This window comes from Opisthocomus hoazin, chromosome 1 (assembly GCF_030867145.1).
Source record: "Opisthocomus hoazin isolate bOpiHoa1 chromosome 1, bOpiHoa1.hap1, whole genome shotgun sequence".
NCBI lineage: Eukaryota > Metazoa > Chordata > Aves > Opisthocomiformes > Opisthocomidae > Opisthocomus > Opisthocomus hoazin.
The window spans coordinates 135,921,110-135,991,991 of record NC_134414.1 but is presented as its reverse complement, the minus strand read 5'-3'; the positions used below and the strand labels follow the sequence as shown (position 1 = coordinate 135,991,991).

The 70,882-nt window shown below is 49.2% G+C and overlaps 1 protein-coding gene across 1 annotated transcript; it reads left to right on the top strand.

Annotated features, from left to right (window-relative positions):
* The first annotated feature begins 33,408 nt into the window (after positions 1-33,408).
* Positions 33,409-68,992, top strand: CASQ2 (calsequestrin 2). Its single transcript, XM_009941649.2, has 11 exons — positions 33,409-33,849; positions 47,233-47,317; positions 48,802-48,902; positions 50,380-50,491; positions 51,934-52,007; positions 52,476-52,606; positions 59,927-59,972; positions 62,017-62,071; positions 62,762-62,862; positions 63,225-63,299; positions 66,952-68,992. Exons 1-11 carry the CDS (start codon positions 33,616-33,618, stop codon positions 67,159-67,161), a joined length of 1,224 nt encoding a protein of 407 aa, XP_009939951.2. The 5' UTR covers positions 33,409-33,615; the 3' UTR covers positions 67,162-68,992.
* Positions 68,993-70,882: the final 1,890 nt, after the last annotated feature.

The following is a 70,882-nucleotide window of genomic DNA, read 5'->3' as shown; positions in this document are numbered from 1 at the left end:
TAGTCTTTTTCAGGGTTTTTTTGTGTGTCTCTGTTGCTTTATATAATGCAATATTTTGTAGTGAAAATAGATAAATCTGGTTTCTATCTGATGCGTTTTTCATATCTCTCATGAATGGTGAGCTGTTTTGCATATAAATAAAAGTATCAAATAAAAGCTGTTTTTTCCTAATTCTTTTTCTCTGTTGGTCTTTCTGTAAGAGGGAGATGCGATGCCCTGGTGAATAAGGCTTGCAAAGGCTTCGCGAGTCGTGCCTGGGAAAGCTTCAACAGGTTACCTGCCTCTTCCCGGGGAGGCTGGGGCTGCGGCCCCCCCCCCCACAGCTCCCCGGCCCCGGCCGCGCTGCCCAAACGCGCAGGGGCCACAGGACCGCCGCCGTCGCTCCCTCCCGCTCCCATCACGGCTGGCATCTGGTCGCACGCCTCAGAGTTCGGGCTGGAGAATCAAATCCCGTGCTTGCAAGCACCTCTTACGCCGCATCGCTCTGTGCTATGTCCGACTTTCCTGAGTGCACGGGGTTTTCCTCCTCTTGTTTCAGTTCAGTTTTTGACCCCTCTCTGGCCAGGTCCAATTCAACTGAATCCAAGTAAAAATCTTGGGCCCTTTCCCTGTTTTTGAAAGCCTCAGCCATACGTCTTTATATCAGGCTCCACTGCTAGAGCCTGTCAGTTGAAACACAGCACCGATACGGACTCAGTAGCAGGCAGGTTATTACCTGAGTAATGCAAGACCTCTGTGCCACCTGTGCCACCTCACTTATTAAATCCTTTTCTTGTTTACCGCGAGGGGTTAATTTTACCTATAATTTGAATATTGCGACTGACTCAGGCAGGCGGCAGTGTTGTCAATTGCTACTTGCTGGAGAGATAAAACCCTCCCCCCCCCTTCCCATTTTTATGGCTGACACTTTGCACGGTGGTTTAATTAAGTGCGGGCTTGACCATTTGAAAAGCTCCATGCAGAAAACCTGTCAGAGAGGCTGTTAATTCCGCTTTCTGCCAATGCGCGTTTCCCACATCCCAAGGGAGCACAGACAGGTTCGGCAGTTTGATGCACAGTTTTCAAATCCTGCACCTTTCGGGGCTGAATAACTCCACCAACTCTGGGGCTGGTTTTCTTCAGGACAGGCTTCTTTCTTAGGGTCTGTCAACATCTGGGCACTGGGCCAAGTTTGGTGCTAATTGCCTGGGCGATATTGTAAATCCTGCCATTCAGCAAGCCTTCGTGTTATCAACATTCAGGAGGGCTTAGTTAATAAAAATATTAACATATTATTTCCTTCTTGAGTGTGGGAATGCAAGTTTTAGGGACGAGAGTGCTCTGCACTACCTTACTGTAAAGTATGGTGGCTGTGGTCACTGGCGGTTGGTTCAAGCACACGGGGCTGTAGGATAAGCAGGTGTGAACCCAGCATCCCCCCCGGCCACGTTCCCGGCTCTGGGGGTCTTGAAATGCGTCAGGTCGCAGGCTGAGAGATGCTTAAGCTGGGTCTATGCAGTGAAGATGCTGTGCACCAAGCAGCAGTTATTAGCCCAGGGTCTTGAGTTCCCAGCCTCGGGACCCTGTGCCCAAACGATGAGCCAGTGAGCCCCCTGCGCTGTGAGCACAGGAGAGCGTGGCGTGGGGATGTGTGGGAACAGCTCAGGTTTGGAAGTAAAGATAGCCTCTGGGTCATCCCATTCCCACCACCCCCTGAGACATCGGAGACCCTGCTTGCGCTCAGGGAACGGGCAGGAAGGATTTGGGGTTTGATGGTATCCACAGGCTCAAGTCTCAAGTTTAACCTGCAGAAGGGTCAGGGCACTTCATCCGAAGATACGTCCTTTTCTTCAAAAGGTTTATTGGTGGAAGAAACTGCTTCTCCCTTCAAGCCCTGTCTCACTTCCACCTGCTCACCACCTTACTTGCATCCTCTCACCACCATGACATCAGCCCAACCACTTCTATTCTTCCTGCTGGCATCAAGAAGGAAACTCATTCTCATCCAGCATTTGATGACTGTTGGAAACAAAAGGTAGGTTTTGCTCCCTCATACCTCCCTATTTTTTATTCTTGAGAAAAATCTGAGTAGTATGTACAAGCTACAGAGTTAATGCAATAAAAAGGCTGCAAGGCTAAGTGCTCAAAAGTCTGGATTTATGGAAAATGGGTAAACAACTTTAACTCCATCTCATTGCAAGTCTGGTTAGATAGCAATAAAGTCTAATTACATAATCAAAGTTACTTTGCCTACGTCTGTGTTCCCTCAGCAATACAGGAATGAATGACCTTGAATGACAATATTGTAGGAGGAATGGGGTGGAACTGCTGAATGGCAGTTTGTATCACGGGCGCCAACCCAACAATTGGCAGGAAAGAAACATAGAGTTAATATTTACTGGGTTTTTAGGGATTAAAGCTAAGATTAAAGCTACATTTGGATACCTTTCTTTCACATTTAAAGTGGAGCTCATCCTACAAACCATGAAAGAAAGCATACTCAAAGACAGAGAAGGCAGAGCACTGCCTCCGGAGCTTCAGCTGAAGCTAGAAGAGGTACTTTAAGCCTGACTCAGCCCAGTATAGAAAACATTGCATGGAACCTCTAGGATTTACAGAGAGGAAGGGAATCTAGTGCATTCATCTGCACGCTGGAAGGAGATCCTGACCCTGATACAGTGAACAAGGACAGACAGCAAGCCAAAAGTAACTCCTAGAAATAAACATACTGATTTCCACGGGACTGTACAGCTAAGGGGGAACTGTTTCTATGGGTATCATATGCTTTCCCAAGAGATTAAAGGATCTAGAGCACAAAATACTCCAAAATATAGACTTGCATTTATGCTGCTATTAGATATGCGTATGCAGAAGGAAAGATTTCTAGTCACAGACCATCGCTCATCAGCAAAGTGCATGGTACGTGTGCATTCGGGATCACACTAACCACTAGCCACGAAGTAGCGCCTTATCGCTGGCGCTAAAAAGTGGGTGAGGCAGGTAGGATATTACCACTGACACTTACAGCAGAGAAATTCTGAGGGTCTTGGGTGTGATTTGGTATCTTTGGTGTATTTCCAGCATGGAGTGTGTGTGTGTGTGTGTGTGAGAGAGAGAGAGAGAGAGAGAGAGAGAGAGGGAGAGATGGGGGGGAGGGGGGGGACCTTAAGAGGATGCTGTATATGAAATTCAACAAAGAAATGGATCTTTTCCATTATATAGCCATGAAAAAATATCAGTGACATTGTATCTATCTATTCACATATCTATCCATCTAGCCACCCTGTAACCCAATTAACCCAGTCCTTTTAGGGCGAATAAATGTGTTCTAATGTCAGCCATTATTTTTCAGTACTCTCAGTTTATTCTCCAGGGTTGGACAGATCAATAACCACAATAGCAACCAACCCAAAAGGAAAAGGCAATCTCCTGGCACTTCTTCTTTATTTCTTCAGAGGCGATTTTGTTTTTCCTGCCTCTTCCCCTGGTGACGGATTTTGCCTTTCCTGCCCAGAATGGCCATGTTGTTTTATCCTGGGCTCTATTTGCATGTGGGCTTCAGATTCATCTTTGGCTCCTTGCACAGTTTGGGATGAGACCCTCCCGTCCCCAGAGAGGGGGGCAGGTGTTGCTCCAGTCGAGCGAATGGAACCAAATTACAGGACCGTCTGTCGCCTCCTCTGGGAGCCGGCGGAGGGAGGGGAAGAAAGGGAGGGGAGCGGGATGCCGTATGACAGAATAGAAAAGCAGAACATCATACTGATGCTGATAAGAGCTTGAAAACATGAGTCACCCCAGCCCACAGCCCCACCCAAAACAGGCAGCAGCCACCTGAAAGAGAAATGTCAAGAGCAGGGACAGAAATAAATCGAGTCACTGGGCTGGAATAACTCAGACTTAAAATGAAAGAGAGCTCAGACCCCAGCCACTTTCAGACGTACAAGCGCAGGCACAAAGTTGGGCTAACTAACGCTGCTTTTTTCTCAGCTCCCTGCGGCGCGCTTTGATGCCCCCTCCTCTGCCCCTTCAGAGCTGGCCCCTCTGCCCACCACCACTCTCCACCAGTTCCTCACAGCCCAGCTCTGCAAGAAGCTCCTTGCCTCCCCTCCCACCTCCCCTCCCTCCAGCCGCTCCTCTGGGCCTCCCCTTGGCCACCTTGCCATGCGAGGTCCCCGAGGGTCGCAGGAATTCTCAGAGGTCCTGCTCCTCCACCGCCAGAGCCAGCCCATGCCCTGCAGTGCAGCTGGTTCCTGCTGCCATGGGGAGCTGCTTGGTGCAGGGCTGGGCTCTCGCTTCCTCTCTGATCTGTGCAGACTTCTGCGTGTGCAGTGATAGCTCTCGGAGCGGAGGGGTGCTGAGTCACCTGCAAAGCAACAGGTGACAGTTGTTCTGCTGTTCCTTGCTGAAACGTGAAGAAGATCAGAGAAGGGAAAGCTGCTCTGGGGAGAATTCAAGAGGAGACCCAAGAGAAGGGATGAAAAAAGGTGTCATCATAAGTGCTTAAATCAAAGCGAAAGATGCATAGGATGAAAGAGCGAAAGGCAGAAGAAGCCAGGTCACATAGCTGGAGCGGCCACATCAATCAGAGACTGGGCATAACGTGAGGGACTTTGCATGAGGGTGGTGGGGTGCACAAGTGAACCTGGGATGTACACAGGTGGAGCAATGAGAAAAAACACACATGGAAAGGCAAGAAACAAACACAAGAAAAGATGACAGCAGAAAGTGTGAGGAAGCAGAAGGATATGAGCGGCTGGGCAGAGCTGCTAGTATGGGAGGACGGGGAGAAGATGCTCTGGTGAGACAGAGGTAGCAGCTCTCTTGGGGGGTTACAAGTGAGTTCACTGCAGGAACAGACACCAGGCATGGAGGCAACTGGAAGGAGTCATTAATGAGACTATTCAAGACTGCTGAGGAGAGATGACCACAGCTTTAATCACGGCCACAGGGATGGACTGGCACAGCAACATTTTTGCAAGGACCAAAGGACAAGGGTTTTTGTCATATAACATCTATCCTCCAGAGAAGTTCTCTGTCTTTCTCCTTGCTCAAAACTATTCTTTGTGTGGAAGTGACAGAAAGATTTGCAAACCCCGGGGCTAGAGCTCAGCACGGGCTCACAGACAAGATAAACACAAAGAAAGAAAGGAAAGAAAAGCAGAGCAGAGCAAGAGAGCAGAATTTGATTGTGTGCAGACACAACATTCAACAATAACTCTTTCCCGCATCTCAGACTCAATATTCCCAACATCAAGGATCTTCTGCCCGTTTAAGCAATTTCAGGATTTAAGACAGGCTTCAAGACTTTCCCAGAAATGACCCCTATAGGACAGAGCCACAAACCTGTACTGGACTTTTGTTATTTTTGTTATATATTATGATAAAGACAAGGACTGACTGTGAAAAATTGCAGAAGAACTATGCAAGACTGACAAAATAGCACAAGAAACTCAATCTAAATAAAGTGATAAGGTGATGCATGCAGGGAAAAACATTTCTAACTTCACATATAACTGACAGGTCCTGAGCCAACCATAGACGCAAGATCTTGTAGTTATGATACATTGTTTCATGATAACATCAGCTTGGTGCAGTGGGAAAAGAAAATGAAATGTTAGATATTATTATTTTTGTACAGAGAACAGAACAGGTAGAGAACAAGATAGAGAGCACAATTATGCCATTGCATAAAACTAAAGGAAGTCTGTATCCTGAATACCATGTGCAGCTCTGGTCCTCCAGTCTTTCAGTAAGAATACAGTAGAAGTCCAAAAGCATCTGAGAATGGCAGCAAGGATAACCCAAAGCAAGCAGTAGCTTCCGTACAAGAAACGACTAAGTGAAAAGGACTGAGTCAGTGCTGATTTTACCGAAAGCAGTCATACCCCAGTTAACAAGGGGATGGTGGAAAGGGATCAGTTCTTCCCTGTCTCTTCCAATATAATTTGATAGCAGGAGGCATCCAATGAAACTGTTGGGTGCCAGGTTCAAAACAAACAAAAGGAGGTGTCTCACCACACCATGTGCAGTAAAGCTGTGGAGCTGCTTACTCAGGATGTTGTGAAAGCAAAGATATTACAGAAGTTCAAGGACAGAAGCTCACAGAAGAGAAATCTGCTGAGGATTTTTAAACATGTAGAAGTTGCTTCCAACTCAGACTCTCCTCAAGCCACAAATGGCTGAAGGCCAGCAGACTTCTAGCAGGAAGTATCATATATACCTCCACTATGCAGATATGCCCCAGACATCTGGGTTTGGCCCCTGTTTGAACTGGGATGCTGGACTAGATGGATGTTCAGTCTGGCTCAGTGGAACTGCTCTTATGTACATCTTCGTGATGCACATGAAGAAAATGGATCTTTGACAGATGCCAGGTTCTTTCAAGCCTCAGTCTCTTTGGACCCGAACACAAAAGCCTCCTGTATGGTAAGTCTCCAGTGGGACAATGTAACAAGCTAAATATGATCTTTCAGACTTGTTTCCTGGGGCAATAAGTGAAAAAAAAAGTAGTTTTCCTGAAAGCCAATGGTTTAGAGTCTGATGTCAAACCTGTAAGGGTAAATCTAGAGTAGTTCCACTGATGTCAATGGAGTTACTGAGGATTGTTATCAGAGTAACAATCCTAAGAAGGATCCCAAAGATGATGATGATGATGATCACAGTAGGATGGCCACATGCAGGATGGGGTCCTGCCTTGAATTTGGTCCCAACCTTTTTGTCCTAGCGTTTTTTTCAGTTCTTACTTGGACAGGACTACCTCCTGAACAGTTAGGTCCTATTAGTCAAGGTCATGAGTTCTTACCTTGTTTGAATTGCCCCAAGCAAACCTAAGATCAGGAGACTTTAAAGACAATTAATCTAGCAATTGGCCCTAGATGACAACTGGAAGTGTTTAAAGGAAGAAAGGACTGATGAGAGATTTGAGAGTTTAGATTCAGCCATTCTGCTCATCTAAACCTACCAAAATTCGACGTACTTCAGATTCAAGCTGCAGAAAGAAGAAAGAAACAAGGCAGATGAAAAGGAAGGGGATGTTAAAATGGTGACATAAAGAGGAGTGAGAACAGTACATGAACTGTGGCAGGAATGGTTGATGATCTTCTAAGGTCATGCCACTGGGTCGTCCTATGTATTCAAAGGTGTCTCAGAGAGACAAGCAGTTGTGGGGTGACCCATATGTAGCTATTCAGACAATCCTGGTCTAAACAGACCAGCCTAAATTTTGTGGCCAGAGACTATCTCCAGTATGCGCCAGGTCTTGCTGCTCAGATCGGTGTGGACTCTCCTAAAGTGGGCTGGGGATGCTCATCCCTGATTTGTTGATGGGGAAACAGAACATAAAAAGGATCCAGAGATTCAGAAATGATCTTTAAAGGCAAAATTCACTTTCGTGTACACAGTCACATGACTATCTCTAAGCCTACACTCTCTAGTTCAGCCTATATCACAGAAAGCATGGCTTTCAATGAAAGATCTTGAAAGAACCCTGCAGAGCACCCCCCCTGGCTCTCCCAGTCCGGGGCTCCCCACACAAAGCTCATCAATGCCAAAGGATTTCTTGAGAAGGAACTACCAGGTTTCTTGACCCGTGAAGTACCTTCAGACAATGTACAAAATAAATCAGTGCAAGACTTTCCCACTCCATTCACCCTGTAACAGTATCCAAGATTTGAACCTTACCCTGTAAAGGTGAATTTACCTCACTTGACCTTTTCCTGAATCACTCTTACAGCAGTTCTTAATGGTGGGTTTACAGTGCGTGCTTGACCTACAGACACTCATAATACCTCCTCCGTATCGTTTCAAGACATCCAGGACTCTTGCTACCAAACAACTTGCTTCTCTGTAGCACCAAAAAGGTGAAGAACTGCATGAAACAGGGTTCAGAGTACAGATTTAGAAGCTCCCAGAGAGCATAGTGTTATGAGAGGCCAAGACCAGGGTCAAGTCCCATCAGTCACGCAGGGATTCTAGCACCAGACTGCATAGTAGCCAAAGGGTAGAACCCCCTTGTAACCTTTTTAACCATGCAGATGCTGTCAGTCATCTCTTTAACGTTTCTGTCAGAAACAGAGGTTCAGGTGAGAGCCAGCACAGTGTGAGCTATTGAGGCAGATTCTAGTGGGATATTTCAAAGTCTCAGAATCTGAAACCCAAAGGGCATTCATCAGCAACCTCAGAAGACAGCCCAAGGACTAAATGCACGGTGAAGCTTGCATATGGCCTAAAAACACAGTCTCCCTAGGGTAGGGTTAAGTCTCGCTGGCAGGACGGCGCAGAGAAACCTGCATTGTTTGCTAGCATAAACAAGCTGTAATAGCATTCATTGCCTTTCTACTCAGACAAACCACATTTAATTACCCTGCGTCCAAGTTGCAGTAATCTGGGTGCAGACAGATCTGAAGTAAATTGAAAGGAAATGGATTTTACGTGACAATGTAGAAAGGAAAAGCACATTAAGATAAAGATGATTAGGTGGAAGAACCTTGTAAAAGATAATTGCATTCAAAACAATAGCATCTTCAGCAGGGGAATTTCTGTCAAGTGAAAGTTATACCACTGTCACACTCACGGAATTGTCCACACCAGATTGACTCCTTCTTACTGTGCCTGGTGGCTCTCTCAGTTTTTCTAAGAGCTGCAGCTTCTAACTTGACTGACACCAGCAAAGCCATTTCTCTGAATCTCTGAATCTCTGAGCCAGTCTGGTATTTCTTCTTGTCTCACGTCCTCCTGGGAGACAACATATGCTTCCCTTTTCCACCCTTTACGTGTTTAGATTGCAAACACTGTCAGCAGTATGAGGACCTGACCTACCCAGCAGCAGGATTCATAGCCTGTCCAGTCCCACCCTGTCTCTGAAGATGACCAGTCCCATCCAGCTCCATCCCACCAGGAGAGGTATGTAAACCCTTGGCTAACACGGCTTCTTGCTCAGTCCCATGAGGTACTGAGCTACTCTGGTGTGTGCCTCTGGAGAAACAAGAACTGGCTCTTACTGTCTGAGGGTAGTTGCACAGGAGTCTAACCACTGTTTCTAGCAGTGACATCTGAAGCAGAGAAAGGGAGCTGAGCATGACGGTGTTTGCCCATCTGTAGTCAGCCAGCTTGTTAAGGTGTTATTAGATCCATCCACCAAACTAGCAGCCAGCTTTCAAGCGGTTCAGCATCCCAGGATGTCTTGATCCAGAGCTGCGGGTTAGCCTCTGCTTTATTGCTGACCACGGGGTTATGAGAGCAGAAACCCTCACTAATTACTGAGTGAGAGTATAAGGTTGCACCCTTCAGCAAGTACTCAGAAGCAAGGAGGCCATCATCATCCACTCCTGGAGTGGATGGTGAAGTATGATGTGAGTCTCCATATGTGCTGCACCACAGTTGTTCTTGCCTGCTTGTCCCAAAAACCAGTTACTGATACGCTTCACCATATAACAGGATCCCTGCTTGACATCCCTGCAGCAAAGAATTTAGAATAAATAGCTACATAAAGTAGAAATAGCCTATTAGTTTCTGGATTAGCTAGTCCAACAATGCTGAGCCTATGGTGTCTCAACGTCTCCTTCGAGAGTGCAACAGCCTGGCTTGGAAGCAGCAGTAAGTCTGCTCATTGTGGTCATGTTACCTCAATCGTCTCATCACGATTCTGCTGCCTTTGTCTGAGGTCCTTCCAAAAATGATGGCTGCCTCACTCCAGCTTCTCTTTTACTGGTGTTACGAGAAAGTGCTCCTTATCTCTTCACTATATGCATCTATCTGACAAGTCTATTTGACAACAGTCTTCCATGGTGATGGGGCTAATCCCACCATTTGCAACTTTGCCTCCTATCATAAGGATGCATAATAGTAACTCCTGGGTCGCTGAGTCACATATTACTTGATTCATCTTTTGTCATGCTTTAACCCAGCAGCCAGCAACTAGGACCACGCAGCCACTCACTCGCTCCTCCCCCCTACAGTGGGATCGGGAGGAGGATGGACAAAAATTAAAACTTGTGGGTTGACATAAAGACAGGTTAATAAGACAACAAAGGAACTACTATTACTACTACTACTACTACTAAATATGCAAAACAAGCTATGCAGAATAAGACTTTCCTCACTGCCCAATGACCAGTTGCGTAGCCAGCCCCTGAGCAGTGACCGCAGAACCCACAGGTTTCCTGGAGCTGGCAAATTTAGCAAATTTTGCTGAAATTGTGAATTTCGCAGAACTCGCCAAACCCACGGAAAAAGACTGAACTCCCAGAAAAGTTTGAACTCACGGAAAAGAGAGAGGATACCTGCCCCCAGCTAACCCTCATTTATAAACTGAGCATGACTTCTGTGGTGTGGAATATTTCCATTGGCCAGCTTGGCTGTCTGTCTGGCTGTGCTCGCTCCCAACTCCGGCACACCTACTCATTAGCTGAACATGGGAGACAGGAAAAAGTCCTCGATTTCTTAGCAACAACTGAAAACATCAGTGTTATCAACATTTTTCTCATAGTAAATCTAAAACACAGCAGCTATTGGAAGGAAAATTTAGCTCTATCCCAGTTGAAGCCAGGACATCTTAGCTTTTTGTATGTTAGAGTCCCCATGGACTCCGATTCTTGGCAATTTTGTCAGCATTTTTTGTGTTCTTTAGTTTGCTATTGACCATGTGGCAACCCACACTGTTGTGGTAGCACTCTTAACTGTAACAGTGCTGAGCATCCATCCAAATCTGTGTCTGTCTGTCTTTGGTAAGTACTATAGTAGCCAATCCAGTAGATTGGGGAGTACAGATATTTTGGTGTCAGGTATATTGCATCCAGGAAAAACTGCCTCCATGCAAATGAAATCCTCTTGATTTCTGACAATTAACTGGTTTTGGAATGGGTCAGTTGTACCTTTTCAGAGTCAGCAGTATTTACCGGATGAGTTTGAGGGTTGGACTAGATGACCCACAGAGGTCCCTTCCAACCCCTACTACTATTCTATTCTGAGTTTTTGCTTCAGAGTCTCGTTCACTTCAGCCTCCATAAACCTTAGGCACGGTTGGCACCCAGCACCTCTGATTCTCATTTTGGGCATCTCATGGTTGTTTGCCTGCATTCCTTTTGGGATAACAGAAAGATCGACAGCATATTCAATGTGCTGTAACCTTGCTGCCATCTTACTGTTTATCAGAGCCCTTATCTGCTAGGGAGATATCTCTGCTTGGGCCCTGCTGGAGTCCAGGCCTGACATAAACAGCATCTTCTTCGATGGCTACAAGTTTGATTGCTGTCAGTCATACACTTGATGATCAATACAGACCAGCCTTTCAACCCTTGCTCTATTTTTTTCTCCTTGTGGTTTCACACAGATCCATATTTCTGTTCGTATTTCACTCACTGTAATCTTACCGTTTCACTCATTGTAACCCGACTATTTCTGTTACTTATCTCTAGATATTTGACAAACTTCATCAGCTTCCTTGATGCCACTGGCCTTCTGATGCCAGCATGAAATACCTTTGGCTCTTCTCTTTGATTTTTTCAGTATCTGAACACCTTTGATGTATCCATTTGAATATATTTTTCTTGCCTACGTGGCTGTGTTAACTTCTCTTTCAGGTACATCGTTTCCATCATAAGAAACATACAGTTTTGCTTGTTCAGATGGAAACTCCAGCTTTTTCCAAAGTTCCTCCAAGCCATCAGTCATCTGTTCTTCCCCATATCAAAATATCACCTCTGCAGACTTAAGTATCTTTATACCATCAGCCTTGCTACTGTTTTCCCGGGAGGAGGTTAAGATGTGAGACACAGCCTGAATGACAGTCAAAGGAAGGGATGTATCCCAGAAAGGGTGTTGAACACATGCCAGGTGCACTCTGTTTTTCTGAAGCTTTGTGCTGGAAGCCTGCTGATACACCAAGTTCAGGTAACAAATTTGGGGATCACAAAAAATGTCTCTGATGGCCTGCAGTGAAAAATATTCCCTTTAGTTCATTTGTTTCACATCAGGAACAAAAGGAAGAATTTTACGCATTTCATCTATGACAACGAATATATCTACTTCACTGACTTTCTCCTTGCTCAGTGACTCCTGAATCATAGAATTATAGCACAGTTCGGGTTGGAAGGGATCTTATAGATCATCCAGTTCCACCCCCCCGCCATGGGCAAGGACACCTTCCACTAGACCAGCTTGCTCAGGGCCCCATCCAACCTGGCCTTGAACACTTGCCAGGGAGGAGGCATCTACATCTTCTCTGGGCAACCTGCTCCTGTGCCTCAGTGCCCTTATTGTAAATAATTTATTTCTTATATCTAATCTAAATCTATCCTCTTTCAGTTTAAAGCCACTACCCCTTGTCCTATCACTACATGCCCTTTTAAAAAGTCCCTCCCCAGCTTTCTTGTAGCCCTCCTTCAGGTACCAAAAGGCTGCTCTAAGGTCTCCCTGCAGCCTTCTCTTCTCCAGGCTGAACAGCCCCAGCTCTCTCAGCCTTTCCTCATAGGAGAGGTCTTCCAGCCCTCAGATCATTTTCGTGGCCCTTCTCTGAACCCACTCCAACAGCTCCATGTTTTTCCCGTGCTGAGGGCTCCAGAGCTGGACGCAGGACTCCAGGTGGGGTCTCACCAGAGTGGAGTAGAGAGGCAGGATCACCTCCCTCAACCTGCTGGCCACGCTGCTTTTGATGCAGCCCAGGATGAAGTTGGCCTTCTGGGCTGTGAGCGCACATTGTTAGGTCATGTTGAGCTTCTTGTCAACCAATACCCCCAAGTCCTTCTCCTCAGGTCTGGTCTCAATCCATTCTCTGCCCAGCCTGTATTTGTGCTTGGGATTGCCCCGACCCATGTGCAGGACCTTGCACTTGGCTTTGTTGAACTTCACGAGGTTCACACAGGCCCACCTCTCAAGCCCATTCAGGTTCCTCAGGATGGCACCCCTTCCCTCCAGCTTGTCGACTGCACCACAAAGCTTGGTGTCATTGGCAAACTTGCTGAGGGTGCACTCAGTCTGACTGTCCATGTTGCTGACAAAGATGTTAAACAGCAGCGGTCCAAGTACTGACCCCTGAAGAACACCACTCATCACTGGTCTCCATTTGGACATCAAGTCGTTGACCGCAACTCTTTGAGTGCAACCATCCAGCCAGTTTCTTATCCACCAAGTGGTCCACCCATCAAATCCATGTGTCTCCAATTTAGAGACAAGGATGTCGTGGGGAGCTTTGTTGAAGTCCAGGTAGATAACATCAGTTGCTCTTCCCTTCTCCACCAGTGCAGTAATCCTGTTGTAAAGGCCACCAGATTTGTCAGGCATGATTTGCCCTTAGTGAAGCCATGTTGGCTGTCACCAGTCACCTCCTTATTTTCCATGTGCTTTAGCATAGTTTCCAGGAGGATCTGCTCCATGATCTTACGGGGAACAGAGGTGAGACTGACCTCTGCAGCTGTAAGTCTATCTGACTACACTTTTGGCCACTGGTGAAATGCAGAAGAAACTTTCTTGTAAGTGCCTCTCAGCTGCATTTCCACAGTCCGCACTCCACAGTCTCTCTTGTGGTACCCAGCACCAAAGCAGCCGCACAGAGTTAAGCACATTGCAAAGAAAACACAGCTCAGGGCTGCACATTCCTTTGCTCCATAGGGACGGGTCACTCACAGTGGTCATGCTTGCCAAAGATGGGCAAACAATCTGGTTGTCAAACTCTGAAAAAACTCTACTGGGCAAATGAGTGCAAATGAGATTTATTCTGGTGTTCTTCGGAGGCTCACAATCTGGCCAAATTGGGACAGTTTTTCAGGATATGACAGAAGTCGTATCCCCCACAGCGGAGGCCCTTTCAAGCCAAATTTCTAGTCGCTGCTCCACAGAAGCTTTAGATCTTCTCAAAGCAAGGCACTGCGAGTCATTTTTAAACTACAGATACATCTGTTTCGTATTCTCTAGCCTCATTCTGAGAAACTGCGTTTGAACTGCTTCAGATTAAACTGAGCTCCGCCGGTCCAAACCAGCAGAGACAGCCACCACGGCGGATCTCAGCCTCAAGGGTTGGGTTGTAAGACATTGGGAACGGATTCTTATAATGCAACCAGCCTTGTAGAAAGCGTTGTCAAAAACTGCGTTTTCTTGTTTTCTACAAATATCTGTTGCAGAGAGCAAATAGAGGAGCTGAAAGCAACAACCTACTGATCTGTACCTATCTGCAATGGTAAGGGCCTTATTTCTGCCACATCCATTTTTCTGTCTTTTCAGTAAACTAGCTGCTACCATGATCCCTTCTCCATTCAACCCCTGCATACACCCACCAGAGCATTAATCCCTAGAAATCACCTCTTGCGGTCGCTTGATGGATGAATTCAGCAGAGGCACGTCCCACTAATTACCAATAGTGCACCGTTAGGCCAGGCTCAAGGGGTTTGCTTTCGAATGATAGACAAGAGAGCAGCCATAGCGTGCACTCTATGTGTGAGATGGATCCCCTGTGAGAAGAGGTGTAGAGAGGAGACGGGGTGCACTGCTCATGCAAATTTGCTGTATTAGATTACCGCCTGGCATCAACCCACAGAAGCATGTTGCTCCCGCTTGCTAGGATTCGAAAGGAAAGGGACACAAAGGAATGGTGCTGGCTGGTCCTATGATCCCCACACCTTGTTTAATCCCACCCTGGAGAAGAAAAACTGATGACCGCTGGAACTGAACTACTCCTGTTTGAAAGGAGCATGTACCTGCCTGGCTTGGAGTGGGAGATGCCCACCAAGAGAGGACTTCATCCATAAGGAAACAGCTCCACTTGTGTGATTGAAATGAGATGTGAGACACTTTTGAAAGATTTCTAAGGCTTACATGAGCATAATCACTGCTTGTACTCATTGCTTTTTTATTTATTCGCATTTCTATTGGGGCGAACACGTCAGCTTCAGCTTGTTCACTGTTTTTGATGTGTTTCGTTTTTTCTGGCTCCCTCTCTTTGAGCCAGTGGGAGTCAGGCACACCACAGTTAGGCGCCCACACGCATGTCAATAATCTTGCTGGATAGGTAGGGGATGACGGACACATTTGGTGGGATCTGTTGTGCGCCTCTTCTGGAAACGAGGCAGAGCCACTAACACAGCACTAGAAATCTCACTTGAAGTGACTGTATCTGAAAATCATGGCCAGGACTAGATCTTGTGTTTTGCAAAACTCTCTCTTCTCCTCCTCAAGACTGATTCTATTGCTTTGCTGTGTTTGTTGCAACCTGGGTGCAATTGGTTCTCATGGTGAATATCCCTTTAACAGTCCTACACTGATTACCCATGTGCTACCTGCTCAATAGAAAAGAATCAGTACATCTCATTTCTTCACTCGCCAAAGATTCCCCTGCCTCCCTTTCCATCATTACATTTCTGGAAGCTCTTTTCCACCTTTTTATTTTAGTCTTGGGTGTCCCCTGAGCTCCGTGATTGCATTTAAAACAGACACAACGACATTATGAAACATTAAACTAATGGCATTTGAGACCATTTCTCTCCCGTAAACCATTACGACGTCCCTGGAACGTCTGGCAGAGGGCTGAGCACCAGCGCCACCATCCAGGGCTGCATCCCTCTCTGCTGCTCGGTACCCGCTTTGGGATTCAAGGTGCCATCTCTGGTGCTGCTCTCGCTGTAACAGTCCCCAAGAAAGCTTTTTTGATCTCCAGATGAGTTGTTTGGCACGACCATAATGACAAATACGTGAATGGGGGGTTAACCATGAATTGCAAAGTACCTATCTAATCCCCAAGGTGGAGAGGAATATATCTTCCTTCACACCCTTTTGATGTATAGTTAATTACATGAATCTGGAACTGTTACCATGTGCAAACACAGTGAAAATTGACTTTCTAAGCCATCCCTGGCCCCTCTGCATATGTCGCTCGCTCCAGCCTAATACCATGCTCTGTCTGTACACATAAAAATATATAATCAGTGCTGGGTTAGACTCTTTTTTGATAATCCAGCTTTATAAAATGTTAGAGGGATAGAAAGGAATGTAGCATCCTTCAGACCTGATGCAGCTTTTTGAAAAAGAAGAAAAAAACCTTATTTTATATTGGTTGTTCTTTCTCTTGCCTGAATAAAAGCTTTAGCACAGCTTGAAAGGGTTGCATGTGCTGAAATGTAGCCCAAGGATATGTGTTATTATCCATCCCCTCTTGACCAGCAGGGTCTCGGCTCACTCTCCCTTTCAGCCTTTTGTTTGAACAGATGGGATTGGGGAACGAAGGGAAAGAAAGGCAGTCTGTTCTCATTAACTCTCCCAGTACACAAACACAAACCTGAGCACAGGGGACTTACAGAACAGGACTGCTTCCACTCCATACACATCCACTGAGACCATATGTACCCGCACACAAAGGCAGACAGAAGACACACATCGAGCCAGCTACTAGGCATTTACCAAGGACGACTCCTCACTAACTAATTAAAATTTTTTTTTCAAAAGCCCTCATAGGTCATTTCCTTTTGATTCAGCTACACAATTTCAAAAATAACCTTCAACCGATGTGGTGTTCAGCCTGTTTTAAAAGAAAGATTGTCATCAAATCATCCTAAAACCTGAGCTGGGAACTTTTGCTGTGTATTGGTCTGACGCGAGCTATGTGAAGAGGTTTCAGGCTGAACCTGCCAGACCATGGACAAGGTTCGTCCTGTGCAGCCTCTTGGCAGGGGCCAAGGCTTCTTCTTCTAGAAAAGGTGCTCAAAAACCTGCTGGTGGCCATCATGGACTACCTGTCCATTGAGAACATCTCCTCATAAACTCTCCACCCAGGGTAGGCTGTGACACTTCAAAGCTGAGTTCTTCTGTTTCCATCATGGGTCTAGCAAATTTTTCCATATTTACTGACAGAGCTCTTGGAAGCACCACTTAAACAAATATTTGGTGCTTTTTTTAAATCACACATGGTCATTGGCCTCAGTGATCTCCTTCCAGCAAAGCTTGACTCCTCACTTTGGAGAAGGATGAGCAGTTCCAAGCTTTGCAGCCTGGTGGCTCACCACACTGCAGCAGCTGAGCAGAGGTGACTGCCCGCAGCCCACAACAAACCCAAAGCCACTTGAACTAGCTTAGCTTGTGAAGACAGGGACGTGAGGCGGGTTTCTTCGCACCCTGCCGCACACCGCTCACCCATCATGTGTGCGGGGCACACACAGATGGCTACTGCAGCACCACTGGCACATGGCAGCTCATCAAGATGCCGCACCGCAGCCCTACGCCAGGATCAGACCATGGCTGGCACCGCGGCAGAGCAGGTCTCTACCAGAGCGCTGCAAGCTCCTCCAGATATAGAGTGTCTCCTGCTCCCCTTCCTGGATGGTGATCTGCACTGTAGTGCGGGAAGGGTTTTCAGCAAACTTGGGTCTCGCCGCCTCCTCCTGCCTCTCCAGTTCAGCTCTGGCTCCGTTTGTGCTCACCTGCCTCAGCTCTACTGGGGTCAGGCCTGAAGGGAAGATGTGCCAGACGTCTGCAGCTGCCTAACAAGGAGCCCCCAGATCAGAGGCACGACGGGCGATTGGCAGCGCTGAAACAAGCACCGGCAAAAATGAGTAGAGCCAGGAACCAATTCCCCAAACAGGCTCCTTGGTTAAAACCCCCGACTGATCTTTGTATTTGATCATATTTCCCCAGGAGCCTCACTATACCCTAACGAATATCATGTCTTTATTTAGCTGTCAGGTGAGTGAAGCTTGAGAGTGGCTATCCTCCAGCCACAGTAGACTGTTGTGAGCTGGAGACATGGCAGGCTCTTTCCTCAAGTGTATAAGGAAACACCCGTATATTATGTCCAGCATCAGGTAGATCTATATTTCATTACAGCCCCGGGCATGTGACATGTAGTCTCAAGAAAAGAGAGCTGTCATTTTTTCCCCAGGTACTGTGACCGTAGGGAACACAGACCAGAAAATGAAATGGTTCTCCCCGCAGGGCTGTTTGCAGAAAGATCACAGGGGGCACAAGGTGGAGAAGCGTTAGTGCCTCTCCTCTCAAGCTCTCTGGGCATGCAGAGGCAGGTTTCCATAGCCACACACCCCCTTTGAACATCATCGCACGGACACATGCGCTTCAGGTTATTGCCAGCAGATGAGCGGCTGGCAAGGCCCCCTCTGCCGACTTTTTTCCACCCGTGGTTGCCCAGTTTTCACAACTAAGAGCAGCACGGGCAGAGCCCAAACACAGCCCCCCTGATACCCATGCGTAGACTGGCAGGCAGAGAGCTAAAGGCTTACGGGCGGCTCTGTGGGTGGTGGGTCCAGGCTGCACATGAGCTGTGCCGTGAAGGTGGAGGCCCTCACGCTAGCTCCACGGCAAGCCACCTCAGGCCCAACTACCCTCATTAGCTGGAGCGTGGCTTGTGTCCTGAAGCAGCGTGGTCACTTTGGCGTGGTGCGGAGCACGGCTAATAAACCCTGATGGGCCCAAACCAGCAGCAACCAGGCGCAGCACAGCCCTCCTCAAATCGCTGTCAGTGAAGGCAGCGCAAGTAGCATGGCGAAAGGGGCCAGGGCCAGGACACACCACTTGGTACAAAGCGTTGTCCAAGAGAAACCCCTGTCCGTCTCTGCAGTGCACCTCCCAGTACTCCCAGTCCAGGACTGGGGCAGCAGCACACCAGTACTTAAAGTTAGCAACATTTCCTCTAAGGTCTGCCCGCTCCTCACAGGCAATGATCATCAGCTTTAATTGCACAGCACTTCAGACAGGCAACGTTTAGCAGAAGAGAGCAAATCACCAACCACCATTTTCAGCAGCCTGTAAGAACAACATCATTATCACCAGGCTGATGCTTTGCCCATTAGCGCATCTGCATGGCACCAACAAGAGAAAATAGATCCTGCTCCTAAAATCCCAGTTAGCCAACCAAGGAACACAGGCTCCCAAGGTTTTCAAAGCAAAACATTAAAAGTTTGGGCTCAGCAAACATGATACAGCTCAGCAGCTTTCACTCTTCCCAAGCAAGGAACGGCAACACTTTCAGCCAGACCATTACAACCTGTTAACAAGGGAAGAAAATAAAAAAACCCATCAATCCAGAAAAATCAAAACTTAACAGTCAGAAAGGTCAGCTGAAGTCTAGGAGTATCAAGGTTCCTTAGTTTTACTCTGTCTTTTTGGCAGAGGCAATTCTACAAATTCAACTCTTGCTTTCACCCCATACCAGAAAGGCAGCCTGGAATTTGAAGTTTCACATATGACAAAAACTCTTTGCAAAGAAACAGGTTTCACATCAATGAAAATATTTTGTTTCACCTTAAAGAAAAATGCCTAAGTGACAAGCTGCTTGAAAATGAAATATTGAAACAGAGCATTTCAATAACTTGGAGACGTTTCACCTTTAAACTACCTATGGGGTAAGAGTGCCTGTGTACAATCAAAAGTAGCTCACAGTGCAGCTGCAAAGACAGCAGACAGCTTGGGCTGTGGGTTGTCTTCCTTCAGTTATGCTGTGTCATAGCAAGATTGATCAAACTACCCTTTGTGGGTATTTCCAAAATGTCCCAAAGCTATAAAGGTAAGCCTGACAGGTACAAAGTCATCCTTCTCCTGGTATCTATGCCTCCTCCCTAAGCAGCTGCTCCCAGCCAAGCTTGGACACAGGATGCTGAAGGACAGCCCTTTGGTCCAATAAATTTGTCACAAAGCTGCATATGACATTTTGCTCCATCACATACAAGACACTCTCCTTCAGACCACCTGTGCCTCAGAGAATAGGATAGCGCTGTGCCACCTGAGCTTGCAGTGCCATGGGAGAGACCAGGCTCTGTCAGGCTGTGTCCTGGTGCCACCAGACAAACACTGCTTGAACTCCATCCTTTCATGCTTGTTTGGGCCCACAGCTGTCAGCAGCTGGATGCGCCCGGCCATACCCCAGCTCTCACATGGTTTCAGATGCCTGGAACAGAAAATAGACAAACGTTCAGGGTACGACCAGCAATGGGGCTCAGGGGCCCATATCCCAAATGCCAGCTGGCAGTGGGGGGTCCACCAATGCCATGGGGACTCAGGACCAAGGAGCACTCCTGGTAGTGCATGTATAATCTGTCAGTGTAGCTGTACCTGTTTATACGCAGCTGAAAAGGACTGAGGGATTACAAGTGGAGGCCAAGCAGCGTGCCCTCATTGAAATAATTCCGTCCCCATACTGGACCACATTAGGAGGAAGGTGGCCAGCAGAGGTGGAGAGAGGTTATTATCCCAATCCACTCAGTGCTGGTGAGGCTGCACCTAGATATTTTGTCCTGTTTGGAGACCCCCAGTTTCAAGGTCAAAAAACTTGGAAGCGTCAACCAAGATGGTGAGGGGCTTGAAGCACATAACCTATGAGAAAAGGTTGTAGGAGATGGGCTTTTACTCTGGCAAAGAGAGACTACTAGGCAGTATGGTAGCAGCCTACGCTTATTCCAGAGGGAGCTCCCAAGCTGACGGAGCAAAACTCTCATGCAGCCCTAGTCGCCCACAGGTTGGGAAGACGACATGGAGAGGCTAGAGGGAGAGTTCAGTGCGGCAGCTCCTATAAACAGGCAGAGCCATTCAGGAGCCAGAGCCACTGCAGGCAGAACATGACTGCCCACTCTCCTAAGTTTTCTTGGGATCAATAGCCAGAGGTCTCAGTTCAAGTCAAGGGTCAAGTATTTTCATTGAGCTTCAGAAGTTGAGATAACTCCTCTGTGCAACACAGGCTGCTCCAGAATTATCTCAGCTGTGCAGGGGTGCTTTTAAACCGGTCCTGGCTCTAGTTTTGCACTGTTTCCCTCCATCTCCCTGCAGAATTCCCCTCCAAAAGAATGTGCCACCATGACCATCCTAATCCGTCTACCGTATTTAAACTTGGATCACAGCTAATACAAAGGGGCTGGAGACAGCAAGTAAAAGACCATATGTTAATTAGCCTTGAAAATTGCACAAGTCCAAAGCCAAAACTTCCTTTCATCTGAATTCTGCAAAACTGCTGATATGGATGGAGATCTGAATCTTGTGTCTGTTTGATCCAAGTGCTCCTAAGTGGCCATTCGCTGTTGATGGGGGAGGATGGGCTGGCTGCTGGACTGCAACTGCTAGCGCTGCCAGTTTCCAGTACTTCAATTTTGCCCAGACTGCCACTCACTCTGTTGTCACTGAAACAGCTGAAGCTGGGACGTTCAGCTTGAACGGATCTTCAGCTTTGCTGCTTGAACTGTTTCCTACCCGACAGCTCACTCTTGCTCCCAGTTACATGGAAAACCAAGGCGTCCAGTGTAGCTATGGCACGGACTGGCACAGACTGGGGTTTAGCTGCCAAGCTGTGAAAGAAAGGGGAAACTGGGGTGGAAAAGGAGGTACATCTGAAGATGGGCTCCACCTCGCTCCTTCCTCCAGGGCCCAGCTCCATGTCATCAGTAGGCACAAGAGCTGAGCTCCCCAGCAGCTGCCTCTATGTATTTGCATTCAGGCCTTGCATGTCAATGTGATTTAGGGTCCTCAAGAAAAGCTTGATCCTTTGGTCTCAGATGGTGGGTGCGCAGGGAGGACAGTGGAGAGAACAAGCAGTCCATCTTGCAATCCAGAGTGAAATAAGAGGTCTCAGAAGGGCAGCACTGGCAGGAGGAGCAGTGGCCCCTCCGTGCTGTCTGGACTATTTCCCAGAAGGGATGGCAAGGCCTGTGTAATCAGGCTCAGCTGGTAATCAGGCAAAGTCCAAGCTAGCATAAAGACTAAATTAGCCCTTCCAGCTCAAGGGGAAGGATGTTGATAGGGAAGGCAAGGATGGCTGCTGGACTGCAGCTGCTAGCAGCAGCCCATGCAGACAGAGAAGCATCTCTCCACCTAACCTGCCCCTCACCCTGTTGTCATTCAAACAACCAGCGCAAACCCCGAGTACCACCAGCATGGCTGCAGGCAGCCGGCGGCCCTCGGGGGGAAATCCTGCCATCTGCCTCGGCGAGCGCTCACCGAGAGCTGCCCCGAGACCCCCACCTTCTCCTTTTCTCCGGTTCTCTGTCTGCGAAAAGGAGGGGTGATGCCAGGCTGGCTGAGTCGGCATGCAGCGTGGCCCAGCAGCCTCGGCTCAGCCGGAGTCCGGCCGGCCCAGCGGCCTTGCTTCCGTCAGTGCTGGCGGAGTGGGCAGTGTCCCGCCATGAGAGGGAAAGGGTCTGCCCTGCTGCTGGGTTCGACCTGGGGAGAAGGTTTCACCACACCTTTAAGCCCCATTAGACCCACACCTACCTGTTCAAGAACCACAGCCCTCAAAGTTCCATGGTCACCTTTAAATCACAAGGTTTAAATTGAAGAAAATTAGATTCGCGTGTGTCTGTTTTCGGTTGGGAGGGGGCGAGTTTTTTTACACTCCGGTTTCTGAACATTTAAAGCCCTGCCATGGATCATGACTTCAAGCTGCCCTCTGCAACTGCTGGGGGGAACACTAGGTTGTAAAAAATGAGAAGCCAGGACCTGAGTTTCACACCAGTGGTCCCCTCCAGGGTCCCCTGACCCTCAGCCTCTCCTTCTCGCACTGCAGCCGCTCTGTTGGCTGCGCAAACGCCACGCCAGAGCCCAGAGCTTTGGAAATCCCCTGCTCAGAACTCCACCCAGAGAAGCTAAGGGAAGGCCCGTCTCGAACCGGAGCCGTTCTCTGATCCGGGCTGTGGTTCGGCCCGGTGAAAGGCCGCCGGCCCCGCCGAGGGAGCAGCTCTCCAGACCAGGCGTTGGGCGTGAGCGGGGTTTACCTGTTGGCCCTCGACGCGCAGCAGCACACGGGCAGCGCGTGCAGCGCCGCGCGCGGAGCGGCGGCGCCACCTGGCGGCGGCGGCGGCGCCTCCCGTGCCCGGAAGGGAGGAGGGGGGGGGTTTCCCCACGGCGGGGGATGGCGGGGGCAGAGGGGGCACCGGAGCGGCGGGGGGAGGGGATGGGGTCCGCTCCGGGGTGTGAGCCCCGGCAGAGGTGTTCCCAAAGCGGGGTCCGGCTGCATCCCCCCGAGAGCAACCGGTCTCTCCGCGTGCGCCGGCCCGCAGCACCGCTGACGCGCGTCCCGCACCCACCGCCGCGCCAGCGTAGGCAGCAGCCTGTCCTGCTCCTGTGCTGGTGCAGCTCCCCGCCCCGCGGGTGGCTGCCCTCCGGCCCCGGCTCCTCGCTGCTCTGGGAAGGCAAGCGAGAGGTATTCGTTTGCTGGTTCTCCCGTTCGAGGAAGAAAATCCTACGGGTGACCTCAGGAATGGGCCGAGGGCGGTGAGGTCGCGGTGAAGTCCAGGACAGCAGGAGCAGGGAGCAACAGGGCAACCTCACCTGGAGGACGCGGTCATCCCATCGCCTACTTTGCCTGGGTCAGAGGAGATGGAGAGATCAGTCCCTGCCTCCTGCAGTGGCAGGCACGCCACCGTGGGGGTGACGTGGAGGACTATATCCCACCACCTAGGAGACCAGAGAGCCACCAGCTTCTGACAAACGAAACAGAGCCACGTTTGAGCTTCAGCGTTTGGGTCCTAACTTAGACCTCTGTGAGTGGGCACTGGGTCTGCAAGAAGGTACACCCTTGGTCAGCTACAAAAAGGCACTCTGGAAGAGATCTCATTAATTAGAAGTCACCGACGTGTATATAGCTGTTAGTCTGTGAAAACCTGTTGCTGACTTGATGTATGCTTCTGACCAGCCCAGCCCACCCATCACAAATCAGCCACTAACAGAAAAGAGAGCAGAATCCCCGTATATTACTTGCACTGTATCATTTGACAAGCCCTATCTAGCTAAATCTTGCAGGACCTTCAGGAGTTGGGCTCTGATCCAGGAAAACACACACGCTTAACATCTAGCACAAGAGCAGACCTAATGGGATGCAAAATTAAGCACAGGCCTAATTGTTTTTGCTGGGTTCAGGGCTGTACAGGCGAACACTTCAGAGAAGGTCACCGTCTCATGGAGTGTCAGCATCAGCGGGAAGACGGGTGGAGTGCTGCTTCCCAAATTTACTCGTGCTAACAAACTCCCCACCTGTATCCAGTAATTTATAGGCAAAAAAAAGGCAACCTACTGTGGCTGGGCAGCCATAGGTAGCAGCTGGTTATTGTGTTTGGTTCACAAGAGTTCAATAAGCGAAGTCTCTCAGGGCCTGAGGGCCATGGGTAGGTTCGGGTCCTCCTGCACCCTCTCCCTGGGTACCAGGCTCACCCAGTTTCCTTCACAATGTTCCCAGTGGATGGGGGGAGTTTAAGGCCTGATGCACAAGCAGTGGTCTCCCAGCTCTCATCTGAGACACAGATTAAGTACAGAAAGGAAATTTCGGACAAAAATAAAAATACGGCAATTAAAAATGTCAAAAGAAGTATTTACACTGTTTTATCTGAACAGTTCCATCAAATTAAAAAATAATTGGAAAGTCCTTCTTGTCCCAGGATCTGTGCTTTCTGCCTCTGGAGAGTTTTAGCTGGAAATTTTTCAATTAGCACTTCAATTAACGTCATTGAGGGTCTGCCTGAGATGATTCTCAGGTAGCCTTTCCCTTTTTGGCAGGTGCAGTTGTTTGGGTTCATGCTGTCAGTGTAGATGACACCATTCAGCCACATACTTCTGTGTATGTTGACAACACATGGAAGTCAAGAGGACTTACTTAAGTCTTAAGTACTTGGGGTCTTCAGCAGATTTGGAAAACATTAAACGCATCATTGGATCAGTCCCTGTCCTGACTCGTTTAGCTGCCTAAATCTGTGCTTTGTGGGTCTAATCTGGACAAACAGTCACCAGAACAAACTGTAGGAGCAACAAAAAAAAAGTTTCTTATCTTCACAAGACTAGCCTTAAATATCTAATTGTCTGTTTAAAACCCCAAAGTCTGCTACTTGCAAATGAGATAGTGGTCCAGAAATGGCTACAGCCTGAAATGGGTCTTTAAAAGGGTATTGTGTTCATAAATCTGCAGGCCTTAATTCAGGCAAAACAGTAATATAAGTAGTCCAGAAAATGTCACTTTATGGCAAGGCAAGCATTTGTATATTTGTCAGAATGTCCCAGATAGTATAAGGAAAGCTCCATAATCCTCCTGGAAAGCTTTCCCTCTGTACTAGATTGAAATAGAAAGAAACGAAAAAAGCCCCAACCACACAGGAAAAAAGGAACGAAAAAAAAAAAGACAAGAAGAAGATCTTCCCCAAAGAAGACTGGTTATGTTTACTGAATTAAATCTACCTTTGTTTCCTGCTACTGGGTGGTAAGAACGGAGCACAAACTGCTGTGCTAGATCATCTTAGATCCTCTTTTCACATATGACATTTGCCCAACTGCACTGGCAGTAACTCCAGCTCAAATTACTCCGTCCCTGGATATCCACACCTGCTAATCTGGGGAGCTTTGTAGGAGCTTAGTTGCAGCCTTCGGCGTGCGGATGCTACACAGAGCCGTGACATGCAGTTCCTGCGAGGCAGAAGAGCCGAGTTTGCAGTGCTGGTTCCTGACCGCGCACGTGCTGCGAGACAGAAGACCATGAAGAACGCCATTGACGTAAAACCTCACTGCTTAGCTAAAAGCTGTCATGTCCTCCGAGCTGACTCGTATCTCCTGTCCACTAAAATAGTCCCCTGCAGGCATCTCCAGCCTTCACTAGGGCCGCAGCACTCTGTAGGGAACCTGTTGAGGGCAATGTCACAGTTTGCTCTCCTTGTCAAACCGTGAGGAATATCTGGATATTGGACACAGGCTGGCATCTAGTGGTCTAATCTTCTCTTGGGTACAACTCCACTTGGAGTGTACCATGTTGTACAGGTGACAGCTGAGCAAGTAAGTCCCAGTCATCTTTGATGAACTTAGAGTAGAACGATCCAAGATATATCCAGTGCAGAAGCCATATCCAGTGCAGGAGCCATGCCCTGGTTTTTGAGATCCTTCTTACCAGCAGTGCCAACTGAAATGCACTTGAAGAAGAAAATTCTTCACCTGCCTGGAGACAGCCTGTCTCCCGTGGGGATGTAGTGGCTCACACTTTCCCTGCACCACTAGAGAAAGCCAGACACCTCCCAGAGTGTACACTAGGAACCAGGCACCGTGTCTCCTGCGCACAGTTTGCCCCATCCCCTTTACCCCCCCCAGATCGTTCTGCCGTGCCCCCCACCCAGCCACCTGCAGGTCCCGTTGGCCGGGAGCTGGGAGGCCCCTTGGCACGCAGGGATGGAAAGAGGAGCACACCCTGTCGAATGACTCCCTGCAGCCGGGGCAGAGCTGACCTCTGCAAGCTGGCACGCCGCAGCGGAGGCAAGCGTTATAAATACGAGTGAACCCAGCAGCCCTTTATGGAAGCCACGGTCCAGGCTGCAGCCCTGGGGTGCTGCCAGGTGGTGCTTGGATAGAAACCTCAGGTTAGAAAGGAAAGCAAAGCCATGCTCTGGCACAACACCCTGCTGGCTCTAGACTAGGAGAGACACAGCTACTGCCCTTTCTCCAGGAAAGTGCTGGCTTCATGTTTTTGGATGTGTTGGGCTTTTTTTGTGTGTTCCAGGACAAGGCTGGTGCAGGAGGCTGCTGCTGAGGACTCTTCCTTCTAACAGGGCTCCTCTGAGCATTCAGCCTCACCAGGTGGAGACTCAGCCTCCACTTCCCAGCCTCTCACCACAAGACTCCACAGTGCTCTGTCCAAGGGTGAGGAGACTTCAGCAGCACAGGCCAGTGTCTCTTCAAGCATGGGTGACAATTTCTTAGAAGAGGTGCAAAAAGATTTGAAAGGAGCTGTGAGATGTTGCCTTGGCCAGAAAGCTTCTTGCCACCCTTAACTGCTGGTAGCAGCCCATTTTCAGAGACGGGCTTCTTCCCACCATCAGCTGCAACAGCAATTTTCAGTCATCCCTAAGGAGCGAGGCGAGGTGTCCGCCTTTTTGCTAACTTGCACCATATCATCATATAGTTTATGATTTTCAGGTCCTTCTGTGGCTCTTGACAGCAGAATTCATGCCATTACTCAAGAATTTCAGCTTCCGTTTTCAAACAGAAGAGCTTTAACAGAGAAGTTTTTCTCTCTTTTGTAGCTGCAGGTAGAAGCTTGAGCACAGGCACCCAGAAGCTGCCATGCCAAGGGAAAATATCACAGGCAAGATGCTTCTCAGATCTCCTGGTTTCTAGGCTGACTTAATGATCTGAGGGAAGGGGATACCCGAGTCATTACTCCTGAATGCTTGGGAATGCTGTGTAACTGTACCCCAGCTACATAACAATATCTACGGTGGGTTTGCTGCCAGTAGGGCTTGTTCACATAGAATAATTTGAATTTTAAAATTGCCTGACATTTAAAAAAAAAAAAAAAGGCATGCCCAGAGCATGACTAAAGGACTGCCTGTAAGACTTTGGTGCTGCCTGGAAAGTTATTCACCCTGGAAATGCACATGCCTGATGGGTGCTGACAGACTTTTTAGAGAGACTCAAGGCTGTTCCAGACTGTACAAAGTCCCAGTAGAGAAGAGAGAGGTCAAAATGGAGCAGAAATTCAAGAGCAGTAAATCCTTTTTGTCCCCTTACAAAATTAAGGAGCACGCTAAGCTTGTCCGGCTCATCATCCGAAAGGAATGAGGTTCCTGGTGGGACAGTGCGCTCACCCCAGCAGCACCTCGGCAGGCGTCAGGGCCTGGCCAGGGGAGGGGGAAGGTTTTGAGGGGCAGCGCAGGAGGACAGGAGCGAAGGAGGGCTGAGCTGCCACTCCACTGCGACAGGTGTAAATCTGCTGGGCACAGCTCCGTCAGCAGCAGCCGGCGCCACGCCGCTAAATTAAACCCCCCCTCCAATCATCAAGTTGTTATTAAATACGCCGGTGCTCTCATGGCTAGGAGAAACCCAAGGTGCATGTGGCACCCCAGACATGGCCGCCCCAACCCTGCCTGGTGCAGGATCCTTGTTTCAGACCCTGGCCCCGGAGGGCTGGGTGGGTCGTTTATGCGTGCGTGGGCTCGTGCAGGCAGAGACACAGACATCTGCTTGGACACACCGATTATGGCCAAAGCTAGGCAGGAGTCCAGTGATCCCACCTCCTCCAAGAAAAGGGCAGCAGACTGATGGAAATGGCCAGGCTGAGCTGTAAGTGCCCTAAGGGTTTCCAGAAGGGAACACACCGTGTTGGACCATGTGGTTTATTTCTTCTACTTTATTGTTAGTAATTGTATTATTACTATATTATTAGCAATTGCTGGGGTGCCTGGGCCAGAGTGCAGCCCACACCCACTCACACCCCAGCTCTCGGGGGACCAGCACTCGGCCACGCTTTCACACCAGCTCGGAGCTTGTCTCTGGATCACTGGGTTTTCACTCAGCTCGCAGCATCTCTCAGGGGAACATGCCCGGCCAGGTTTCTGAGCCAGCTCTCCGGAATATTCGGCCAGCAGCTGTTGTGTCCCCTGCTCCAGCTCTTCAGCATGGCCAAAATCTTCAGAAGCCCAGACCTGGCCCAGGCTCCCTGCCTTGCCTAAAGCACTAACCTCTGTCAGTCTACTGTCTAAGCATCTTGTAACGTCATACATCACCCAGGCGCTGCCAGCATGGTGCGGATGGAGAACTGAGACACAGAGGGATTTTTCCAAAGTCCCATGGGAAGCCTGTGGACTGGAATATTTGAACATCCATCTCCTACCACAGCCACCTCCTGTCCCTCCTAAAGCTGCAGCACTGCCCCTGAGGGGAGATTATGCCCCTGTCTCAGGGTTAACTACTTTAACTCATCAGTAGTGACATCACAGCACAGGAAGGTGACACAGAACAGGGCGGGGTGGCGGTGACATGCCATAGGATTTGTCCTACTGGAGAGTTTTTCCGCACGTGGCACTGGAGTTTTTCTGAAGCAGGGTGCGTTAGAGGCATCTGGGAAAAATGACCTCTCATCAGCTTAAAATTGTTATGCAGGGATCTGACTGACACAGGAATGATTTCAGGAGTTCATACGTTAAAAAACAGGTTGAAAGCCCCAGCGCCAAGTGCATGTCACACCCCTCCTTGCTCCCAAGTCCTACAGAAGAGAAGGTGGGCAGGAGGCCATTGCAGGCAGCAGCGTGACCAGGTCTCCGCTCCGGCTGCTTTCAGCACGTGATTGGCAGAGCTCTGGGGCATGCCTGTAGGACCATGGCTCGTTGTGATTACCGACAAGGCAAAGATATTACTAGACAGGCTATGGCTAAGCCACATCTCCCCGTTTTCAGATTATATAGAGCCAGAAGGCCGGATACTTGCTCAAAAGTCTCTTCCAAACACTAATTTGCCCAAACAAGGCTGCCTTCCTGTGGCTCTGAAAAGGAATTGCCTTACAACTTCTAGATAATGTCACGTAAGTGCTTTTGTCTGTGCTGTGTTTTACTATCCTCATCAAAAGCAGTGTCTGTCTGTCAGAAAACAGGAGGGTTTACAGCATCTTCTTATCACACAGCAGGTCTCGGGAAGCCTCAGTCACAACATACAAAGATCTCTGGCAGTTTAAAACAGGAAAAAAAGGGAGGGAGTGCAAATGATACAACTTCTCTGCCTTGTACTTGCTGTCACTGACATGACTGCATTAGAGTACAGGCAACATAAAGCACCGTGAAGGACTTGTCACCTTTCAGGTCTGAGGGGAAGGGAGAGAGAACTAGTTTTTTTCACACTGCAGAGCTTTACTCGAAATGATAGTGATCCCTTCAGTCTCCTTAGAAAGGTTCAGTGCATCTCTGAGGCTTCCACCCTAATGACAGCAGTACACTCAAAGTTATTATGAGCTGTGACCTTGCTTGACTAGCTGGTGGCAAAAGCCATATTTTCTGAATACTCCTATCTTGCAAAACATACAAGGTCTTAGAAGCTTGAAAAGAGATTAGCTAAAGCAGAACCTTAAATCCTGAAGCCCTGGAAAAAAGGCTCACCGAAGCATTTGGATCAGCGGTGGCTGGGGACCTCTTTTACTGCATGAGCTAGAAAGGACAATGAAGGTGAGAATGGCAGCGTGGAGTGCAGCTGCAGCGGCCAAGAGGGAGGAGCAGCAAGTGAATATCCCTAATTTCTAATACAAATAGGAAAAAAAATCAACAAGAACGACATTTTTATTTATCTTACATCCCCACCCTGCATTCCTGCAGGCCTGAAGTGAAGGGCTGAGATTGTGCTGTTTTGAGCACTTCTGTTGTATTTCTGTCACTGGCCACCTATCCACACAAAATTCAAAGAAACAAAGTAAAATCCTACTTCAGTGCATGTCAGAGGTGGTTTTGCAACCTAATTCCTTGGAGCCAGGATTTTGCTCAGTGAAGATACCCCAGAGAGCCTAGAATCGTGAATAAATCAAGAGCAAGCTTTTCCTTTAATTCTCTCTTTCTTCTCCTGAACTTTTGGGGCCAGTTCTGAAGGTTGTTTGGATGACGTGGACACCCGCCCAGGTGGATGGGAATTGAGTTCTACCAGCTCATTTCTCGGAGAGCTTTCAGGTGGAAGGTGGGATGGTTTGCCAGGGAAGAACACCATACTGATTTCTAGAGGCAGGACTAAAAGATGGTTAAGGAGTCAGAGTCGGGAGGTTGAGCCATGCAATTAACTTCTGTCAGAGACTAATGGATGCCAGCTTTTCCAGGGAAAGAGCTGAAGGGCAAATGCCCCAGGAGACAGTGCTGACCATATCATTCCCTCGCATGGTGCTGGCCGCAGAAAAAAATGTGTTACAACCACAGACAGCTAAATGGGATCAGGAAGACCTTGGACCATGCAGAAAGACAGCACAAAGTGTTTGTGAATATACCTGTGAATGCAAAACCCAAGATATCACAGAAAAGCTCTTTGTCCCCCTCCTCCCCTGCTCTGGGGAACTGCTATTGCTCCTACCCTACAGGGGAGGGTCTGGCACACAGAGACACCTTTCGTCAGTGTCCTGTAGAAACGGGCCTTCAACAAAACTTGCTTTCCCCAAATGTATGAGGTCTGCACACTGTCCTTTTCTTGACAGTGAGCCTGGCCCAGAATGTCCACTGGGTTTAGCACTAACAGCCCACTGAGTGTTTGAGCAGAGAGACAAAGAGTTGGACTCTCCGGTGACTGCGACATTCAGCGTCTGTCTACTGGAGGAATTCCTGGAGCAGAGGTGAAGCCTAACAGTCACAGTTCTTTGCTACTCCTGCCATAGGCAGATAAAATAGATGGGTCTGGGGCTAACAAGGCACCGCTTTTTGTCAATAAAAAGCCTTTTTGCTCTTTTTTTTTTTTTATAGCAAAAAGGGAAGAAAACGAGAATTGGATTGTGTCTATTTTTAGGCAGATTAAAAAGTTGTTCAGACTAGAGAGAAAGCACCTTAAAAATAGTTTGAGCCATATGAAAGTGGAGCAATTGCTGAAGATCTACAAGAGAAAAAGGAGGGCAGGAACCTGGGAAACCTATTTTGAAGTAGCTGTGAATCTTTCTCTTTTACAGCCCTGTCTGATCTGTGCCTGCTTTAAAACACCCTCTGATGCCAGCAGAAGCCTGCTGCTGCACCCCAGATCCACTGGGCCCTTCAAAGGCAACCATCCAGGTGTATGTCTGGTCATCCCACAAGCGCAGTTGTGCATTTTACAGCCTAAACATTCAGCAAAAGCCTAGCCAGCCATTGCCACCCACTGTGACACAAGCCTTGCATCTCTCACGAAAAGCAATCACACATATCCATGCTCGTCACATCTCCTTCTAGAAATGATCGCCCCTGAAGGGTGCCTCTTTAGGGAGTGTATTTCTGAGGCTGTCTTGCTCTGACTTCTACCCACATCCCTCAGGTTTCATCACTAGGACTTCAAGCTGCAGGCAAACGTCAAACTTCTGAAAAGCCATGAGCAGAAACTAAGAGGAGGATTTGAAAATAAGAGAGGCCTGGAAACTGTTGCCCACAGAGTTTCAGTCAGTATGTCATGGGCTGCTCAGTTTGGAAGTGAAGGCTGAGGGAATGCGCGCTCACCCAGGAGGTGAATATAATCTGCCCAGGGAAGTGGCTGAGTCACCATCCCTGGAGGTATTTAAAAGACGTGTTTATGTGGTGCCTGGGGACATGGTTTAGTGATGGACTTGGTAGTGCTAGGTTTGTGATTGGACTCGATGATCTTAAAGGGCTTTTCCAACATAAACGATTCTATGATTCTGTAATTGCTAAGTAATGCTCGCCTTTCACCCCATATATTGAAATAATCCCGGCCATACAATTAAATGGGAACATCTGGCTGGGGGGAGAGTTGCATGCACCGAGAAGGGACATCATCTCCTCCCTGGTGTGAATGGAGCAAGGCTGTCATGGACCAACACGCAAGGAGGAGGCCTGATAAGGCCACTAGTCTGCCCATCACTTTGGCCCGGGGGGGAGACCTGTCCCCCCTGTCAAGCTCTTCTCTTCCAGCCCCTCAGCGTGCCTGCTCCAAGCGGACATGTGCCAGCCCCAGTGCTGGCTGGTGGCCAGCTGGCCTGCCTGCATCTGCCTGTCTCTGCCTGTCATGGGCCAGCTGTGACACCCCGCTCAGAGGAGGGGACAGACTGTGCCACCAAACTGTTCTCCCCCGGCAGTGCGGTGCAGGGGACGCGGCAAGGCGGCAGCCGGTGCTGAGCTCCTGGGGAAGGGGGAACTGGTCACCATTTCCCGGGAACTGAAGAGGAAGGAATATGCAGGACTGACTGCCGGGAAATATGACAGGGTTGTATGAATACCCCCTCGGGGCCAACAGGCAGGTCCCAGGAAGAGAGGCCAGTGGCCGTGGTGGCATCTGTCCATCATCTTGAGGAGAACCCTGCCTCCTGCCCCAAGACACCTGCCTGGGCACGTGCCTCCTGCCCTTCATCCCCCTTATGCTAAGGTTTTAACCGCTCTCCAGCAAGGCGTGGTGCTTGGCAAAGGCTGCGGCCATGGGAGATTGCAACGTAAGCTTCCCTCTGCTTTGGGATTTACAGGTCCAAGGGCCAGCAAGTCTCGTGGTACTCCACAAGCAGAGAAGGTGCTTCAGAAAAGGGCTTGAACATCAGCCGGCAGCTCCAGCCGGTGCCCCAGGCAGGAGGAGGAGGAGGGAGTCCCATGAGCACTCACCTCCTTTGCTGCTGAAGAGATGGGACTTTTCCTCTAGCAGTGCAGATGAGGCTCTGAAACTGTTTAACCTGAGATCTGTTATCCGAAGCCTAATCACTGTGATGCCCAAGGGGCTACAATGAGAGATACCCTTATTAAAAAATGCAGTAAATACTTTCTATTTTTGTTAAGCCGTAGTAGGACAGGCCATCCCTTAGTTCTCTGTACAAGTGAAGCCTGTCCCTTCGCAAACCCTGCCTGCATATTCCTAGCATCGACATCTTCCACTCCCTCCCTGTTGCTCGCTCCCTCTCTCTCAGATGATGCAGGGTGCCAGCAAGTCCCTCAATGGTGTCATATCTGTCCTTTTTATTCATTGCAGGGTTTATTTTTAGCCTGAAACAACTGCTTCCTAAAAATGGAGTTCCTAATGACACGGGAGCTGGACACAGCTATGTAAGGTATCCAGGGCTTGGCCTGACAGCTTCTCCTGTCTGTCTCTTTGTTGTAAGCTCAGGACAGCAGAGTTTGCTGCTCCCCACCAGCCTTGCAGAGTTTGAGCTGATCACTAAGAAGGCAGCAGAAAAAGAAACTCAGTTTGAACTTCACCTGGAGCCTTTGGTCTCCCCCTCTTCCCAAATTAAGAAGGAGGGGGACATTTACCCAGCCTCTGCTGCACACCAAGGGCTCCACTATGAAGACGACTTGCTGGATCCTGGCAGGTTTTTACCTGCTTTTCTGCTGCAAGGCAGAGGAGGGACTGAACTTCCCCACTTATGATGGAAAAGACCGAGTGATCGACCTGAATGAAAAGAATTACAAGCAGGCCCTGAAGAAGTACGACATGCTCTGCCTGCTCTTCCACGAGCCCGTGAGCTCTGACAAGGTGTCCCAGAAGCAGTTCCAGATGACAGAGATGGTCCTGGAGGTAAGTGCCGCTGCATGTCCCAGTCGGGGTTGATACCACAGCATTGTCTGGAGCCGTGGAGAGGAGCCATGGGACAGGACAGTCAAAGGGTCTTGTGCAGGGTGGGGGCTGAGCACCCAAAAGTTTGCGTTTGTTTACCTGGATTGAAGTTAGCCCCTGAGTTCTGTGAAGCCCAGGAAAAAACCTCTTTTGTGCTCTTCCGAGTTGTTTGCTGGGAAATAGTCTTTCTGGATTGTGCATCAGAAACCCAGGCAATAGCAAGTAACTAGGAGCGATCAACCAAGAAGCCTCACCAAACTGTGCTGCAAATGGACATCCTAGCTCCCCTTGTCGAAAGCTCCCCTTTGGTGCAGTATTAAATCCCTTTTTGTTTTTCTGACACTTGGTCGCCTGCTTGGAATCAGTCTGTAACATCTTGTTAATGCAGCCATTCACTTCTGTGCTGTAAAAAGAGTGTTGCTCATTCTTTGGTGCAAGCAAGATTAATGAATCCTTTATAAAAAAAATCATGGTAAAAATTACAATGTAGATTCATTGCATTCTTTCTTGTAGTGCAGTTGTAATCTAGGGAATCATAGAGCAGCAAGGCTGGATTGTTAGGTGCTCGTTTCCTATCAGGGGCTTACAAATATTCCCTCTTGACTAAAAGACACATTTGGAAAGAAACTGAGAATTGCAGAAGAAATACATAAGCTTTATTGATCAGATCCAGAGAGAAAATGCATTGCACCCCTAGGAGTATTTAAAATGTGAATTAGAAAATACACTTGCTGAGGGCAAGGATCTGAAGAAGTCCAATGTCAAGTTCAAAGTCTACTGACCTCCTCAGCAAGCCTGACGACAATAAAGATTCAACAACTGACCAGATTTTACTCACCTGTCAAAAAACAGTCACTTGCTCCAGGTGAGTGATCAAATAACATTTGGCAAAGTAATGCTGGAACTCTAGTTGAAATGTTTATGGTTGGTGGTATAACTGCATTGTTATTTAATAGGATAGCTATTTCACGCTCGATAGATGGCGAGCAGTTACCAAATACGTATTTATAGAAACCTGGCAGAAGCAGGTATCCATTGCATACTATCAGTTTTAGTCCCCATGACACCTACACCCCTGTTAACAATCAGCCATATCAAGGGTGCGATGGGTACAATACAATATGGCATAAAGCTTTTATTGTGCAGAATTTGATTCAGCAGTGAATACATCATTTTAGGACTCTGGTGATTTGATTTCCATTTGCCTTTCTGCCACGGACTTCTCATGTGACCTTGGGCAAGAGATTGAGGATTAGATCCACAGCAGACTTTACATAATTGCAGTGCTCCAGTCCACTAATGCTCAGCTACCAGCTAACCGTGCCACACAGCAACTGGCACTTGTGGCTGTGACCTCGAAATTTCCCAAGCACTTGCAATGCTGATTCAGTGGCATGTCTCAAAGGTTCACAGTTTCCCTGCTGGACTGGGAACTGCAGCGGCAGCAATCTGACAGTCTGAGCACAAGAGCAATCTGCAGACCAAGCACTCCTTTGCCTCTGTCACTTGAGAGAATTAGATGGGGAGAGGGTCTCAGAAGGTAACAGAGAAGATAAGATCTTGTCAGCAAGGTGCTAGTGCTCCCAATTTCTGCACTAACTCAACCATGGGAGCACTCATCAAAGGAGTGGGCAAGCCAGGTTGCAATCTGCTCCCTCTTGTGACAGCATTCACCTCCCTCACCTCAGATCATGATGTGTTGTGCCACGGGGGTCACTCTCAATCTTGCCTGCCATGGGACTTTAGAACACGTTCACCAGGACAGGGAGAAGGAATGAAATGGCTGCAGCGGCTCCATGGCTGAGGTGTGGAGCCGTTCATCCAGGGGATGAACTGCCTGGGATCAGTCTTGCTGGAGGCGGTCAGCAGCTGAACCCAGCTCTCCCGTAATTTGAGCAAGTACTTGAGTAGTTAGCTGCTGCTTAGGCACAGGAGCAATCATAGGGCCTCTCCTTCCAGCCAAACCTGGGAAAAGTTCCCTCAGGAAGGCTTTATGTATCTAATTTCAGTAGAGGGGTCAAGGTTCTGAGTGCTGAGGGTCCTTTACGCCTGAAATAAGGTACCTAAAAGGCAAACACTCCAGCCCTTGGTGTTCCCTGCCAGCCACCTTGGGGGGAACCCGGTGTAGGGTGCAGCCTGTGGTAAGATGCCTTTCTCGAGCATCTCCTATTTTTCCATCTTACTGTATTGAGAATTTATGTACTGACTTGCAGCAAGATGTGCTAGAAAACATGATGTCCTTAGCCCTCCTTCCACACAACGGCACTGGTCTCCATCATTAGGAATAATAGGGAGCCTTCATGCGAAACACACGCAAGTGTGGAGCTAAGCAAAGATCTGAGCTTGGTGGTTAAATGTTGTTACAGCCTACTGCCTGGTGAACATGAGTGTGTGCACAAGAGAGAATGGGCTTAATGGATGTCAAGTACAGAAAAATCTCCCAAGAGAGTCCACCCTTTCTGTTTCTCCCACATGCACCCTATAAGAAATGTATAATTCCAGAGACCAAAACGCTGAAGAAATATCTTAGACACCAAGAAAAGAACAGGAGAGATCCAGCATGGTTTCCTTGAAATATATAGCTCATGGTGAGTAACAAGCTCTGACTGGGGCTCCTCCCTCTAGTAAGGAGCATGTGAGGTTCTCTCTTAACTGGGTCCTTTGGTGTCTAAGAGGGTTTGAGCTCATGTGGCAACATTTCCTTCTTTCAGGGCACTTCCCTCTCTTCCCTTCCAGGTCCCTGCTCTTCATGAAACTTGCCATAGTTTTGTTATGCTTCAGATCCCTGCCTCTGGAAAATTTGGCTGAAAAGGCCCAATAGCTAGAAAAAATTATTAGGGGAGGCAGCTGACAGACAGACCTGGAGGGAGGGAGAAGAGAACCACAGTGAAAGAGAAGAGAATCACAGGGCTCTCGTATCCTTAGGAAGTCAAAACGCTGACAGCTCATGAGTAAAGTTGAGCACGTATTTAAGGACTTTACCAAATTGTAGCTACGAACAGCAGATTGAGAAGAAAGTGATATGATAGGAAAAATTTCCTTCCCAGGACAACAGCCCAGCATGCAGGACTGACTGACACTGTCAAAAGCTCAGGGTGCACACCAGCTATCACCAGAAAATGGACACCATCGTTAAGCTGATATTACAGTGGGATAGCACACGGGGTCTGCGTCTCCCCGCACCCAGGCATATTGGGAACTGCCACCAGATTCCCACACAGCCCAAGGTCCCTTTCCAGATTGTAAAGGGAATGAAGGTGAAGGCCATCATGAAGCAGTCCTGACAGCTCCTGCTGTCACTGATGGGTGCTACCTGGTGAGGACAAGGCCCAGGGCCAACTGAGCTCCTCTGGGACCAACAGCAGCTTCTTTGCACCATCCTTCGTGCATGGCAAGAGCTCCAAGGATGAAGTGCCAGCCCCTCGGGTTGGGGTGGGAAAGCTGGGGGCTGCTGGGTTAGTCTGCCAGGAAAATACTCCAAGCAATATTTGGAGATGCAGCTGCCTACTGCTTTCTGGCTGGAGTGGACAAGGATTGGGGAAGGATTGTAATAGGAGAGCAACCCGGGGCAGAGACAGCATGAACACAGGCTGCTTCACAGCTCAGGTTAAAGGGCTCCTTCTCCTTTCTTGCCTTTCTCCTGTGACTCCACTCTGCACCACTGACTACTGAACAGCACCTGCAGCTTGCGTGTGGAAAAGCCTCTGTACAGAGCAATGCCAGAGGCTGAACCAGGCAGTCCCAGAGCTAACAGTAGCTATTCCTGTTCTGGGGTGATGTTTACAAGAGCCCTGCACACCCCGTGAGGTGAGCACAGTGAAGAAGCAGATCAAGCAGCTGGACACAAGGCTTCACAATAAGTGTTTAACAGACAAACTAGAAAAAAGCTACTTGTCCTGTAAGGTCTCAGCTTTAATAAAGAAGGGGCAAACCAGGGCAAGATCAAAGCAGCAAAGCTGAGAAATATCTGTTCTGCTTTTCTTCTCTTCCATAGCTCCCCTGCAATATTTTGTCCTGTCTCACACCACCGCTTCTCAGACCTTCTCCCCTCTCCCTCTTCTATCTGAATCTCCTAAATATTGGGATCGTTTCACCTTCCAGTGGGCCAGCCCCTGTCTCTAGGACTTCTGTAGCAAGAATAATGAGCGATGGGGTTAGGAGCTTTCCTTTTGCACTTGAGAAGCTCTCTCCAGCAACTGAGGTTGTCTCGCTACCGTAGCAGGCTGCCTGCAATGCACTCCGTTACCCTCTTCTCTGCTGAAACTCGCTCAGTCCTGGCTCCCCTGCCATCCTTCCCTAGTCATCTCTGTGAAGTGTAACATACTTTAAAAAAAAGAGGTTTGTCAAGCCCAGATATCTTAGGCCCTTCAATGCAACCATGCCCCTAGGCTTGAAAATTCATGGAGGACTGCCCTATCACAAACCAGTCTGATGAGGGGTAGGAGAAGAGGGACTTGGTACTCTGCTTTCCAAATTAGGCCTAGGTTCAGCCTGGTCTCTAGTGATAAACGGTAGAACAAAGTGAAACTCCTTAATGTGTTTGGCCAATTCTGTAACACAAGGGAAAAAAAACTCCTACGAACCTGGGGGCATGAGTCCGTGAGACCACATTGCATGACATCTCCCTCCCAGTGCCCAACCACAGCCAGTAGGTACCTGTGGTGTGAGACGAAAAGATAGGTTTTGAACCCAGTAAATGGCCAGGTTTAAACTGGCTGTAAGGTCTAGCTCCTCCCAGTTCACTTCAGAGCAAGGATTTGTTTTCAAGTGTTGAAACTACTGCAGCTCCTCTCATGAGCTTCCAGCTCAGGACGGAAAAACTGGTGCAACATCAGCTGTTTTTTGGGGTATTTCCACCCACATGATCTTGAAATCTCTTGAGAGCAGGTGGTTCCCATGAGAGTTCAGAGCCGTGTAATATATAGCAAAAAGGCCTTCCCTGCTTCTGAAGCAACACAGAAAAAGGTTTACAAGTTTAGGTCTCTGCAGTTTATCCCTGAAATTCACAGGAACCATGAGATGAGATTCTAGTTTATCCCCATCTCTAGGTACAGTATAAACATAAACATAAACATATAAAACGAAGCCCTTTCTTTAAGCACCCTTCTTTGTTTGTTTCACAGACTCAGATTTCAGCCTTTTTCTTTGAAAATGGACATGTTCATGAGACAGTGCCTCAGCACAATTTCTTGGGCTGGGTAGACGCGATATACAAGACATGTTCACCGAATGCCACAGAAACTGTCCAGTCTCTGGGTCCCTGCAGAGCAAGTCCTCAGGGTGAGAGATGAGGCACACCTGGCTGGATACGTATGTGCAGAAACCTACAGCGCAAGAGCCTTGTACATACCTGTAATAAAAGAGGTGTTTTGGTTTCCATGGCTACTAAAGCAGAGCCTTACGCCACAGCTAAGTTAATGCAACAATCAGGAAGGGAGAAAAAAGCAAAAATTGTGCGCTGATTACTTTGTCCTTTGAGATCATGTAAGTAGGTCTCAATTCATCAACAGCCAGCAGAGAAAGAGCACTGATTTTTAGCAGTAGCACCTAGGAGGATTTCACTCCCTGCCCTGCCAGTCACAAAAACAAGGTACAGAGAGCTCCCCATTTCGCAGATGGGTACATTGACATCCAGGAACTAGTATGTGATTTCAGTCTTTCTATATAACAGTGGCAGAAACAATTTCCAAGGCTGCTTTAGCAGTTACTGCCCAGATTCTTTAAAGTCCCTCTGTCAGTTCCCAGCAGTTTGGACTGGTGGCATGAGCAGCATCTAGCATAAGACCCAACTTTCGGTGCCATACTGCTCTTTGAAAGGCACCTTCCTCAGCTACTAAAGTATGATCGGAGAAGGGGGTACTGACAGCAGTTATCAAAGCAGAGACTAGCTGTACTCCCAAGATCTAAAGAAAATTAAGCTGGTGTAACTCAGAGACAAACTTTCATGCAAATGTCACCTGAAGACACGGCTGACCCCTGTGAGCTTGGGTTTGCTTGCTGGCACACTGCAAGGCCAAGTCTGCTTGGGCTTTATAGGCTTTCTCAGCCCTGGAGCGAGGAGCTCTTCTCACAGTCCTGCTGGAGAGCAGACAACCTCTGCAGGTACCGCGCAAGACCTGAAGTCACATGGAGACTCTTTCTGTGTCACTCCTCCATTCAGAAGTGCAACTGAGGAAAAAAGTTGAAAAGCCCATTTTCTTAGGTCTCGGCCTTCTTGCCACACTAGTCAGCTTCCCAAAAATGTGCCAGCAAGGGTTTCCCATGCCTTCTTGCTGGGCCAGTTCCCAAGAGGCAGGGTCTCACTCTTGTATAACAAGGTGCCTTTGCCCTATCCTGAGTGGGAGGCCTCAAAAGGACTGGCTTGAGCTCACACTCGCCTACTCAGTGGACATATGTGGTGTTTATAGTCATCATTTCATGTTCTCCCACCTGGAGCTTGACATTCTCAGGAGCATGCCCGGGTGCTGGGGCAGCTGTTGCTCTGTGAGGCAGACTGGATATGGTGGGCCATGCCATGCTCACCCACCGTGACCTTATTCCAGAGATTGGTCTGCCAGTGCCCTTCATCTACAACCAAGCTAATCAAAGCCTGTGACTACCCTTCCTTCATGCCTGAGCTTCATTTGTGGGGAGAGTGGAAAGGGGATACGATAATTCTTTTTAAACACCCAAGAGGGAGAAGAGCAATTTAAGCACAAAGCCTAAGGACAAATGGGCTATGAATAAACCAAGTCTGGAAACTAGGAAGTCCCTAATCACCAAAGGAGGAAGATGTCAAGGGGAGAACAGCCCGATGAGTTTTAAATGGACATTGACCAGGTTGTGACAGAGAGTGAATGACAAGGTCCTGGGTTTGATGACCAAAGATGTCCTTTTGCAGCCTCTGTCCCTAAATAACAGGCACCCAGGCAAGGAATCCATGGCCTAGGAAAGAAGTAACTTAGCAAGGTCCAAGTCCTCCTTTTTTATTTTGCTTTGCACATTGGGATTTACCTACATACATGAGACAAAAACCTTGCCCGAGGAAATAGGACAAGCAGTGACAGCAAAGAACTCAATTCCCCAGTCGGCCGCAGAGCAGGCGTTTGTTCCTCCCCTCCCCAGCGCCCCGGGACAGGCAGCACCCCCTCCTCAGCAGTGCTGATGGTGCTCATTCCTGCATGCTCCCTGGCACAGCTTTGGTGAAGGCCAGCTGCTGTATATGATACGTCTTTTTTCCGGGAACCCTGTCCATCCCTGGCAGGAGGCGGACTGCCGTCAGCTAGCAGACCTCTGACACCTCGAATCCTGCGCAAAGGGGGCTGTGTGTTTTTTAAAGCTTTCCTCAGTTCTTGTTTCTCATCTCCTTGGGTAAAAGGTCTTTCTTGTCTCAAGGAGCCCTCTGTTCCCCCAGGGCCCCCCCTCGCTGATCCTTCCCACGGATGCAGGGTGGGAGCTCCTGGCTCCCGCCTGCAGCATCCAGGGCTCCCTGGGGTTTCAGAGGCGCTGGCTCACACCTACTCGGTCAGAAACTCGAGAAATCTAGCTTGTTCCTGGGACCTGGAGGCGTAGGAATGATAGGGGCAATGGCCTGCGGAGGTGAACGGGCTGAATATCAAGCATGCTTCCCTCCTCCAGCACCCACTGAAAGAAACCAGCTTGCACGGGCTTCACAGTGGCATCCAGCCTTCTGTAACAAAGCAGCCTCTCTGAGGCCAGGAAAACAACAAGACAGCAGTGGCCTCACTTTTGTCCAGGGCAGCCCCCAGACTGCGCCTCTGGTCTCTGTTTTGTCAAAGGGGAGCTTAGCGGGGTGGCCCCCGGGCGCTGTCCCAGACCCCACAACGTGGGTCAGCACACGCACGCACGCCCTGGGCTATCCTCGGCGTGCAAGCTGCCCAGCCCAGTCGGCAAAACCTCTGTGGTGCAGGGCCAGCGAGGACTGGCCCGGAGCAGTGGCAGGTGGCCCCTTCACCCTCGGGTGCTCGGCGGCACGGGCATCGGCCCCGGGTACCTCACAGCTGTGGACGCTGCACTTTGGCTTACAGCTCGCTAAAATTAGGGATGCCCAGAGCGGATAAAAATACAGCCCTAACTATGTGAAACCTTTAGGGAGGCAGCCAAAGAGCACGTCGTGTGTCTGACTGGGCTGAGCGGCTGTGCGGCAATTAAAGCCCCGGGGCGGAGGGTTTTTTCTTGGAGCGTTACCTGTGAAAGCCACCTCCGCCACAGTGACCTTTGGGTGCTCCGTATTTGGGGACTTGCCTTTTAGTCCAAGAAGCAGCCAGATCCCCGGCAGGGCAGGTTCAGCAATAAACAGCCTCTCCAGGCAGCTCAGGTGGTAGAAAAGGGCAGGAAAGTGGGACCAACAGGCTCGCCCCCGGTCCCACTGCCAGCTGGGTGTCTTCTCTAGTGGCAGCTGCTCAGCAGGCTTCTGCCATTCCCTTTGACCACCGCTATGCTTCAGAACCTGTAATTCACCAGTCTGAATTATGCAAGAACCCAAAACATTGCTGGTGGGGTATGCAAGGGGATGCTAGAGGTGACAGCACAGCATTAGGATGGAGAGATATTCGTCCATGTTCTCCGACAAACTTCCCACCAGAGTGAACAGCAGGGAAGCCAACCGTAGCATGAAGGCATGAGTACTGCTTAAGGATTCAAAGCTCTTGGGGAAATGCCCTGGACTTTTGCCATCTCCTCCTGCTGTTCCTGAAATAAAAACCTAACATTTTAGGATTTAAAATTATCATCATTACATCAACCAGGTTCTGACCATCAATATAAACTGCAGCTTTAAAGAGAGTAGGAGAGAAAGAGTGGAGAAATGTAGATTGCTTGAGGGACGTTCCTTTACCATCTCCTGTTGCTCTCCTCCTTGCATTGCTTGAGTTTTGTTCTTCCACTGCTGCCAGCTAGGGAAAGAGAAAGCTCCCCATGCTTACGAGAAGTTTGCTCATGGTGGCTCTTACAGAGCCCTAAATGTCCCCAGTGCCCTGCTTCCCAACCTGAGCAGCTGGGGAAGATGAACCTTACTGCCTGTGGGAGCTCCAGGCAGGTGCTAGAGAAGTGGGAAGAAAATCCAGGCCACAAAGCCATAATGTCACTCCACAACGAAAACTGACCATGCTGAGACATGCAGCCCCCCAAGACCCATTTGTAGCTCTCTGCTGGATTTTGTCTGCCATTTAGTAGCAAAATTGACACCAAATGCAAGGTTTGGCACAATCAGTGTTGTCTGCAGCTGGAATAGGAGTGTGGTCAGGCAGCCAGTGACGCTTCTGCTGCGTTGTAACCTAGGGTTTCAGAAGGACCCTGTGGGCCCTCTTAGATCTCCCAAAACTTGGCAGCATTACATGTAGGTTCAGATAGGTAGGGTAGGTGTGAAGCTGAGATGTTCTGGCAGGGAGTTATTTCTTTCCATCCCCATTCAGATTGCCTGTAACTGTTGACACCATCCAAGATGAGGTGGTGCTTTCTTACTTGGTGGTACAGAAACTTCACTTTGGGCTGGCACCTCTCACACATCCCAGAGAGCCATGCACTCCCTCATGCTTACCCAAATCCAAGTATGGCTATTAGCTGAGGGAAGTGGGAAAAAGGAGTGCTCCCAAACTGGCACTACCTTTTCCCAAGGTTACAGAGGGCACAGCTTGTGATCCTAGAAAGTGTGCGTTGCAAAGGCTCCAAGCACGCGAGAGGAAGGCTGCAAACTGTGCATGAGATACGAGATTAGAAGTGACTGTGGTCTTCGCTCATGGTATAAGCCAGCTCTGCCTGCCCAAAGCTCCTGCTACACACCAGGGACTGCATGACCAGTTAGGTTCAGTTCTTCCAGAGCAGTTTCTCCCCTCCATCTCCCCATGCAGCTGTTGAAGCTAAATTACTTGCTATGGAGGCTGACACAAAGGCAAGGGCTCTGGGCCGGCCAAGGCTTCAAGTGGTATGAGTTTAAAAAGAGGAGGAGGAGGGGCTGTGTTCTTACATTACAACTGCCTCTGTCTCAAGGTCCCGAGCCAAGAGGATCGTCAAGATTAGAAACATTATCTGCATTCAAATCCCACTAGCATTATGGAATCAGAAAATACTGTAAGGGGATATATAACTGCTTGATACTGTAATGAGCAGGGGGCAACTAGCCAAGCTGCTCTGCCTCAGGCATACTCTGTTCTGCTGCCTTAAGGGTTTCAAATATAGGTGTGGGAATACATCCTCACCTAAGCACTGGTCAGACTTACCTGCCACAGTGGAAAGCAAGAAAAGCTTGGGCAGGAGCAATTTCCAGTCCCTGCATAGCTGGCACTTGAAAAAGCCATCATAGGTACTGACACCCTGCAAAGGTCTCCTGCCTCCGGGCTCTGCCACAGTGGAACAAGCTCCCGAGACTCTCATGCTACATAAAGATTTCTCTGGTGCAGGACTCCGGTGCTCTGCAGATGGGCACAGGCTGTACCCCTCACCTCATTATTTCATAAGCATGGAAGTCACGCACTGTGGCACGTCTTCTCTTGGGACTGGCCTCTTTAGGGGAACATCTCCAAGCACTCGTACCCATGGTACGTGCACCTCCCAGAGACAGTCTTGGTAGACATGGTCACACAAGCCCTGCCACACCAACAGGCACACCTCCAGCATTACTGTGACCTTTTTTGCCTCCCGAGCCCTAATGAAGTGCACACTGCCACAGTCTCACACAGAGCGGCTTTCATCCCCTCACCCGCATTTTCTAGACATGTATGCTTTTTCCCAGCAAGCTCCCATGCCCACAGCTACATGGCTGCACCCACACCCCTCCAAAGAGCTACCTCACGTATGCTGCATGCTGACACATGTTACTCCCAGTCAATGCCTCCTCCCTCGCAAACATTCCTGCTTACACCCAACCACTTTCCTGTAGCAGGTGTTGCAGCTTTTCTGCACGTTTCTGAGCTTCTTCAAACACCCCCAAGAAACCCTAACCATCTCCTGTATGCAGGAGTCAAGAACTATTGGGCTTAAACTGCCTTGACTTTGTCTGGCACTTGGCGAACGTAGCTGTAAGTATCTAGATCAAGTATGGACTGGACGTGACTGGACAGCCTTCTTCCCTTGGGCTTTCTGTGTTTTACCTCTGGTCACAATGCAGCCAGAGCCTCAGGCATTGACTCTGAGGAACCTCTTGCTTGTCTACGCAACTGCCTTGGTGCAGGGACTTGCTGACAATGTTCTCTAAAGATAATAATCACACAGGCTCCATTTCTTTGTCCAGTAAAGGCAGACGCCCATAATGGGGAACAGAAAACAGCATGTCCCACCACCGTCTGCTTGCAGATGCCTAGGGAGCTCACAAGAGGTGCCCTTCTCTCTCTCTGTTATTGGGTACCAGCTGCTCTCAGGTGTTCTAACATGGATAGCCGTGGCCTGAGCCAGGAGATGGGATGCCAGACTGGTCAGACCACTGCTCAGATGCCTTGTTAATGGATGTGCAAACATGGACCAGTGGTTTGCCCCTTACAGGCAGTATCCCCTGTAAGCACAAGCCCTAAACGTTCAGCCTCACCTTTATTTCAAAGCACTGGCAGAGAGCAAGGAAAGCATGGAGAGACCATGTGTTTTCTGCATAACAGGGAGCCCCCCTTTTACCTCACATGGTGGCATTTCCCCCTGAAGACAACAGGCCAGCAGCCACAGGGGGGTTAAGGTTGCAGCGATGCTGTGATGCTGTGATGGTCAGTGGAGAATGCCCTTCTGGAGGGCTTTGGAACAGGACTGGGGACACGTATTTGTTGGAAAGGAGAAGACAGCCATGTTGTCCATCGCTCCCCTTCACCCAAACATGGTCTTCAAGACCTGATTACCAGGGTACCCGCTATGTCCCCCAGGATTTTGTGGAAGGGCTGGACACTGCCAGTATGGGGGGCTGGCTGGCCCCGCAATGCCCCGGGGCGCAGGCGAGGGGGTTGCCCCAACACTTTTGCTCCCCAACACCTTTAATCACCGCTTGCTGTTGCAGCAGCCGGGAGCAGGCGGAGGCTATTTATAGCAGGGAGCCAAGGGGCCGCGGGGGCAGTGCCGCTGGGTGACATTCAAACTGGCTTTAAGGCCGGGGAAAGGGTGCCAAAATGGGTCCTGGGGGAGGGCATTACTCATAAATCAGCCTTCCATCCCTCTGGCCACTTTTCTTCTTCCCCCCTTCAGCCTCCCACCACCGAGCTGTGCCCTAATAAGGACATTCCTGTCCCAGAGGCCCCCGATCCCTCATCCCCATCAGCCCCCTTCATCCGGCAGGGTTGGGAGGGGGGACAGCAAGAAGACCATCAGCATGAGAGGCATTTGTGGAGCAGGGAGGGAGAGGGAAGAAGAGGGGGCTCTTACAGCTGCTTGGTGGTCTCAGAGCATCATTACTGCCTTGTGGGGTCTCTGCCATGCTTGTGGTGGGGCTAAGTCAGTCATCTGGTGAGTAAGGGAGCTCATTTCCCAGGGTCACTGCTTCTCTACGGAGCCTGTCTGGAATTCACAGGGTCTCACCCAGGAACGCTCCCACCACAGGGCACTTGCAGAGCATCTCTCCTTTTCTCACATATCTATTTTCACAAAACAGGCAGGAACTCGATATCTTCAAGTCGCCCCTTCATCAAAAATAGTGGGAATGGGGGGGCACTGATTTCCCAAGCTGCAAGGAGGCAAATGCAGGAATGGCTGGGATTAGACTCATTTCTTTAGGAAAAAGAAGGGACCAGGAACTGGTAAGTGACTGAAGCTTGGACAGGAGACATGATTTAAAGCATTTGGTAGGAAAAGGGACCACTTCTGCAAAGCCAGGAGTCCCCCTGCTTCATTTTGCTGGGAGCCTGCTTTGACCACTCCATCACATGTCTGAAAGAAACGTGATGATGCAGTGCTCCGCATCCCCTCCAATTTGCAGCCACTGCTGCCTGACACCAAGCACTTTCAGAGTTAAAACATCCATGGTGCCCACATGTCATGTTCCCCCACAGGAGGCCACCAAGGCACAACAGAGGAGACAGCTTTTTCTTTGTGTTGGTGGCACAGGTCTTTCTCCCGGCCATGCCCGTTGCTTTGGTGTCCCTGATTCAGCCAGGGCCCTCTCCCAATGCCTGGGTGTCAAACAGCAGTTAGCAGCACGTGGTATCGCCAGAAAACTCGGTGCTGCGACACAGTGGGAAGAAACCCAACCCTTGTGACCTCCGGGCAGCGTTATCTCAGCTGGGAGGCAGCATGTGACACATCCCACCCATTGGTGCTGTCCAAAAGCAGAATATGGGTCACTTGTGTCTGTCGTGCCATGCTAGCACGGCATGATGCCCTTTAGCTGCCCTGTGGTGTTAGTGCCACTAATGTTGGGCTCTCTGGTTCCTCCCACAGCTGGCAGCTCAGGTCCTGGAGCCCAGAAGCATCGGCTTTGGGATGGTGGACTCCAAGAAGGATGCCAAACTTGCTAAAAAGCTAGGTAAGTCAGTCCCTTATCTGGTATCTTTGGAATAGCTTGGAGAGGGTGTTGGAGTGATGCCCAACAGCCAGCACCATAGAGGGCAGCCACATCCTTGTCACCAGGATGTGGAGGGTGATGGTGGCAATTGCACACTGACCCCCTGCCCACCCCAACATGGGCAGGATCAAGTCGGGGGGGGCAAGGATGAGAGGGGTGAGCTGGCATGATTCCAGTAAAAACCTTCCTGGCTGAGAGTGGCAAAACCAAACCAAATCAAGTCAAAAAGAAAGACAATTCGCGCCACAGCCATGAGAGGGTGGAAGCTCACTGCTTGCTGAGCAGAGACCATAGATAGATGTCATGGAGTACCTCCGTGCTCTTCCTGCACAGAGACAGGTCTGACACAGCAGTGCAGAGCCAAAACCTACAGGGGCATCACATAGGTCCCCAAATGTCACCAGCCCCATGGCAGAGTGACCCCCAGCCACTAATTGGGGAGCCACAGCCTTGCAATGGTCTGGCAGCCAGGTGCCAACCCTTCCTGACTTGCTACCCAGAGCAGAAGAGGAAACCTCGTGTAAAGGTGCAAGGCTGCTGCATTGCCCACCCCTGGAAACAGCTGCCTTCCAGGGCTGGTGGTTCCTTCATATTTTAGCCCACAAAGCACATAAATACAAGAGCACCTAAATATACCACCAGACTTAACATCAGAGACTCTTTAAGCATACTGGACTCAATACTGGACTGTAATTTTCTTTCCTAAATTAGATGCCAAGTGTTCTGGTAGAAGCTAAACTAAAGCTGAGAGCTTCTGCCTCTCCAAGAAGGAACAAACTACAAACTACCTTGACCTGTGGTACCCTGCCATCATACATTGCAGGAGCTTAGTGCTGCTGATTTTTGAGCCTCCAACCAAAAAACTGTGGCAACCAGTCCTCAGTCCAGTGAGATGTCATTCAAATCTGCCAGCCTTCCATCTGTGGCATCTCTGCCATGGGTTTCTAAACCTTTTGCCAAGGCTAGCTAAGCTGCAAAGAGTTTGAAGCTCGCTTTGACTTCCAGCTCACTGTTTATGTTCACATAGTTCAGCCTTCTCTGGGCAGAGACCACAGCCCGCATCAAAATCCATTTTCCATCTAGTGTCAGGTTGTTCAAATCTGGGGTGTCAGTTAAAGCCCAGCACTATTTATTGCAATATAGATAGCCAAGCTACAACAAGTTCTCGGTACAGAATTTTTCCAGCTGAGGTCAAACTGTGACCTGAGTGAAAATATTCAACATTTGGGAAGAAGATAGTAGAAGTTCTGGCTGAGGTCTGTGCCTCGTGCCATGAAATATCAGCCAGGACATTGCTCAGGTTGCTTCCAACTGGACCAACTCAGTGAATTGACAATTGCCGTTTCCCAGGAGGCGTTGCTAGAGTAACAAGTGACATGCTCTGTAGTTAAAAATGCTTCTAGTGACATGTTGACTACATTATGTTTCCTGTCTCCTTCTCTCAGGCTTGGTTGAAGAGGGAAGTCTCTATGTCTTCAAGGAGGAGCGGTTGATTGAATTTGATGGGGAACTGGCCACGGATGTCTTGGTGGAATTCCTCTTGGATGTAAGCACAGATAAGCTCAGAGCTAGATAAAGCCTCTCAGAGAAGACCTTGCAAATACTCGCAAATAAAAACCACGAGTTTATTTGAAATTCCATCCCTGTTTGCTACACACTGGTAGAGATGACATTTACCAGCTTCCCAAATATTTGTCTGATCGTGAGTTCCCAGGAAAGCTGGTACCTTTATATGCCACCAGCCACTTATATCTTAAAGAGGTTTTGCTCTCTTTTCTGCTTATGGAGTGTTTGGTTGTAAGAAAGCAACAATCCCACATAACTAATTGCTAGTCACCCACCTCAGTCAGCAAGCTGGTGTGAAAACACTTTGCCATGAGCAAAATGTTTCACCCTTTTGTGTTTTTTTTTAAAAAAAAAGAAGAGTTATTTTCAAATAATTGAGGTAGCATTCTCATAGAGCAACTAAAAAGAGCTCAATTCATTGCAAAAGGTATATGCTGCAAACTGTTTGCCCATTTCTAAACACAACTGCACATAGAGCATAGTGAGCTACTGCCTCTTCGGTGAACTTACCGAATTGCACTGCCATGAATTAGAGAAGATCAAGGCCCTGGAACTTAGTGCTCTCAGGTCATTTTGTGCACGGGCACAACTACGTACTCACCTTTGTGCCTAAATCCAAAAGAGATGCTGAGTCCTTCATCAACGCGTTGCACTTCTCTTTCTTTATGCTTTATTACCAGGAGAGGCCACAGCCCAAAATCATAGTCTTAGTCTTTGCTTTGTAGTGAAAACATTTTGCAGTGAGCAGCGGAGCCGGCAGGGTTTGTTCCCCAGGGTGGCAGGTTGCCTAAACTGTCACCTGTGTAGTACACATAGGTGTGCTCAATTCCTTCTCACTGAGTTTCTCACTGAGTTTCCTTTCTCCAAGAGCTGCCCCCAGAGAACGGTTAGGGAAAGCAACTTGAAAGCCTGGTACAAGTACATAATCTATGCATTCACCTGATATAATCGCCAGTTTCTGACAACCAGCAATGAGACTTGCTGGGTCAAAAATTGTATCCCTGATCTTGTGCTTAGTGGCTATTTCTTCAATTTCTGTAGTTATTTTTTACCTCATTTCTATTTTGATGATGAAAGTATCCAGTTGTAATGAGTTCCGTGGCTGAATCATGCATTGCATCAAAAGAGCATTTCTATTCGTTCAGTTTATACCTGCTACCTAATAATTTCTCTGTGTGCCTACTAGCTGTTGTCCCTCAGCATCCATTTGGGATGGGACCTCTTGTAGCTTCCCCTCTTGATTCTTCAACCTATGCAGTGAACCCACTAACAGCTCCCTCTGAAGGTGACCTGCTTCTCAGTTCCTCACATTAAGGCAGAGAGCACTAAGTAGGGTTTCCAGCAGCAGAGAAAATGGGTGACCTCTTTCTCCCCACTTATGCTGCTAGTGACACACCCTGCCAGGCACAGGTTGGTGCTGCAAATTGTTGAGTTATCAAATGCATTTGTCATGGCAGCTGCTAGAAGACCCCGTGGAAATCATAAACAGCAAGCTGGAACTTCAGGCCTTTGACCAAATCGATGAGGAAATCAAACTCATCGGCTACTTCAAAGGAGAAGACTCTGAACGTAAGATGAACATGTTCCTCGTGGGGCTTGGAGCCTGGCTAGGGATGCTGGGGTCAGGCATTGGTTCTTCTGCATGAACATTAAGGGTGTGGGGGTAGATGGCAAGCTGTGACAGTGCCAAAGAAGCTGGAGGATGGGTGGGGTTGCAGGCAAGCTTCTGCTGTTGCTGTGCATGTGCCCGTTCCTACGCCATCAGTGGGGACCCTTCTGCAAGGTGTCTGCTGGCAAGAGAAGGGGGTGATTATCCAGGGTCTCCTGAAGAAAAGTATGTCTACCTCACCCAAAATCAGCTGAGGTTACAGTTACACTGGGTGAGCACCTAAAGGGAGCAAAGCTCCCCCTCTTATGAGCAGTGAGCCCAAGAAGTCAAAGACAGAGGGAAGGGGGAATAAGGCAAAAGCGACGGACACACGTTAAATACTATCTTGGCAAACACACGGCAGCAGTAAGCAGGATGCCTTAGGGCAGCCCAGCAGAGGCACTTACCTGTTTCTCCTCCCTGGACCCCAAGACTGAGAAGAGGCTGGTCCCATGCCCTGAGGGATGTGCAACTTGGAGACCATTGCTATCAAAACCATCAGCTTGAGAAACGCTCAGCTGAGCCTCTCCCCAGCAAGCCGCAGCAGTGTCCTCTGCCAGCCCCGAGCGCTCCCCCCGCTCTCCAGGCAGTGCTGGCAGCATGGACCTCACACTTGCAAGGCTTGCTTTTAGCAAAAAAAGCAGGTATTCTTACCTGAACGAGCAATGTGTCACCAGGTCTGCTGCATCACAACAGCCCAGCTACCTCTCCCTTCTGCTTTCTTACCTGCTCAAAACGGGCTGCAGGGCAGCTTGGGCAGGACTGTGCCCCTAACGCTGTTCAGTAATAAGTATTTTGAAGAAAGTTGGGAAATATCTATTGTAAAGAGCTCCCACCAGGCTGAGAGCATCCTTCCTGACCCCAGCTGAGGACCTGATACTGATAACAGTAAAAACATACCTCGTTCCTGCCCCCTCCTCCTGCAGCAGGAGGAGCATGCCAAATCATGCTTGGTGACTGTTTAGGGAATGGCAGCAATCATAAATGCTGGAGCAACTCATGTATTTCCCAGGCTGAACTACTGGTTGTGCAAGAGGGCAGCTGCAAACACCCTTATCAACAGGCTGGACTTGTAACCCCTGGACCTCCTTCTCAGGGCTGCTTATTTTGGTCCCAGTTAAGCCTGGCATTCTGGGATCTGTAGTTTTCCCAAGCACTGTGGGACTGCACAACGTGTGTCCTGTTCGCTCCACATGAAATGGTCCTTGTTTGTAAATGCTGGAAGGGTGGAAGAAACATAGTGCCATCATCTGATGTATTTTGCAATAATTTACGTTTGTTCTTCCCTAGTACCTTCTGTTCTGATCAGAGCATGGCCAGCTTCATGTGAAATCTTCTCTTCATTCCCCTTTTCTCCTTTTAGATTACAAGGCATTTGAAGAAGCCGCCGAACACTTCCAGCCATACATCAAGTTCTTTGCCACCTTCGACAAAGGGGTAAGCATCCAGGGACCTGACTGTGGGACCTCACAGCCTCCACCACCTGTTTTGCAGAAGCTCAGGACATTCCCAGATTTTATATCTGGCTCCAGCTTCTCACTTTCAGCGTTCCTGTAATTTGTGGTATTGGTGTCCACATTTGGAATTGGCCCTGTCAAAAGATGAAAGGCCATTGCCTCAGTGTGGAGGCAGGTCCTGGTCTGGGTTCGGAAACCGGGCCCATTATGTTTGCAGAACCTTGACTCTGGCCTTGCTCTGCCCCAGTGCTTGAGACCAGAAGTGTAGAAAACATCAGTGTTTTTTTAACCAAGGAAAGATCCATTCATATTTTGTTGGTGACCCCTAAGAGTACACGCTCTGAAAGAGAGCAAGCACCTTGACCTCAGCTCTGCCACTGGGGAAGACTCTGGGTAGGCAAAAAAGCACATCAGGCTCACTCACCTCTGACCATCTGCACTGCCACAGGTTGCCAAGAAGCTAGGTCTGAAGATGAATGAGGTGGACTTCTATGAACCGTTTATGGACGAGCCTGTTCACATTCCTGATAAGCCATACACAGAAGAGGAGCTGGTTGAATTCGTGAAGGAGCACAAAAGGTATGTAGCGTACAGGATGCTCCTGGGCATGGAAAGTGAGTAAACATTCTGTCACTGCAGGCTTGCCCCTCTAAGGCATCCCTCTCACTAAAAATCAGGATGACAACCACCTTTTGGCAATTTGATGACCCAGGTTTGAGATCTTGGCTGGTGTTTTCCTACTCCCAGTACCTGTGCTGCAACCAGAGCCCACCACCATGGGACGGTGACAACATGGCTTCCCTCCTCCTCCCCAGTCAGCCCTCCCGCAAAGAGCAGGGTGGCTTGCAGGCAGCAGAGAGTGGGAAGCTTGCCCATGCTTTTAATTTAGGTCTGTACAGAAGATGATCTTCTCCAAGGCATCGCAGGCCAAAATCAAATTCTGTCCTGTCCCCTCCTTTCCCAAAACAGCCTCACTAATAGGTATATCCCTCTCCTGATGTCAGATACATCCATAGGCAGGCTCTGAGCTCAGATCGAGCTCTGAAGAACCGTGACGGACTAAGAGTCTCCTACTGACTACAGGTGCAGAGAGGAAGCCACTGCTGTTATGGCTGTGTTGGGCCTTGTCTGCCAAGGTGCTGAGCACCTAGAGTGTTCGATCAAGTCAGTGGGAGCTGTGGATACTCCATGTTTTTTACCATCAGGTTTAATGCACAGCTGTTTAGGGACTCGGCTACCAACAGGCTGGAAGTGACGGGAAAGGCTGACCCTCTGTAAATCCACAAGGTTAAATATATGGGCACAGCTACCTGTGAGGTGCTGTATTTTTACACCCTTAAAAATACAGCGTAGGATAGTCACACAGGCTACCTGCTGCTGCTGCAACTGCATTTCCCAGCAGGCATTCAAGGGACTAGAAAAGAGTTGAAGAAAAGCAGAGCCATCAATACTGTTAGGGGACCCCAAATCAGGCTGAGCTGGAGGTTTGTGTTTACACACAGAGGGTTTAGAGACGGGAGATCATCTACAGAGCCCGCAAGTTGCCAGACTTGGAAACAGATCTCTGATTTTTCTGAAAGATAAAGGGGTCCTCTATCTCCCATGTACCCACAGGTCACTTTGCTGACCTCCTGGACTTCCTGACTTCAGACCTTCCCATATTTTTTTCCCAAGCTCTTTCTGTCAAGCAGCAGCAGCATCACGAGGCTGGTTAAACAGAGTCAGCTAAATGCTAGCCTAATAAGGCAAGGTCCCCACCGGCACAAAATTGCAGTGGAAACCCCTGAAGTCTTACGTATTTCAAGATGCTACGTGGTGCTTGGTAAGAGCAAGGGGGTGGGCCATTTCTTTTGCCACTGCCAAGGCTCAGAAGGGAATTAAAAGAAATCTCATGAAATCAGATGCCTGAAATCCCAAACCTGCCAAGGTGCTGCCATAGCAGGGGAGAAACCCTGGGGTGAGAGTGATATGTTCCCAGCAGTTAATGCTGAGTCTCTCAGAGCAGACGGGCTTCTTCCTGCCTTGCCACCAGTAAAGGACCTAAAGCCAAAGGCTGGAAGTGGAATTAGTCAGACATGGAGATGATCAGGCCTGTAGAGAAATATGAAATGACCTCAGCACCTTCTGTGTGCTTGTTCTCTGCACACAACGCGTCAGGGTCTTCTCTGCAGGAAGGTGTAGAGGACCACTCACCTCCTCCCCCTTACACAGCAGACCTGGTCACTGCACCCCAGCCGGCAGGCATGGGGTATCCCCCCGCTGAGGTGCGAAGCCCGGCCGCCACCTCTCCAGCCCCCAAAAAGGAGCCTGATCGCATTGCTGGGGAAAGCTCCCAGGGCTCTGCTGTACCCAGGCTCTTTGGCACACTTTGAACCGCCCTTCCAAAAAGGGCTCCCTGCTGCCATGCCCAGGCAGCTTCACCACCTCTCCCTCCAGCCCTCCACAGGATTTGGGGCTTGCTGAGCTTTCACCGCAGCCTCGAGACAGGCGCTGAAGCCAGTGCCCGGGAGGACCCCGTACGCAGCCTCCCGGTGATGCTCCCCTGGCAGCTGCGGGCACCAGTGGGAAGGTTCGTCCCCTCTGGAGCAGGTCACGAAGCCAGTGCTCAGCACAGCAGAGAGGTTCTTCCAAGGTCACATAGCAGATGGCTGTCTGGCAGGGGGTGGAGGCCAGGTGCCGTGACTCTGAGGTCTCAGCCCAGATTTTGCTCTCAGTTGAATAAATACAAATTATGCAGTAGTTCCTCTGCCTGCAGAAAGAGGCCTCTGAGTTTGTGCCTGTTTCTCATGGAAAATGCTAGGGGTGGACACCCCCCCAGAAATTCTCTGTAACTGTGGTGTGGCGACGTGGGGGCTGAATTCATCTCCCTCTTACTGACCTAAACCCCTCTTACCCCTGCTCCCTCCAGCACAGGGGAGTAACCATAGTAAATCTTGAGTAACACTGCAGCAATCAGTACACATAGGTGTGATCAAGTCCTACTCACCATTTCCTTTCTCCAAGAGCTGCCCCCAGAGAATGGCTAGGGAAAGCATCTTGAAAGCCTGGTACAAACACATAATCACAGAATCACAGAATCACAGAATAGTAGGGGTTGGAAGGGACCTCTGTGGGTCATCTAGTCCAACCCCCCCGCCGAAGCAGGGTCACCTACAGCAGGCTGCACAGGACCTTGTCCAGGCGGGTCTTGAATATCTCCAGAGAAGGAGACTCCACAGCCTCCCTGGGCAGCCTGTTCCAGTGCTCCGTCACCCTCAGAGAGAAGAAGTTCCTCCTCATGTTCAGCTGGAACTTCCTGTGCCTCAGTTTGTGCCCATTACCCCTTGTCCTGTCACTGGGCACCACTGAAAAGAGCTTGGCCCCATCCTCCTGACACCCACCCTTCAGATATTTGTAGGCATTATAAGGTCCCCTCGCAGCCTTCTCTTCTTCAGGCTGAACAAGCCCAGTTCCCTCAACCTCTCCTCGTAGTGGAGATGCTCCAGTCCCCTCACCATCCTTGTAGCCCTCCGCTGGACTCTCTCCAGTAGCTCTTCATCCTTCTTGAATTGGGGAGCCCAGAACTGGACACAGTACTCCAGATGAGGCCTCACCAGGGCAGTGTAGAGGGGAAGGAGAACCTCCCTCGTCCTGCTGGCCACACTCTTCTTGATGCACCCCAGGATCCCATTGGCCTTCTTGGCAGCCAGGGCACACTGCTGGCTCATAGTTAACCTGTCGTCCACCAGGACACCCAGGTCACTCTCCGCAGAGCTGCTCTTCAGCAGGTCCACCCCAAGCCTGTACTGGTGCATGAGGTTGTTCCTCCCCAGGTGCAGGACCCTGCACTTGCCCTTGTTGAACCTCATCAGGTTCCTCTCTGCCCAGCTCTCCAGCCTATCCAGGTCACGCTGAATGGCAGCACAGCCTTCTGGTGTATCTACCACACCTCCCAGCTTGGTGTCATCAGCAAACTTGCTGAGGGTACATTCTAACTCTTCATCCAGGTCGTTGATGAAGAAGTTAAACAAGACTGGGCCCAGTACTGACCCCTGAGGGACACCACTTGTCACCAGCCTCCAACTAGACTCAGCGCCGCTGATGACAACCCTCTGAGTTCTGCCATTCAGCCAGTTCTCTATCCACTTCACTGACCACTCATCCAGCCCACACTTCCTCAGCTTCCCCAGGAGGATATCATGGGAGACTGTGTCGAAAGCCTTGCTGAAGTCAAGGTAGATAACATCCACAGCTCTCCCTTCGTCTACCCAGCCAGTCATGTCATCGTAGAAAGCTATCAGATTGGTCAGGCATGATTTCCCCTTGGTGAATCCATGCTGACTACTCCTGATAACCTTCTTTTCTTCCACTTGCTTGATGATGGCCTCCAGGATAAGCTGCTCCATCACCTTTCCCGGGATGGAGGTGAGGCTGACCGGCCTGTAGTTCCCTGGGTCCTCCTTCTTGCCCTTTTTGAAGATTGGAGTGACATTGGCCTTTCTCCAGTCCTCGGGCACCTCTCTTGTCCTCCAGGACCTCTCAAAGATGATGGAGAGTGGCTCAGCAATGACATCCGCCAGCTCCCTCAGCACTCGTGGGTGCATTCCATCGGGGCCCATGGATTTGTGGATGTCCAGATCGCTTAAGCGATCCCTCACACAGTCCTCCTCGACCAAGGGAAAGTCGTGCTCTTTGTAGGCTTCTTCTCTTACCTCCGGGGCCTGGGATTCCTGAGGGCCAGTCTTAGCACTGAAGACTGAAGCAAAGAAGGCATTCATTAGCTCTGCCTTCTCCGCATCCTCCGTCACCAGGACACCCGCCTCATTCAGCAGCGGCACCCCGTTGTCCCTAGCCTTCCTTTTGCTGCTGATGTAGTTGAAGAAGCCCTTCTTGTTGTTTTTGACATCCCTTGCCAGCTTCAATTCCAGGTGAGCCTTGGCCTTCCTCGTCGCATCCCTGCATGCTCTCACTACGTTTCTGTACTCTTCCCAAGTGGCCTGTCCCTCTTTCCACATGCCATGCACCTTTCTCTTCTGCCTGATCTCCGCTAGAAGCTCCTTGTTTAACCATGCAGGTCTCCTGCCTCCTTTGCTAAATTTCTTTCTCAGGGGGATGCATTGCTCCTGTGCATGGAAGAAGTGTTGTTTAAAAAGCGACCAGCACTCATGGACCCCCCTGCCTTCGAGAGCCCTGGCCCACGGGATTCCTCCCAGTAGCTCCTTGAAGAGGGCAAAGTCAGCCCTCCTGAGGTCCAGGGTTTTGATCCTGCTTATCGCCCTGCTTCCTCCACGCAGGATCCTGAACTCGACCATTTCATGGTCACTGCAGCCGAGTCTACCTCCAACCTTCACGTCCTCCACCAGTCCCTCCTTGTTTGTTAACACGAGGTCCAGCAGCGCGCCTTTCCTTGTTGGTTCCTCCACCACTTGCATCAGAAAGTTATCATCGATGCTCTGTAGGAACCTCCTGGATTGCGCCTGCCTAGCTGTATGGTCTTCCCAGCTGATGTCAGGGTGTTTGAAGTCCCCCATGAGAACCAGAGCCTGTGACTGTGAGGTTGCTTGCAGCTGCCTGTAGAAGGCTTCATCAACCTCCTCCTCCTGGTCAGGTGGCCTGTAGTATACACCCACCGTAATGTCACCCGTGTAAGCCTGTCCCTTAATTCTAACCCACATAATCTATGCATTCACCTGATATAACCGCCAGTTTCTGACAACCAGCAATGAGACTTGCTGGGTCAAAAATTGTATCCCTGATCTTGTGCTTAGTGGCTACTTCTTCAATTTCTGTAGTTATTTTTTACCTTATTTCTATTTTGATGCTGAAAGTATCCAGTTGTAATGTGTTCCGTGGCTGAATTACGCATTGCATCAAAAGAGCATTTCTATTCGTTCAGTTTATACCTGCTACCTAATAATTCCTCTGTGTGCCTACTAGCTGTCGTGTTAAGAGGAACAGTGATTAGCCATTCTGTGTTTCACTTTTGCTTTTTACCATTGCCAGTTTTTTAGACTCCCTGCCAAATCCCTCTTCAGGCACCTCTTTTCCAAGATAAAGAGTTCTTATCTATTTAATCTCTACCAAACAGAGGTCATTCCACACCTTCACTCACCACTGCCATGTGTCCATGTTCCTTTTCTAGTTGTCCCATGTCATTTCTGTGATGGGGTGACCAGAACCACACACATATTTACTCTGGAGATGCATCATTGCTGTAATAGTATCGTGTTTTACTCCTTAGTCATCTCCTATTTGTAAACTTCCTTTTGCCTTTAGAGATGATGCTTTCTGAATTTGTGACACCTGGCCCCTATCTTGAGAGGCAATAATTAATTATAACTAATTTAGAACCCATCATTGCACCTGTATAATCAGGTTGTTTTTCTGCCAGTGCATTACTTCCTGTGTCTATCATGCAGACGCTCAAGTCTCAGGAGACCCCTCTGTATCTCCTCATAGTCAGGCCTGCTGTTGGCTGTCTGAAGAATTGGATCTGATAAGCAACTGCTGCCATATTCTTACTTCCAATCTTTTTCAGTCTGTGTGAGAATATGTCATGCATATGATCACGCCAAAGCATATGCTATGAATCTTAATTGGTTCACTCCTTCTGTTGTGAAAACTCACTATTCTTCTCCACCCTTCTTCTTCCAATGTCACTAATCCACAGGAGGACCCCTCCTCTGATCTAACTGAAGCTCAGTTTCTCTGAGAACCTTTATTAAGGGACCTTGTCAAATGGCCCTCTGAAGGCAGTTCTCTGCATTGACCAGCATGCCTTTGCCTACTCATTGACTTGCTCTGGGAACTCCAGCAGATCCATGGCCGTGATTTTCCTCTTAAAGGCCATCCCTCTCTTGTGCTGGCATGCTGTATTCCTTCAAATGTCTGTTAACTACTTTTTCTGGTAGCATGCTGCCCATAAGCAAGTTGCCCTTCCAGATCTGTAGCTCCTCAGGTCCTTTGGAAACCTCCAGAAATGCTCCTTGTTTCCACTGCTCTGCTAGCAAGGCACACCAAAGTGACAGGTTACTCGACTCATTGATGCCACGTGCTCCTGGCAACGTGCTGCTACTCCCTTTACCAGTCTGTTCCAGGACCTCATCGACCAACACCTCTCTTTGCAAGACCTCTCAGGGCTGGTCAGCCAGGGAGACCTGCTCTGCTGTGGGAGCCTCCCCGAACACCTGATGCCACAGTGAGCAGAGGTGCAAAGGATTACTTGTGCTTGTCTGCTCTGGCCTTGTGTTCCTTGGGTGCCCCTTTAACACCCCAATCACCTCTCAGCCTGCCAGGCTCTCTGACAGGCTTCCTGCCACGGATCTGTCTGAAAACATTTACTATTCTATTTTTTTTTGTCCTTTGTGAATTACTTCTCAAAAAAAATTGCTTTGCCCAGTCATGGTTTAAACTTTGTTGCTGGTGGTTCTTACATTCTAAATTTCCATGCCAGAGGTTATTCAGTAGTCTTTGCTTCAGCAGAGTTTGGAAGGGTTTTCATGGTGGAATTATCCTGGGGTAAAAGCAGAGGAAAAGGGAACAAAGCCCAGTAGGAATGTCCCAGGGACTGCAATACACAAGTGAACGGGTCATCTTGTGCTCTCAGCATGACCAGAACAATCTGCCATGTGTGGGACTATTTCCCCAGCATATCCCAGCACAGAGAGGCATCTCATCTTCCCAAGCACAAACAGCAGCTGCAGTTACTCCAGTGGGGGCAAGGGCAGGGTTTTATCGCCATAAATAAAACCGTAAGTTGAACTACAGTGCCCCTGTGCTTGCATTCAAAACGTGGTGGCCGACGGCGCTGACTCCAGACACCAACCAAACGTGCGACAGTGACCGTTTCCATGATGCTGGCAGCATCGTGTGTGACAGTGCTGGACGCATCCTCAAAGAGCGTTTCTGTCTTCCTTTCAGGGCCACCTTGCGGAAGCTGCGCCCAGAGGACATGTTTGAGACGTGGGTAAGCAAACGTGGTGAGAAGCCTTCCGTCAGGAATCTCATGGAGATTGTACCACAGCAGTTGTACAATTCAAAACGCAAGTGAGGGCAGGTTAATTATAAAGATTATGGAGCAAATCGTGCATTGATTATACTTCTCACAGGGTGAGCAAGCTGCAAGTCAGTGATTGTGAAAAACTAACCAGCGGTTTGGCACTGATCACACGCAGAGGACTCTCCTGCTCTGCAAGTCGGGGGGAAAAGGGGAAGGGTGAAAATGAAAGAAAAACCATGTATAACAAATTATCCCTTTGTTGTGAATGAGTACAGTGTTAATAACCAGCCAGGGACCTTCAAGCGCCAGCTGAATGCCGAAAAGCAAAGCTGAACAGGTGCTTTACAGGCGCTAAGGAAGATGCAGTCATTCCTCCAGAAAGCTCAGCACATTCATAACAGCATTCAGTTTCCTCCTTGCTTGGCTGTGTAACATGAAACGCTGTGGGACTCCGAAGCACCAAAAACCTTGGGAGTCTTTAATACAACAAGGCAAGAGGTAATAAAACTGAACCAGGAGTTATGAGTCACTTAGGCATGATAGCTTTTCATTTTGTTTTGAAATACAGATTCTGTATAGAAGATAGCTTCCTAGCTCCACTGAAGTCCCTCGAAGGCTTTTCATGGAGCTTCAGTGGGACCCAGATTTCACATGCAGTGGTTCTGCTTTCATACTGAATATATTCTAACATAACCTTAGGAAGTGTGAATTGCTAGCAGTGGGATGTTCACTTTACCAGCAGCTGGGAATACAGAGCTTCCTCTGCTACGAGCAGGGGACTCATACCTACAGGACACACCTGGTCAGAACACCTTCATGCCTTCACTGGAGTTGCTCTAGTTTTGTTTGCTGCCTTGGAGGTCAGAATAGGGTATATTATATAGCTATATGTATAATAATATCTCATATATATATATGTATTTTACTCTGCTGTCTGACAATGCTGCTGGCAAATATGTAGAAAAAGCAACAGTGTAGATTTTGCCAGCTGTAAGCGGTCTGAATCTCAAGTAAATCTGCCCAGAATGCTCTGGTGAAAATGTATTCCCTGAAGACGCCAGCAAAGGCCCAGCATCCGCTATTGTTTTTAAAGATAATGTTTTCCACTTAATCTTCCAGGGGTTTTTTTCCTTTCAGCTTTTGATGGTGGCTTTGTCACCTCTGGGCTCAGAAGGGAAAAGAAATTAGCATTTAGATGGGAATTTTTTCTTGCATTAAAACCAATTGAAATGGAAACAGGGACTGGCAGCGGGCGAGGAAGGCAAAGCCGATCGTGGGATAATTCAGAGATGACATTCATAGCAGACGGATGATGAACCGGCCGGCGGATCTATTGGCCTTTGCCAATATCATTACCCATTACTCACGTGGAGAAAAGCAGTGCACCAGGCTGTCATTTCTGCCCTCCACTCACTGAAGCCCCCAAATGAGCCTTTCACTCAATTCCCCTCGCTGCTCACGGAAACCCCCACCTAAAGCAAGAGACCCTTCATCTCCTGAAAGGTGCCCAAGTGAGACACCTTACTTCTCATATTGCAAGGAAACCTCCTTTTCTGGACCCGAAGGAGCAAGTTCAGGGTCTGAGCGTGGTGTCAGATATTTGTTTCCCCACAAACTATCCCCTGGCAGCAAATTTATGAGGGTAGATGGCCTTGGGTCCGGAGGGTGAGCCTGTATTCCCATGCTAGAGAGCCCTTGGCCTTCTCTGCAAGGCAAGGTTTTGCCCCACACCATCAGAACCTCCCTTGATTTTGCCATTGTGGTGCCCACCTCATTTTTAGCTGAAGGATTTTGGCAGCGCTATCCAAACTACCCACTTCTGCACCTAATACCTCCACGGTTCGGCCTCACCTCAGGTCCCATTTCTGGTGTCTCAGTGGGGCTCCAGTGAAGCCTCCCTTTGCAATTGTCTTGTTTGCTCGAAGGCATCCCACCATTCGTCATCTTCAGCGAGTGCCTGGGCTCTGTCCTCCCTCTCCTGGCCCATCAGTAACAGTTTTGTTGTTTCCAGGAGGATGACATGGAGGGAATCCACATTGTGGCCTTCGCTGAAGAAGATGACCCAGGTAGGAGGCTGTTTTCCTCCTTGCATGACTCTCCGTCTCTCAAGAAATTGTAGTTTCATGTGCTTTGCTTTTGTTGTGGAGCCCCATGCTCAGGCGAGGATGGGGAGCCCCAGCCTGCCAGGACAGGGAGCTGGGGTGCTTCTGGGTATTTATGCTAGCAGGTATGCTAACATGGATTCAAATTCTGGATATAAATAGATGGATGGCTGGGAAAAAAGGTCATCTCCTCCACCCCAGTGCCAGGATTTGCTCCCTAACTCTGTGTCCAGCTTGCTGTGTGGCTGCGGGAGAGTGCTGAGGGCTGGGTGTGTGATGGGCATGTGGGAAAACCGTGGGCATCAGCTCCTGAAAAGCCGTGGTGCCTGTGCTTCTCAACGCCATCAGCATGCCGAAAAGATTTGGCCTCTCGGGGACTCAGTTCCTCCCTCGCTACAAGAAAATAGTGACATTGTTCCACTCCATGGAAGGATTACGAGACTTAATTCATGTGTAACTAATTTCAATACCCGGGGAGGACGCTAGAAATTAAAAGCCTTATTATCAGAAGAAAGAGCTGGGAGACTGCATTTTAATGAGAACTATAAACAACTCCTGTGTGCATAGGAGGATGAGGGAAGTTGAAAACCCCACAAGCAAAAAGTGCCTGCGTGTTTGCAGGAGAGAGCTGCAGTGGTTCATGTATAATTTCAGATGGTTTTGAGTTCCTGGAAATCCTGAAGCAGGTTGCCAGGGACAACACCGATAATCCCGATCTGAGCATTGTCTGGATTGACCCCGACGACTTTCCTCTGGTGAGTGGCAGGGGCTCCTTGCTTTCCTTGGTTTAATTCATGGGTGGGGGGGGTTGTGTGTGTGAGCACAAGCACAGGAATTGCCCCAGGGAATTTGGGACAGGGAAGGATGCTAAACCAGACCACAAGCTATCCCTGAGGGCTGCTCGTCTGGGTCTGCCTCCCATGAAGGTGGTGTCTTGGGAACGTCCCCAGAGTCAGCCCTTTCCTTTGCTGCGTGTGGCAGCTCAAGCTTGCGTTTGGTGTCTGTCCTCTCCTGTGCTCTCATCAGTGCACGCTCCCCACACCACAGCCCAGCCGGTTGAATTAACACAACGGGGTATTGCAAACACCCTTGTCTGAGCTTTGTTTCTCTCCTACAGCTGATCACCTACTGGGAGAAGACCTTCAAGATTGACCTGTTCAGACCACAGATCGGGGTGGTGAATGTCACAGATGTGAGTAGCACACACCCAAAAAATCCAACGATCCCAAGATTAGGGTGCTAGAAAGGACGAGATCTGAGGTCCACTGGAATCGTGGGATTTCTGCTGTGAAGTGGAATTAGACCAGGCTTTTTCTCCTGGAAAAAAGTGTAAAGACCTCACCATTTCCACACGCAGCTCGGTTCACAACACCTTCAATGTCGGGCTTCAGGGCTTCGGTCTGAGCAGGTTTCTGCTGCCGAGTCGCACACAAACCACATCTGCTGAGGAAAGGACCAGTCGCTGTGGTCTGAGCTTCAGGGCTTTGCCTGGTTTTGTTTCCAAGGTCTCACATTTCCACCCCAACCCATGGCATGCACCACTGTGCCCTGCTCTGACTGAACCTGGGTGGGCTTGTGGGGGAAAAGTATGTCTGTAGGGGATAAAGCAAGCCCTGATTAGGGGAGGAGGAGAGGAGAAAAATGCAGGTGTTTTTGCAGCAGAAGCAGAATGGCCCAGCTTGAGTGTAGGAGGGCACATGATCCCCAACAGACAACAGTGAGAAACTGCACAGCTTGAAAAAAAATACAGATAAATATACAGCCTTAACAAAAGCATGACGTAAATTGGTAATGGAGGGATCCTGCTGGGGCAAAGAGGGTATGGTGGGGTTTGTCTATAGATCTTCCTCCTCCCCAGCTGCTGCCGTGGCAGTGGTGCTGGAGGGCTTTGGGTGGGAAGAGGAGAGGTGTCCGCCCCATGCCCAGTGGCAGTGAGGAGTTCCCACACCATCCCGTGGCCGGCAGCGCTGCAGAGACAGGGCTGCGCGGGCAGGTGCTGCTTGGGCTTGGCGGTGGTGGTGGTGGTGGTACCCACAGCATCCACAGCTGTGCTATTGGGCCAGCTTTATAGAATCATTAAGGCTGGAAAAGACCTGTAAGATCATCAAGTCCTGCTTTCTGGCAGCTGCTGTTTTCACCATGGTTGCCTTCAAGCCAGCAAGCCATGGGACTGATGTCAGGTTGCTTGCGTGCTGTGAGCTTTTAAGGCAGGTGGGAGGGGGACCAAACAGACCCCTGCCCGCAGAGTTTTGGGGCGAGCTGCTGAGTGCAATGTAATGTGCATCACAGCCCTGACATGACTGCAGAGAGAAACCATTTTTCCTCTTTCTGACAATAGTAGTCCAGACGATCAGAGAGCAAGTTACGCGGAGTGCTCCAGCCTGGCTCGCTTATTACCTTAGTTTATTTTTGATGGTGAAGTGCTGGGTGTTTTAATCTCTTTAAAATGAACCCGTGTGGGTATGTAAGTGTCTCTGGAAGCAGAAATCTTTCCACTGCAGAAGTGTTTGAAATTTCAGCTGTATGGGAACCTGATGTTTCATTAGAAGAGAGCAGAGAGGGACTTAAGAGTTGGGACAACTATCAGGGGCTGGGCACTGGTCCTGGCTCCACCACCGACTTTGCTCGTGGCTCCCATGTCCTCTCTCCTCTACCTCCCCAGAAAAAGAGGGACAGTAAGGGAGTGCTAGATGATTGTGTCTCCTGTTATAACAAATGCTGCAAGACCATGAGGTGTGTTAGGGAAGGCAAAGAGATGGTGTTATGAAGAAAGCAAATGCCCCAGATCTTGCCTGTCCCATTGAGGGGAATGAGAAGGAAGCGCAGAGGCTGGCTTGGGAGTTATGGAGTAGATGCGGCTCTGGCTGGATGTGAGCTGTACTTGTAATACAGCAGCATCCACCAGACCATGAGACAGACAGCTATAGAGTGAGGACCCAGTGCATTAAGGCTTCTTAGCAGAATTGTTAAGGGAAAGACAAAAAGGAAGAGGGCCAAGATAGCATCTGTCACCTAAGAGAAATGAGAGAAATGAACAGACAAGCCAGAAATAGAGCCCAGATCTTCCAGTCTTTTGCCATTATTACTGGTTCGCAGTACCTCCCTTCATTATGTTTACTGCAGTCGGCCATGCTTAAGTCATGTCAAACCTGCATTAGCCAGCTATCAACGGAAATTCATGGAAGCAGGATTGTCAGTGTCAAGAGAATCATATGGAAAGAAGGAACATATGCCTTATTATCCAGCAGTCACTCAGAGACCAGTAAAAACTCATGCATTATCTAGCTTTGATATAGTAAATGTTTCAAGTTGTTGATTATAGCATTTGCAGTTTTTATTTCATTCCTCTTAAGTCTGTTTTCTATTCCTCAAGAGAGAGATTTAAGAAAGTTCTAGGTTGGCGAGTGATATCTAAAACAAACACTGAGCTCATTTCATTATTTCAGTGTTACATCACCACATTCAGCCAAGTTACACAAGTACAAAGTGGGGCTTACACAACAGAGTAAAAATAAACACTGCTGTTGGCTTGGGTGGACGTAACCCCTGTGACCCCATCGCTTCTCTAAAAACCTGCCCATACAAACACCAGAGCTCCCATCAGCTCCCATTGCCCCGTCACATCGTAGTAGCCCAGGACTAGGGCCGTGACAAGCTGCAAAATATTGCTGCTTCATCCGCACAGCATCTTCTCTAGGTGCAATGGGCCCGTTCCTCTTCCCCTTATTTAAAGGTGTCACTTTTTGCCCCACGAACAGTCCTGAGGTCGGGGGCCAGATCATTTGCATGAAGCAAGAGCTGTGTGCCTCTCCGTGGCTCTTTGTTATCACAGTTTTGGTGGTTTAGGAGGAAAATATATAGGGAGAAACAGCTTTCCCTGAGCAGAAACTTGTCTGGCTTTCTAGCAAGCCATACAACAAAGAGAATTAGGTACCACAGGCAGGGAAAGAAGCGGGGCACATTTGCAAAAGCCAGTAGTTATCTTCTGACGTATAAAAAGCACTTCATTCTGCAACATCAAACGCTGAATGAGATAACCTCACAGCACCTCTGCGAAATAGGCTGATCCTATTTCACAAACGGAAGATGGTAAAGGGGCTTACCCAGGCATTTACCCAAGGAACCTTTAGCAAAGCTTGGAGAAAACCTTTCGTTTCCAGGTCTCAGAGACCATTTAAACTATGCTTTGTGTCCCTGGCTAATAGCTGCAATTTAGACAGCATCTTCTGTCTAAAGAGTTCCCCCATCCCTTCCAGTTCATGGAAATAATGCAGACAGCTGGAGAGAAAGAGCAGGGGGCACCTGTAGTCCAGGGCATGGGTATTTTTCACCATTCTTCAGCTGAAGCATGATGTAAAGGCTCAAACGAAATGGTCCCAGAAGGGCTCTGGAAGGAAGGAGGGAAACACAGTGCTGTCCTGTGAACTGCAGCAACGCAGGGGGAGATGGCATAGGTCTATTTATGCTTTCTTTACGTAGACTTGGAGTCTACAGAACTGGCCAGACAGGGTGAGAACAATGCTCTTGCTCCCAGGTGTAGGCTCTGCAGGAGAAGAAAGGGCAGCGGGCATGCATCTAACCCAATGCAAACCGTACCGCACACTCATGTAAACCCAGTGACCAGGCCCACCACCCCTAGTCAGAAGCAACAGCGCTTCAGGGGGAAGTGGTAATCCCAACATGCGGGCAAAGAGACACAGGCTGTGGCAGAGAGGGAGCTAATGCCGCCACCACCACTCCTGCATCCCACCTGTGGTCCAGCCCTTGCCCCCACAACAGCAGTGAACCTGATCTCTCCCCTGTGTCTCTGAGGGAGGCTAATCCCCTATCACCTGTCCCCACAGGCTGACAGCATCTGGATGGAGATCAGAGATGATGATGACCTGCCCACGGCTGAGGAGCTGGAGGACTGGATAGAGGACGTGCTTTCTGGGAAGATAAATACTGAAGATGATGACGATGATGACGATGATGACGATGATGATGACGATGACGATGATGACGACGACGATGACAACGACGATGATGATGACGACGACGATGACGATGATTAACTGTAACTCTGTGCAGTTTGACTTGTGGGGGCTGAGAGGCCTCCCCCCGCGGCAGGTCCCTCCATCAGAAGACCTGCGTTTGAGCATCAGCAAGCACCGCTGCTCCTCTCCCCCCTCTGCCTCGCTCCCCCTGCCCCTGCCCTTGCCGGGACCCCCTGGCCTGATTCTCAGCGGTGCTGAGCCGTGGGGACTGCCCCTGCAGGGACCCAGCACCGCTGCCAATCATGCCTCCCTCCTCAGGACGCTAGGAATCTGCAGGGAATCTGCCCCCAGTGCCCCAGGGCAGGAGGAAAGGGCCTGCCTGCTCACTGCCAGAGGGACACAGGGAGCCAATTCGTATTTTCTGCGCTCATCGGCCCAGCACTTAACATCCAAAGACCAAATCTCACTTCAAGACATAGGGAAGGCCACTGTAAAGTTTAGCCCTTTTATTAAACACAATGCCCTTTACAGCTACTCTGCCAAGACCACTCCATCCTGCAAGTTCTGCTGTGGGAGTCTGTAGCTACTTATTAAGATGCTAGGAGCAGCACGAAGCTTTGGGAGGGGAGGAAGGTTTTAGGGATGCTATTTAAGTTTTCAGTGATTCCATATAATGGCAGGATATTCTTGTCTGACAGCGCAATGCAAAGCCAAACACCACGGTCCCTGTCTGAACCTCTTTCTTCTTGAAAGCTCAGGCCAAAGATAGGGTAAGTGCAGGTGGTCTGATACAGAACATCAAAGCTTGCGAGTTCCTGAAATGCTGGAAAGGCTGATCCAGCTCTGAGGCCAGACTCTTGAGGCTGAAGACCATGGCGCTGAGCCAAACTGTTGGTTTTCACCCCAGAGAAACACTAGAGCAGACCCCAGGCCAGTTCCAGACATCTACAGCTAGGTCTGGGCTGGGCCTACCCTGCCTCTCAGGTGAACCTCCGCAAGGTTGAAGGTGGTGAATATGAGATAGACAGCATACTCCTGCCAGTGGAAACATTCACAGGGGCCCACCCTGAGGCCCTGCTATTCCCCATGACCTTCCAGCTTTAGCTGACTTTTAATCCAAAGCCTGTATAGCATCTTCTCCCATGACCAACACATTGGGAGGGACATCCGTCCAACCATATTAGATGCTGGGTAATAAGAGTTGGGCAGTGAGCAGTGAAAGGATTCAAGCTGTTCGGCTTTTAAGTATCCAGTTGCACAGGTACTCCCTGCTCAGAGACTCGGATGTCCCATGGTAGCTCGCGAGAAGCCTCCTTTGACTGCAGGCTGACACGGAGCTCCGGGTGCCAGTTCGCAGTCAAGGGGGTCACTCACAAAGCAAAGGGTCAGCAACCCAGTCCTGGCAAGCGCAGCAGCATCCATGTGCAGGTCACTGCAACAGTGTTAGGTCTCCCTGCTTTCCCATGCCGGCAGATTTCAATCGTCTTAGCTTGTTAGGTTTGACAATAGTGCAATGAATGGAGAGTTCGGAGACAGCTTTATCTTTATAAATACATTTATAAATATGTTCTCCAGTGGCTCAGACTTGTTAGTATAGGTAGGGTACACGTGTCCTCTCTTGCTACAGACGAAAAACATTGGTCTGACCTTTCTTACATTGGCTTATGTCAGAGCTAAGTGATGTTAGGGGAAATAAAAGTGCGAGGGACAGGAGAATCAGAACTCGATATATGAATGCAAATCAGCCTGATGAGAAACAAGGTTTACACACTACACATTTTCTTTTTCAGATGAACTGCAAAGCAAGATTTTATAGATTTTTTTTTTCCTGCCTGTTGATCAGTCTCTTTGACTCTCTCTCTCTCTCTGCGTCAGCTGAAATAGAAATTTGAAACTACTGGTATAAAAACGGTGAAGTACTGATATCTTCCTGCGTGTGCCATATCCCCTTGCTGGAAAGCACCAGCATGAACGATACGCAGCTGGATAGCTATATGTCTCTATGTATACGAATGAATACTGTGCTTATGTGATTGTAGGCCATGTTAGCTCCTCAATGAACATCAAACGCTGAATCCATGCTTTTCAGGTACAGCTTATTAGAAGCATAGACAGGATGGCAAACCCCTAGGTCAACTATTGTCTTGTATATACTTGCCCTTTCTTGCTTCTTCATGATGGATAAGCACTGCCTGGAAGACTTGAACCAAGTGAGTTCGGGGAGACCATCCGCCCGGTCACACTGGGGTTGTGAACAACTCGGCCGCATCCCAGAGGACCTGGTGGAGACGTTCAGAAGGCTTGAAATGCAGAGTGCTCGCAGCCTGGAGGTCCTCTCCTCTCTTTCGCACACCCCTCTCTCCTGGCCAGAGGGGTGCCCAGCACCTTCCTTCTGCTCTTCTCTTTCAGTTGCTTCCTTGAGAGGTTTGCTGGAGGACCCCAGCTCAGAGACAGACGGAGCAAGTGGTACTCAAGGTCTCGTTGATGGATGTCAGTAAGGAGTGAGAACAGGCAAAATTAGCGGTTTAGTAGTCTAGTCGGTGATTCAGGGACAAACACTGCTTATGTTACTCACCTCAGCAAAGCAGCTGTTTATCTTTACCTTGGGGCTATTCCCAGGAGTAAAACACGCAGAGTTTCACCCTGCATAAGGTAGCAGCCTGCACAGGCCCTGCAGCTCCAGATCAGTCCCCGCAAAGCGCCATGAATTTCTACAAACACGAAGAACAGGTGAAAAGTTGCTCTACAGCCTTTCCCAACTGGCACCGTCTCCGCACACCGCGACTGCCTGGGTACCGTCCCCTCCCGCTGGGGATACCCATCTGCGCTGCCGTGCCCCTCTCCAGAGGCTCCGAGAGGCACAGCTTACACAGGCAGAGCAGGCAGAACCTGCAAACGGCACTACGGCCATGTTGCGGTGCGGAGGTGTTTCACAGGCACGTGCACGTTTCAATGCATCAAGAAACAGAGGGCTGGGGGGGGCGGAAATTATTAATGTAGCTCTGGTTCGGCTTATACAGAGGCCGGTGCGGCTGTGCTCATACTGGGGCTGGTGGGCTGGTGTCAGTGGTTTATGGAACGTTTCGCTTCAGCCATGAGAGAAAGGGCTAATCCTCCAGCTGCCACTCCTTCATGGTGCCAGCGCAGTCCTCGATGGGGCCACCCTTCCCTCTTCCCTCATCCCCCCGTTATGCTTTTTCATGGTTGGCTTTGCCCATGAAGGGGAACTTCTTATTTTCAGCTTATGGGATAAACACATAAAATGTTTAGAAAATACTGCAGCAGTGGAAGGACTGCAGCAATGAAGATCAGCAGCCAGCAAAGCCTCTCCCATTCACCCATAACACTTCGTCCGCCTGAAGTTCAGAGTGACCAAACCACTGAACGAGGTAATACCCCTTGTGAAGAAGATGGCAGCTTGAATTTGAGTGTCTTCCTTGCAGGGACGGGTAAGATAGCGCTGTGGGGAGGCATCACACAGGACCCCAGGCACGAATGCTCCTGGCCTCCTCTGTCAGAAGCAGGCACAACTGGCACATGAAAGGCACTGGTGGCCCTGAGGAGCAAAGTCAGCCTAACCTTGCCCACTACGCACTCAAAAGCAAAAGGTCCATATGTTTGGGTGAGGAACTAGGGAAAAAAACTTCTTTATTAAAAAAAAAAAAAAAGTGCATGTGGGAAGCACTGTTTGTGCAGGCAAGTCTGTTAAGATTATCCCTCTCTTAGCAAATACTTCTTTTTCTCCAAAGTGTTAATTAGACATTCATATTAAACTGGTCTTAATACACATAAAGACAGA

Excerpts from the sequence above, each read along its gene's own strand:
- CASQ2 (XM_009941649.2), top strand. The coding sequence starts at position 33,616 with ATGAAGACGACTTGCTGGATCCTGGCAGGTTTTTACCTGCTTTTCTGC. Across the intron at positions 48,903-50,379 it reads TGGTGGAATTCCTCTTGGAT|CTGCTAGAAGACCCCGTGGA; the intron begins GTAAGCACAGAT and ends TTGTCATGGCAG. Across the intron at positions 52,607-59,926 it reads TTCGTGAAGGAGCACAAAAG|GGCCACCTTGCGGAAGCTGC; the intron begins GTATGTAGCGTA and ends TCTTCCTTTCAG.